The sequence below is a fragment of the Perca flavescens genome, chromosome 19 (assembly GCF_004354835.1).
Source record: "Perca flavescens isolate YP-PL-M2 chromosome 19, PFLA_1.0, whole genome shotgun sequence".
Classification (NCBI taxonomy): Eukaryota; Metazoa; Chordata; class Actinopteri; order Perciformes; family Percidae; genus Perca; species Perca flavescens.
Genome location: NC_041349.1, coordinates 27,970,125 through 28,031,072, shown reverse-complemented (window position 1 = coordinate 28,031,072; position 60,948 = coordinate 27,970,125). Strand labels below are relative to the sequence as shown.

Here is a 60,948-nt window from a genome sequence, read left to right as displayed (position 1 = left end):
GTGCAGCTTGACCGCGAGCCTGTCATCTGACTCTTTTCCTGTTGGGAGAGAAAAAGTTGTGAAACCCCACCCTCTCTACTGACTGTAGGCACAGACGTAGAAGTGGTTCGAGGTCCGGACGAGTGAACGCTGGCTGACCGAGGAAGAGGACTATTATGAAGAAGTTATGCCGGAGTTAATTGCGCTGTTTTGGATACCGACTGTAACCACCGAGACCACCGAGCTGGACCAGGCGACGCGCTGAACTCCCCCACTAACTATTAGGAACTAACGGGATTTGTTTTTAGTGCGTGTTTCTCTCTGGGAAGTAAAGTCAAGCAGGGTTGGATAGCTCTTCCTGTCACAAAGTCGGCGGTTCCTACGTTGTTTTTTTTGTTTTTTTAAATGTGGATGTTGTGATGAAGCCCGTCTCATTGTGTGCTTCTGATAACACCGTAAGTATGGATACTCTCGCTCGAAGGGATGCTGGGTTTCCTGCGGGAGCGCCGCAAAGTTGCGGTCAGACGCCGTTATTGGAGATTTAGCTAGCTAGGTTTACTAATGCGGACTGCTTAGCCCTGGAAACTTGTCGTAAAACACTGGTTGGTTGGCTGGACTGAATGCTCCTTTTCCTGCTATTCTTCTCCGCTTAGCAGCGCTTCCTGCTTGTGGTGGCCACTGCACTTAATGGCTAAAAATACATTTAAAAAAAACAAAAATTACCCTCCAAATGGACAGCTGAATGTACCTAGTGGCGACGGTCATTTGTAATACTGGTGTTTTACACGACAAGCTTTGGATAGGCTACTTTTTATTTGTGTCCTTACAACTTTTTTTATAGTTTTTTTTTTTTAAATCCGAACTCAACAGGTGGCAGTTTTGAATGAGCGAAGGGAAGAGCTCATTTACCCACGAGGCGGTGATTCAAGAGCCTCTTTTAAAACACAGGCCAATGGGCTCAAACCATGTTGGGGAGACCACACATCACTTGAACAGAGAGACATTCCGTTTTAGACAGCGCTGCCTTTCTGAGCTTTTGAGCCCCTTCTCGTTATCACACCAAATCAACCTCTCAAACTCCTTCTGTATTTTTCAAGGCGGAGAGCTTTGCATGTGATGTCCAGACGAATGAAAGACACCTACCATTCAGTTCTATTTGAATCCTCTCCTGCAGCCCGCTTGTTGGTCAAGCTCTTGAACTACATTTCACTGGTCCCTGATGAACCAACAAGAAAGACAGGAAAGGGAGCGAGGAGCGATAAAGTACTCCTTTGTACTTTATTTTCAAACCCTTTGGGTGCAAAATCAGATCCAGTCTAAACATCTGCTTGAGGCTCCATGGAGCCACTGAAGAACATATTCAGTCGTGGCCCACTGTCCAACTGGAAAAACTTGGATCAATCGCAGAAAGGGAACTTCACCAACCCTGTGTGGACAGCCTTATTCGACTATGAGGCGTCCTGTAAAGACGAGCTCACCTTGCGTAAGGGGGACCTGGTGGAAGTCCTATCTCTGGACTCTGAGATATCCGGGGATGAGGGCTGGTGGGCGGGTAAAGTCAACAACAAGGTGGGCATCTTCCCGTCCAACTACGGCTCCTTCAAGCCAAACGGATACGGGAAGCTTCCGGGCAGCACCGTTGTCGCCGAGCTCAACCCGGCCGTGGTGGGCGAGTTTGAACCCGACGTGCTGGATTTCCGGGACCTGAAGCTGGAGGAGGTCATCGGGGTGGGGGGCTTTGGGAAGGTGTACCGCGGGACGTGGCGAGGCCTGCTGGTGGCCGTGAAGGCCGCCCGGCAAGACCCTGACGAGGATATCAGCGTGACGGCGCAGAACGTCAGGCAGGAGGCGCGTTTGTTCGCCATGCTCACTCACCCGAACATCATCGCCCTGAAGGGCGTCTGCCTGCAGGAACCCAACCTGTGCCTCATCATGGAGTACGCCTCGGGTGGGGCGCTGAGCCGGGCGCTGGCGGGGCGTCGCATTCCTCCACACGTCCTGGTCAACTGGGCCGTGCAGATAGCCAGAGGGATGTTGTACCTGCACAGTGAGGCCATCGTCCCCGTCATCCATCGGGATCTCAAGTCCAACAACAGTAAGTCCTTCAATACCAGTGCAAGTCATTTTTTTTTTTAAAGGTGCTCTAAGCAATGTTGGGTGATGTCACTTCTTCTTGACGTTCAAAGTATTGTCAAACAAAATCCTCCTCATCCCGTACCCTCCCCCCTCCATTCCGCGCGATAACCACCCAACCCCAAATCCTCCTCATTGGCTGTTATGTTGGATGTTATGTTTGGTGGTGCAGGTTGGCGCAGTTTGTTTTTGTCGGCGTTTGCAGAGCCTGGGCTGTCTACAGAGACCGCGTTTTTTTTACAGTGTGTTCAGGGGACAGGCAGCTAGCAGATAGTGAGGAGATGTTTTTTTTTAACAGTGTGTTCAGGGGACAGGCAGCTAGCAAATAGTGAGATGTTTTTTTTTTTTTTTACATTGTGTTCAGGGGAAGGGCAGATAGTGAGGAGATGTTTTTTTACAGTGTGTTCAGGAGACAGGCAGCTAGCGGAGAGTGAGGAGATGTTTTTTTACAGTGTGTTCAGGGGACAGGCAGCTCGCGGAGAGTGAGGAGATGTTTTTTTACAGTGTGTTCAGGGGACAGGCAGCTAGCGGATAGTGAGGAGATGTTTTTTTACAGTGTGTTCAGGGGACAGGCAACTCGCGGAGAGTGAGATGTTTTTTTACAGTGTGTTCAGGGGACAGGCAGCTCGCGGAGAGTGAGATTTTTTTTACAGTGTGTTCAGGGGACAGGCAGCTCGCGGAGAGTGAGGAGATGTTTGCTGTATGTGACAAAGAATCTTGTAGCTTAAAAAAACGCGTCACATCCATTAGAGCACCTTTTTAATATTGATTTTTGGCAGCGACTACATCATGTCCGTTTTTCTACACGAAAATATTTCTATTTTTATACTTCAACTAGTTTTTAGAAATGTCTCGTGACATATTGTCTCTAGAAGTGTCAGATTGACTGTTAGATTGATGAGAATAAAGGACACAGGCGTATTTACTGGGCCCTCTGTGTGGCAGCATGCCCCGTGGCAATGCTGAAACATGGTTTCAAAGCTGCAGTAGGGCTTTTCTCAGTGTATACAACAAGGCCACATCTAGAACAAAAGCAACCGTTTAACTCCTCGACACACTGGGCCTGTGCTCCAGTAGAATTATTAACTCGAACCATGTCATTATAGTCTGGGAAGCTGAGTGATCCCTCTACGTTTTGCCGTGCAGTCCCAAGTCATTGTCTTTGGGTAATACATCAGTTTGAGTTCATGATCGTGACAAAGCATTAAAAAAAAGGTAAGATTAGTGGTACAACAACACATCATTTTTGGGGGGTTGGTATGTGACTCCAAAATGGAGGCCAAAGGCTACAGATATGCAAATATGAGTTGATAGGACAATGCCATGCTTTGCTAGCAAAGGTGAGGAATTCAAGAGGAGGCTTTCCACCTCAGCACCGTCACAACTTACACTTTGGACTTTGATGCTGTCCGGGGGCAGCTGGGGAAGGTCTTGCGTCAGTGTTCCGGGCCCTCGCGGCAGACACGTACGCATTGAACCTTGTCATTAAAGCTACGCTGCAGAGAGATGTACTGCTGATAAAGCTTTCTGTCCTCTGTTTTTGAAGCAGAACAAGTGCCTCCCTCAGCTCTAACAGTACTTTTAGTACTGAACCGAAACACGGAGCCACCTGAATTTTGCAGCAGCCACCCCTCCTTATTGTCATTCTTGTGATGCAGCATATAATCCCCGTCAGCTCTGTGGCTGGATCTGTTGAAGGTCCAAAAAGTTTTCAACCATCCTGGGCTCATCCTTCTCTGTTACTGCAGATCCTGATTGCCATTGTACACCAAAATAGAAAGAGATTAACTTCCTCCTTAACTGGAAACGGGTGACACCGCAAAACATTCAGAAGTATAGTTACTGAGAATGTTAGGCTTACCTTTTTGTTAGGAGCATTAGAAGATGAACTCCTTTTTTTTTTTTTTATTCCCGCTTTGTTCAAAGCAAAGGATTTATATTCAGCACAGTTTCTCTTTTTTTCTTTCAGCATTACCATCTTTTTTCACTTTTTGAACAAGCACTAACTGTTTCTGTCAGTCTTGCTCATTGACCATCGGCCATTCCTCTTCCCTTTTTTCTCTTCAGCATCTGCTCACACTTTGTTTCACCCGTCATTGATATTCACTCTTGTGTCATGTTCTTTCCTGGTAAGACATCTCCGCTGGGGAAAAAAAACAACAAAAGTCTCCTGTAGCGCAAAAAGAAAGTTGAGTTATGTCAATATAGTGTTTGTATGTGAGGCCGGGAGATGGTATCGCTCTCCTGCCGTTTGCTTTTTTTTAAATTCTTCTCTGAATCTTTGTCCCTTGGCCTGCCCCTACATGTCTGCATATGGCCATAACCTTGTTGTGCCACAGAGTAATATCCTGTTCTGGTGGGGGGTTGTGGTTGGGGTGTGCTGACAGGTTTAACACACAGGTGCAAGAGCATCTCAACATTTGAAAGGAAAAAAACACACTATAAAATACTATTTAAAAGAAATCCGGTGATGGGGCAGTTGGGCTGACTCATTAATGGTTTATCTCTAGCCTGACGTGGTCATACTCAGATTCTAGTCAGAATGTGAGTCTGAAACCGATCCATTGGGCTGTGATTATGGGGCGTGTTCCAATCGAACCAGGAAAAAAAATGCCTCTGCATTCATTGGATAGACCTCCAACCAATCAGAGCAACGGAACTCAACACTGTGTATCGTCTCCATAGCAACCACTCTTTGCACAATGCATTCGCGTGCATACGTTCTAACTTCCGACTTTTAGACTTTTTTGAAGCTGATATATCATTTGTTTCTTGTAAATATAAATGTGGATAACGTTAGTGATAGTGACATGCTCGCTACAGTCGCATTTCTAGAGATGGATCGGCGAAAACACGAATCATGGTGCAAGTTCTCCTCAATGCTCACAATTAGGAATACGTGCGAGCCGCGGATTAATTGCAAAGTACTGTATAACCATAATTAATAGTGTGAAATAAATTTTTACTCTTGAAACTGTGACTTTTTAGGATCTTTTGCACCCCTAACCAGAGCTGGGCAATATGGAGAAAAATCAAATACCATGATATTTTTGACAAATAAGTAAAATCCCTCGATGTTGATAGTGCGCCGATATGTAGGGTTGACAATTGGTGCTTTCACAAAATATTTACACAATGAGAGTTTTGATAAATAATCATCAGTAATGTGGATATGATGACTAAGTGGGTAAAGGCAAATAATAAAGCGGCTAGAACAGTCTCGTAAGTTCAGAAAAGTACATCACTTTACTGTAATGCAGCCTTTAAATCCAGGAAGACAACACTTATGTCATATCACGATATACAAAATCTAAGACGATATCTAGCCTCATATATCGACATAGACATAATATCAATATATTGCTGAGCCCTACCCCTAACTCATACAGGGAGTAATCTGTCAAAATCCTTTTACCGGGGCGCCTGGGTAGCTCATCTGGTAGAGTGTGCTCCCCATGTACGGAGGCTAGGTCCTCGCCGCCGCGGCCGCATGTTCGATTCTGACCTGCGGCCCTTTGCTGCATGTCATTTTAGGGCTGGGCGATATGGTTGAAAACTGTATCACGATATAAGTTTTTCATATCGGTCGATATCGATAATTATTGATATTTTTTATGACCTATTTAAAATAAGGACCAGGAGAAAAATATATTACCCTGCTCTGATTATAATCCCCTCAGTTATAAAAGCAGAAATGTCAACACAACCATGGAAAACACTCAAATAATTAAAATGTAAACAGGTCTAAAATCACAATGAACACTTAACAATTATCTCTTAACATTAAGGTGCAAAATTAAAGAATAAGTAAGAAATGCTTAATAAAGCAACCAAACAGGATACTGTTACATGATTGGCTGTTAGAGTGTCACTCCCCACGTTGCTAGGTTGCCAGAGAGTGAGGGCCTTTGTTCATGCAACCAAACTTGATTCACAACTTCTGGTTTCTTCTGATGAAGAAAAACAAGTTATCGAACGTTTTATCGACCGCATTTTCTATTGATATTGATTATGTGTCTATCGCGATACATATCGTTATCGTTTTATCGCCCAGCCCTATGTCATTTCCCCTCTTTCTCCCCTTTCACGTCTAAGCTGTCCTGTCAAATAAAGGCCTAAAAATGCCACACACACACAAAAAATCTTTTCAATGTAGCCTAAGGTGGACCAGAATGCAGTGGGGCAAAAAGATGTGTTCATTACTAGAACAGTAGAAAATACTGATAGTATCAGAGGGAGGTTGAGAGAAATAGAATTCCCTCAAAAAAAACAAAAGAAAACTCCTTTATGATCAAATCTGCTAAAAGATCACTCTTTTACCATCACATCAGCCTAACCTTAACAATAGCTGAAGAAAGTGACCACTAGCACCCATTGTTACATTTTAAATGAAGAGTCCCTTTTTTGGCCATCTGTTACAGTGATGGATTAAGGTGAATAGTCATTAACCCTGAAGGGCTTGTAAACAAGAGCTAAAAGAAGTATCTAATGACCAGTGGGTCACTCTGGCGTGTTTGGAAGATGCTAATGAAACAGGATCGTTGAAGAAAGTGCATGGTTGGGGCGCTTGGGTCGAAGCCAGAGGCCATAACTGGAATTCCGCTGAAAGTAAATACAGACCAGAGAGCAGAGGAGCCTCTTTCTCTCACTATTGTGTCCATATATCTGGGGATGAGAGTTCGGGGACTTTTCACATCTTATGCACTGATAAGTCTGTGTCCGGTGGTTCTCCAAATGAGGTTTTTAAGGATTTAAAGCCATACGGTTCTGCAGGAAACACTGAATTTTTTTTTTAATTCCCATTTTGAAATAAAAATTGCACATGCTCAGAATGCTGCTGTTTTTATCATTTCGTTTTCACCCTCATTGTTAACCCAGACTGACAGTCAGTCAGTGTTTGCAGTTCAGAGCGTCTGACTTTAAACCGCGACCCACATTGGATGTCAAGCTTAATGGCTTCTTCTTATCTACGAGCATCGGCGCATGTTTTGTGATACACCTTGGCACGCTGAACAAGCCACCAAAGAAAGATCAGGGAGAACTGCACTGCTAACCTCAGTTTACAGGTTAGATAGTGAATTGCCTTGTCAGCTGTGGCACAATAAGCAGATTAAAAACCCACCACGTACCATTTTAATTGAATCCAATTTCCGGTGGATTTAAAAGCAGCAATGTTTTTTTTTCTTTTTTTGGCCAGTATGGGGGTAGCGGAACGACATGTAAACATAGACATATCACCTTACAAAGTTATTACGGCTAACATTTTAGCAATCACTTGCTTATTTACACATCCAGCAGATTAGCAACATTAGCATTCATTTTGGAGTCACATTTCTGCTCATTTGGCAAATGTAAGTCCAATATTGTAATGTACAGTACAGGCCAAAAGTTTGGACACACCTTCTCATTCAATGCGTTTCCTTTTTATTTTCATGACTATTTACATTGTAGATTCTCACTGAAGGCATCAAAACTATGAATGAACACATATGGAATTATGTACTTAACAAAAAAGTGTGAAATAACTGAAAACATGTCTTATATTTTAGATTCTTCAAAGTAGCCACCCTTTGCTTTTTTATTAATAAGGGGAAAAATTCCACTAATTAACCCTGACAAAGCACACCTGTGAAGGTAAAACCATTTCAGGTGACTACCTCATGAAGCTCATTGAGAGAACACCAAGGGTTTGCAGAGTTATCAAAAAAAGCAAAGGGGGGCTACTTTGAAGAATCTAAAATATAAGACATGTTTTCAGTTATTTCACACTTTTTTGTTAAGTACATAATTCCATATGTGTTCATTCATAGTTTTGATGCCTTCAGTGAGAATCTACAATGTAAATAGTCATGAAAATAAAGAAACACATTGAATGAGAAGGTGTGTCCAAACTTTTGGCCTGTACTGTATTCACTCTCCCTTTTAGCTCTGGTTTGCTCTCCACCAACTCCTGGCAAAGATATGTGGCTCTTGAGCAGCTGAATGCTCCGCTGTGTTCAGCAGCTAGTTGCTAACTTTATCTGTCTGTAGTGTTTGGCCCATTCTTTGTATCAAAATCATTATTAGTGCTGCTTTAAAGATCCCAGATGTAGGGCTGGGAAAAAAAATCGATTTGATTTAAAAATCGAGTTGGTAAGTCAAATCGATTCATATTTTCAAAAATTCGATTTTTTAGATTTTTTTTAATACAGTATAAATAATTTGGATGTTTAACAATCTTTGTTGCACACTGCTGCACAGTGACTTTTCACTTAGAGAAAGGGTTTGACTTTGCAACTTTGTTTATGTTGATGCACTTTAATTAAATACAATAAATATATATTTTTAAAATATATTTACAGTCTGCACCTTCATTGCAGCTGGGGAATGACTGTAACCACACTGCAGCGGCACTTACTATATATATATATATATATATATATATATATATATATATATATATAGTTGTGACATCGTTTAAAGACACAGTTTCTGAAATTGGGCTGTGTGCATTTCTCTGTGGATTGAACGTTTTGATTCTTTCGCAGTATTTATACAGCACCTCAATCTGCTTTATAATAAAAAAAAGACAATCTCACTTTTTACAATATGGGTCCTCTAAGTTTTCTGTAAATGCTATATGAACATATCTTCTTGCTGCAGCTACAGTAAAAATAACCCTTCCTATCAGGGCTCCCTCAAAAGCTCATTCAGTCTAACTGCCGTCCTTCTACGGTCAGTTATCTGCACAAAGCCCTCATAGATGCAAAAACAGCTATAGGCATCACCACACGCCGTAAAACTGTGCAGAGGCTGTAGTTAGAACTGGTGGGGAAAGTGCCAAGCTAAGCACTTGCTGGGCTGGAACTCGCAGGCCTTTTTTTTTTTTCAGGAAGAAGCCACAGTTAGATCTTGGATCAACATGTCTTTTTTTTTTTTTTTTTTTTCACGATTGGACAAACATCTGATACATCCCTCTACCAGCATGTTTTCATTCAGTGCCCCCAGTGCTCCACACTGCAGCACACTCAAAACATCCCGTGTGTGTGTGTGTGTGTGTGTGTGAACTGCACTCCTGTTACTGCACACACACCACCACCATTCCCCTGTTTAGCTGGAGGAATTATGGGAGAAATTGAGACTTTTTAGGTATTTTGTGAAGGGAATGCGGGGATTTTAAACGCGATAAGGTCTGAACACGAACCTGTATTTTGTTAAGTCAGCCGTATAACCATTTAGTGTTTAGTTTATAAGTGAGCCAATAACAAAGTTCAGCTGGCCCTGAGAGAAAGAACACGATGTAAAGCCTATCTACAGAAGGAAATTTAGCGGTTAACAATGTCAGTAAGGCTAGACATTTGCTGTCAATTTGCAAGTTAAATATTTTATTGGCTGCTATATGTACTTAGCTTCAGCACTGTACATGTGAGAAGGCAATATATACAGTACAGGGTTTTCCCTACCATTATAAGGCTTAGGTTCAGCAACCAAGCCGTTTTGGGCACCACTTAAGTCAAAATAAATGTAACCAAAATACTTTTCTCACATCTAATGATTGTGGTTGTTCCCCAGTAGGCTTCTTTAGCACGTTTTGTCTTTAAGCTTTTTAAATGTTAATATTTATTATCAGCTCTAGTATTCCCACCGTTTTAGACACGTATATGGTAATAATGGTCCCAAACGATAAAAACGTAATATGTTCTTGAGAGAAGACCCCTAAATCCCCTGTCTTGTTTGGGGGGGGAAAAAACATCTGTCCTTGGTCTGGCACCACCAGATCAGCATTTGTGTCATCATGCACCTGTATATATTAATATTGATAACGTGTTCATGACACACAAGAAGATTAAAGTTATGATCCAAAAAGCATTGTTCTTCTTGGTGATGTACAGCATGCATAACTGAATGGAGTTTTTTTTTTTTTTTTTTTTTTTTTTTTTTAAAGGATACTTGTTAATGCAATTATTGTGTAGAAAGTGGTACCGTGATTTCAATGTTCTCTATCACTAAAACATCTGGCCACACATATTGACTTGGCTGTAATGCTTTAATTAAATAGGAGAAATTGACTTGGCGCGCAACTAAATAGCAACTATGGCTGAAAAAACAAACCAGAAAGATTCAGCGATGCTGCTTGATTGATTGATAAAAGTGATCTCTGTGAAATGCAGTGAACGGAAACAAAATATAAATAAAAATGAGGAACTAGCGCACTGTGATATAAAAAGTCACGTCAGAGTAGTGAGATATTTCAGCAGCATACCGTGAATACATTAAAATATACAATATAGGCTACACCATGGCACATTTTGTTCTAGACTCTGTCACAAACTACCCACTAATGCCATGTTTCCACCGAATGGTACCTCTCTGCTCGACTTAACTCACTTTTTGGGTACCAGTACTTCTCTTTCTGACCATTACCGCCTGCTCCCGCAGCTTGGGTGTTGGGTCCCACATGGCAAACATTGGATTGATTTTTAATAGATTGACCATTTTGAGTCTTCTCCTGTCCAGCAGAGAAACAGGCTATTTTACTGTGTAGTATTAATAAAGATATGCACACCTGTCGGTAAGTTGTGTCTTTTAACGCACTGTAACAGATTATGTTGGTCCCTGTTGATTGGATCCTTCAGGCTGCCGTAGGACAAAGGGGCCGAGAGCCCCGGGGATGGAAAACGGAAGATCCCGTAGAAGTCGACGCAATTTGATGTGCGTTTGGATCCTAGTTTTGACAAATGTGTATGGATTTATTTCTTAAACTTCTTAAACAAATGTTTGTTTTATACACATGTCTGTTTATTTCCCCCCCAGAAAGGGGCGTGGCAACAAGAGGCAATGACAGGGTCTGCCCGAGGTTTCTGCCTCAAAGGAAGTTTTTCCTCGCCACTGTTGCATCAAATGCTTGCTCGTGGGAAGCTGTTGGGTCTTTGTAAATTATAGAGCGTGGTCTAGACCTACCCTGTCTTTAAAATGACTTGAGAGAACTCTTGTTATGACATAAGTAAATTGAATTGAATAGATGTCGTATTGCAGTGGAGAAACGGCACGTTTGTGCTTTCAAACTTTACTGAATTACTCTACTAGCTTACCACTTTTGCCACAATGACAAGCAAATTTATGCATAGGTGAGTATTTTTATTCAGCAGGAGACGTACCCTCAAATGTCAAGTGTAGCAGAAAATGCAGCGCCATCAAGTTACCCAGCCATAAACACGGCTGCACATTAAGCGGCGGTTTGCTGATTGGCATATCCGAGGGGTGTCTGGGGTGTCCTGGCAGGGAGAGGAAAGGGGTCACCAGGGGTAGAGCTCAGCTGCGTTGCTGCTGGCTGAGAGTGCGTGTCATCGGGTGATAAGGCAAACTTGCTGTGTGCAGTTTAGCCGGCCGCCTGGCTACGTCCTTTCCCTACCGTCTGTATTCTTTAGTTTGGCAAAGACAGACAAGCAGAACCCGGAGCTGTTACGCTCTCATTGGATTAAAGCAGCAGATTAGAGCTGGAGATTTAAGAGATTCACATGTGAGTGTGGATGAATTTCAGCAGATTCTTTTTTTTTTTTTTTTTTTTCCTCATGATGAGTATTGTACCACTGTTGGTATCGGTCTTCTCATCTCATTCTCTAGAAATAAAGCATCATCTGAGTGAACATGACCTACTAATGAGCAATAAATAAGAGCTCAATGTGAGTTTTTGTATTACTGTGCTTGCTTTCAGCCATCCTCTGCAGCCACACTAATTGTATTTCGACTGCCACCTTCAACTTCTTTCAACTTTTCTATTGTTTTTTTCTATATTCAAGTGCAGGTTTTCTTTGGAAACTTTAGCCCTTAACCTTTTCTACTAGTGCTGTCCTCCACCAAAGAAATGGTTAGTCGACTAACACTCATATGTTATTATTGCGTTTTTAATAAATCATTTAATTTTGTCCATATGGCCTTAGCATTAAACAAACCGTTCTTACATGTCAACGACTTTCGTTTTGTGCTCCTTTTTTTTTTTTTTAGCATCAGTATTGAAAAAAAACCCCAAAAGAAGTACCCAACCCTACTTATAAGTTTCTTGGAAATAAGTCATTCAGCATTTAAAAGTCAACCTAAATGTCTAATCGACTAAAGACCAAAACGATCGATTAATCTAAGACTAAGAGGTCGCAGCCCTATTTTCTACTTTAGGCAATTAGCATGTCGTTGTCGCTTTCTTCCAGGGCCGAAAATCCATATCTCAATTAAAACTCAGGGTGATGTTAATATTAGAAATAATAATGAACACTATCCCAGCATTCCTGAGTGAAGTCCAGTCAAACTACTGCACTATATTGGATTCAGGTAGAGATTTCCAGACAATGGCCAGTCTATTTAATCAAATTAAACCTGTATGCTGACATGACATCTTAGTTTTAATAAGAAAGTGGCCGTGGTCTAATAAGGTGTATCAGCACCATGTAGCCTGTGTCTTCACATACAGTATGTACTGTACCTGTGCCACAGGAGATGGGCCCACACAATGACTGCACACCCACACTTGGTCATGACATCTGCTCTGTGTGTGTGTGTGTGTGTGTGTGTGTGTGTGTGTGTGTGTGTGTGTGGTTTGAGCAGGATGAGTGAGGGGGCAGAACAACTACTGCAAGAAAAGAGTAGGAAAAAAGAAAAGCAGACACTGGAAGGTCAGAGCGAACCGGAAGTACAGAGGTTTCCAGAACTCAGGCAGAGTGAAATCTATTGTTTCTCTCTTCCCCCCCCCCCCCCTCCTTCTCCAGGCTGAAACCTCATTCTCAGCTCGGCTTCTTTCTCACCACACATATCACAAGACAGTTCCCATGTACATGAGCAAAAAAATACATGTCCGTTTGTGGAAGAGAAAATGGTTCAGCGGATAAGGACCCATTTGTTTTGTGTTCTGGAAGGAAACCAACATAAGGAGGGTTCATCAGTGTAGTAAGAAAATGAAGACTTTGTTATAGGTGGTATGTTTGAGATGAAGGGGGGCGCTTAAGGTAGGGGGGGACCTGGGGAAGTATTTTTTAGTTTTTTTTTCTTACAATATGTGTGTGTGAGTTTTCGCTTCTTTATTTTTCCCCCCATTCTCTTTCACTTGTAGTTGCCATACTCCAGTTTAGTTTCACTTCATTGATAATGTGCTATTTTTTCAAATACATACACACACAACATCACCTTGGTTGCTACTTCAACCTTTGCGTTTTTCACAAAACAAGCCACTCCGAGGCTTTAGCTAGTGTGAATTTTTTTTTCTTTCTTTTTTTGTATTAAAATCATGCCTTCCAAGCAGCTCTGCTTCTGAGATAATAGCTAAAACTCTATTCTGCTCACCGCAGACATTTTAAGTCCCTATAGGAAAACCATATAATATTAATGCCAAAAAGCACATTAATGTTAATGTAAGGTCACTACTGATTTCAAGAAATATAATAGCCTCTTTCCACTGCAGGAACATTTTCAAGAACCCAGCAATCTTTTTAGCTATTTAGAAACTTGAACTGCATTTTGAACCTAGTAATCAGGGTCTAAAGGTAGCTCCTGAGCCAACGTCCCTTACTCTTTGTACCTGCTTTCTTTGATCCGTCCTCAGAACTACGGTTGGGTATCATTTCGATGCCTGCGCAACAGAAGCATCACGGCATGTGACGGTAGTTAACATTACCCTTGGCAGCAGATAATGTTAGCCTACTGTAAGCTAGTAGCTGGCTTTAAATACTGACAGCTAAGCAGCATTCAGCTGGATTCCAACACAGGGACGTACATCATTCTGCAGCTAAAGACAAAGAGGAGACTAGCTTTGCAGGCACCATGGCTACTGCCAAAGTTGTCTCAGAAACAACACCGACAGGACTTCATGGTGCATTCAACTATACCTCGTAAGCTCATGGTGCATTCAAGTGCAACTCAAGAAACTCAAATATGTGTTAAGTATCTGCCATCTGTTCGTTTTACCTTTTGTTGTTTAACAGAAATTGACTGGTGAAATAAGTTATTGTTAATACATTTAAAATAAATCATTTAAATTTGACCATATGGCCTTAGCAATAAGCAAGCTATACCTCAAGGTTGCCAACTGTCGTTTTGGGGTCTTTTTTCTTTTCTTTTTTTAAAGGACCCATGGCATGACAATTTCACTTTATGAGGTTTTTCAACATTAATATGAGTTCCCCCAGCCTGCCTATGGTCCCCCAGTGGCTAGAAATAGTGATAACATTTAAAGTTACAGACACAGAAAAGGCACATTGTGGGACTGGCTGTAGTGGCTGTAATTCTGTACAAAGGCTGAATAAAAGAGACTTCAGATACAGTATTAGGGGACCACTAAGGTCTATATAAAAGATTTCAGATACAGTATTAGGGGACCATTAAGGTCTATATAAAAGAGACTTCAGATACAGTATTAGGGGACCACTAAGGTCTATATAAAAGAGACTTCAGATACAGTATTAGGGGACCACTAAGGTCTATATAAAAGAGACTTCAGATACAGTATTAGGGGACCACTAAGGTCTATATAAAAGAGACTTCAGATACATTATTAGGGGAACACTAAGGTCTATATAAAAGAGACTACAGATCCAGTATAAGGGGACCACTAAGGTCTATATAAAAGAGACTTCAGATACAGTATTAGGGGACCACTAAGGTCTATAAAAGAAACTTCAGATACAGAAGTATTAGGGGACCACTAAGGCCTATATAAAAACATCCAAAAAGCAGCATGTTATGGGACCTTTAAGTATCAGTTCGGCCACACTTAAGGCACAGGAACAGTTTTAAAAGTTTTTGCACCGGTATCGTAAAAACCCCCAAACGATACCCATACCTATTCAGAACATCAGCGCTCCTTCCCTTACTACCTTGACCTCAGAGCATCAAGCAAGTAATGACCTGTCTGAGTTTAGAAGGAAATGGCGTTAATGAAGGTTAAATTTCAACACCACTGGATTGTTAATAAGTGACCGTTTTCAGGACCTCCCAGTACCTGGCAGCAGACACTGTGCACAAGGAATCATGTATAAACCCCCAGTACAATATTGTCCAAAGCCATAGTTTTTAAGAAGCAGCCCAACAGTTAAAGCAACACATTAGTGCTTAATTTAAGTGATAGGATTAGACAGCTAACAACCTGGAGAGACCTGACAAACCTGATCAACGTTTTCCAACCGCAGAGCACGGAGTGTGTCGCACGTTAATCTGGGTCATTGTTAAGTGTGTCAACACATTCCACTATGCCTTGGGATATTATAACCATGTACCAATAAAACAAACATTTCAGGTTAGTTCTAATGGTAGCACCGTGGTGTAGAGGGTGAATGTGAAATGTAGAACCTGAACCCAAAAATGTTGTCTTTACATACATCAAATGAGAATAGCACTGCCACCTCAGAGCGTGGCCGTGCTTCGTAACCTCCCTGACGTTCCTACACTCGGTGAACTCGTTGCGTGCCCCGGCGCTGAGACGAAACTCCAGCGTTAGTTTCATCTTCTGCACTGTGATTATGCCCTATCGCTCCCTCTCTCTCTCACTCTCACTCACTCACTTGGCTGCCTGGTCAGAGGTTGCCAGACTGTCTGTCAGCCTATGGCCGCGTCCCTCTGGGGACAAAGCTCCCGTTCTTCCTGGGGAAAGCCCCCACCCTGCCGGAATTCTCCCTTTCGCCTACGGGTGCAGCGCGGGGGAGGAGGGAGGAAGGTAGAGAGAGCATAGAGGAGGCTTAGGTTGAGCCGATGTGGGTATCTAAAAGCCGATACAGTTGTAAGAATTTGACACAATTTGGACTTTAGGTCAGTGTTTACTTTATCTTTCAGATATTTTAGCCGCTCTTGTTTTCTGCTCTGTAACATGAACACAAAATATCAAATTTGTTTAGCCACAAGGACAAATAGCCGCCTCATATGCTCACACACTGATATATCACTCTGTCTTACTACCAGAGATTAGATGGGGTGAGGAACGATAGCATACTTGAGAAAAATGCGGTGAGAGATGGCGATAGAGCTCCGGCGCTGAATTCTAGAGAAAACATAATTAAGTGAGGTGCAGAGTGAAAAGGCAGAGAGCGGCTTTGTGGAGTTGACTTTTGCATCTGGCACGTTACTGTGACAGGGATGGATGGTTACAGAAAGAGTGTCCTGCAGCTGAAAGGTTACGGCCTTTATCACTACATGTACTGTATGTTCAGCACCAGCCACATATCACACTCCCAAATGTCCCTGAGTGGGGACGTTGACCCTTTCCAAGCTTTTGCTCTCGGTATGCTCTCAGAATGTTTGCTAAGCCCCCTTTAGTTACTGTTGCTATGCCTCACCACCACATGCAGCTTGCAATGATAACGGTGGCAGATTTGCCACTGGAAATTCTTAGCCATTTTTGGAACAATGGGCCCTTGATTTAAGACAGAGGTAGACAAATGCAGACTCCTGATTTCCAGCTGGCAACTCTCCATTTAGCCAGCTAAAATGACAACTGGCGGGCGCCCAGGTTACTCACCTGGTAGAGCCCGCGCCCAGATATAGAGGCTTAGTCCTTGACGCATTGGCCACAGGTTCAAATCCAACCTGCGACCCTTTGCTGCGTGTCGTTCCCCCTCTCTCCCCTTTCATATTTGAGCTGTCTTATCTAATGAAGACTTAAAATGGCAAAAAAAAATATCTTTAAAATGACAACAGGCTGGCAGATTTGATCAGGTCTAGCTAGCTCGCTAATTAACGTTGGCTCTACGAGTTGGTTCAAAATACTGTACCAGTGTGGCCGGGTTGGCTCGGTTGGTGGAGCTAGCTAGCTCATGTGATCCTTACCTAGCTACTGAGCATGTGCAACTGACAACAAAGATGTTACAGAAGCTGAGAGGTCTCACCTGACACAGGATGAAAAGAGGAGCTGCAGCAATGTGCAGTACAACAAAAATATGGTGTTTTTTTGAAAATTAAACCATGTAAACCTGTTCTGATACAAACTCAAATTACCATTATGAACCTGAAAATGAGTATAATATGGCCACTTTAATATATATTTTTTTCCCCTATCCCAGTATAGATAAGCGGTGTAGCCAGACCATAATCCAGTGCTGACACAGCGCTGTGGAGATAGGCCTGGGTATGCAGGAAGAACTGTTTATTAACCCTATTTTTCGGCTCTTTTATGACATCAAAAATGACACACCGAAAAGCAACAAAACAAGGCATACTTGTCTTCTAGCGATGGGGAAAGTAGTCTATTGCCTGTTTTTAGCGCGTTTTCCCATCTTTAAAAAACCTGAATCTTTGCGCTAATTTTATCGGAAAAAAATGGTAAAATATGCATTTGGTGGCTACATACGCTATATAGTGCTAAAATACATATGCTACAGTCCCAGGCTGAAACAGCTCAACAACTCACCAGCTTGTAAAGAAACTGCATTGTTCTGGTATAACAGTAGAGAGCTAGTTAGTCCTAGAAATATAAGTATGACATGGAAAATGTGAGATCATAGTTATGTCAATTTTGTTTTTTATTTCTTCCACACACTACACATGGTAGTTAGTAGTATATAACTGTAAATAATATGTAACCCCTTAACCTAATGGAACCTAGTTATTTCATGATATGGTCCTTGCCCTTGTAAGTAACGCTTGGCTACTAAGTTATACGCTAATTAGCATGGCACGCTAATGATTGCAGTTTACGTTAGAGAAGACAAACACAATGTTGTATCCAATAATAACTAGAAGGGAGTTTGAAGAGTGCAGACCTCCGCTAAAGCCGCCCCCCATGTCGCAGTGTTGATGAAAAGAATAAATAATGTGTATGTCCGCCCTGTTATTTGGATCATCTCCAGATTTTAATGGGTATTTCCTTCGCCCATGCTACACCCTTCAACCAAGGTTCGTGCCAGTAGTTTCCCCGTAATCCTGCTGACAAGCAAACAACGCAACAAAGAAACCAAACTGAAACATAACCTCCTTGGGCGGAGGAAAAAAAAAATCCCCCAACAACACCATCCTCCTGCAAACAGTCAGCTTTATGCATTGGCGTTGCCAGCCATCTGATTTTGCAGATACTCACTTAGCAACTCTGTTCTTTGTCTGCTATGACTTTCTCGAAAATAGAGGCCCTCTGCGTCTGTAGTGATGTCAGACCAAGTTCCTGGAAACCAATCCACTTGATTTCAGATTTCACGGTCTAATTTTTAAGAGGTTGAACAGATTTTTGCTGCATTTTTACCCAGCTGTTATGAAATCCAAATAGATCTAGGCCTCTCGTTTGATGACACGTGAACGGAGGTGGCCAATGGGGAATAGTCCGTGTTCGCTCAGGATGGCCATGGTTGTGTTTTTAGTCAGACAGGTAAGCGTGTGTAACATAACAGCAGCCTCTGGAATGTACCATAAATCCCTGCCACTGGGATTCTCGCTAAGCCAACTGTTGGATTGAGTTGAGTCAGCACCAAACACCGGCTGCTGCTGCTGCTGCTGCTGGTAGGAGTCATGACTGCAACTGACGCACTCTTGTTTCTAAACAGCAAACAATGCCAAACAGAGTGCTGTTGCCATGGCGAACTGTCACTGTGGTTTTTTGCGGTGACATTGTTGGTTTCGCCCCTGTGTCAGGAAGACGTTCTGCCTGAGCAGGACTGATCTAGTCGTGATACTCGCCGTTATCCTGTGAAGGAGAGGGGGTGTTTCCTGTTCCGTTTGCCACTTCTGTCAACACACGTCCACAAAATGTGATGCCAGGTGAGAGACAAAAGAGGATGCAGATTAAAAAAAAAATCCTTGTATGAGCAAAATACAATTTATATAAATCCAAGTTTATTAGGTCCAAACCCTTTCCCTAAATCTTGACTTTGCACATATGCTGCAGAAAGCTATTTATGTTGGTGCTGTTTCTATAGCTCTTTATACAGCATGGAGGCCATTAAGGATATGTGGAGTGTTTTTTTTTTTCCTCCTGGTTCCCTCCATAGTACACTGGAGTTATCCTGTCCAGACTTCGGTGCACTACTTAAATCTTCTTCAACTTTCCAGTACAGTTTTGAAGATGTCAGCAGCAGACTTAATGTTATGTGGGTCAGCGGCTGATTTGGACACAGCGTCTTGCCACATACCGTCCAGTAAGCAGCTGACTCATGCGGCAGTCGTCGTCAGTGCGATGGTGGTGGCGGCGAGAGGAGGGAGGCTGAGCACCGCTGAACTGTCGATGCACTCTGCCTTAACTCAGGAAGTGGAAGAAGAATGTGCTGCGGGTTTGTGCTGAGACTGCTGAAATGCTTTTGTTACTTGTGTGTGTTTGGATTTGCATTTTGTTTGTTTCTATGCTTAGTTGCATGTGTGTGTGCATGCACAGATGAGTGTCGTGGACCCATGTGTGCATGCATGATAGTGGCGGGAATCACCACAGGCCCCAAGATACGCTATTATCACAATACAATGTTATTGCGATTTGTATTTTTTTCCAACTTCAAATTATGTCCCCTTTATCTTAATGGATACATTTCTCTATGTTCATCTTACTTTACATTTTTTATTATTCTAACCCAAAAGGTTAAATTCTCATGCGATTCATATAATAAAAGATCAATACTTGGAGTCCATGTATTGATACAGTATTGCCACGGCAAATATCGCGGAAATATTTTTTTTCCCCCCCCCATAATGCATGTGTGTGTGTGTGTGTGTGTGTGTGTGTGAGTGAGTGAGTACATGCACTGGTGTAAGATAGGCCTGGGGCCAGGGACTTTTATTTTGCCCCTCTCCCAGCATGACTCTGTGGTTAACTGTATTAACATCACATGATGGATAGAATACATACTACATACTACATACTACTAACAGAGTATCAGCCAGGTTATAGAGCAGGTTGCCAGATACGGTAGGTGAGCACAGGTTAGGATTTTGGTCTCAAACCTGGCAACCTTCAGTCAGTGCGCCTGGCTGTTCTCCAAAAGATTTCAAAATAAAACACCCAGGTTTATGGTGATTTTGGCTGTTTTGACTTCTCAGCCGTTTCTAGAGTGAGACAGGCGAACAGGCACGCACGCACACACACACACACACACACACACACACACACACACACACACACACACACACACAGAGTCGCAAATATTTTTCTTCTCATAACACTTACTTGAGTGTGCATCTGAAAAACCTGTTTGGAGGGCCACTATCCCTGCAAGAATCGGGATCCCACTACCCCTACATGTCAACGCGCAAAATGGAATGGTAGTGGCAAGGGGTGTATTGGGGTTGGCCCTAAATATGCCTATAAAAAATTTTTAATTTAAAAGTGTAATACATTATGATTTTTCACAGCTGATCGTCCAGCTGTCATAGCACACCCATTTAGCCTACACCTCTGTGTGTGTTTGTGTCGTAGTTCAGTGGTGTGTATTCATGTGTGCATGCAAGCGTGTCCTTCAAGTGTGTGTGTGTGCGCGAGTTTGTGTGTGAGATTTCTCATACTTTGCTACTTGCGTGCAGCTGGATGCATTGCTAAAAATAAAAGACACAGAATGTGAGTGTGTCCTGTGTTAAGTGTCTGTGTGTGCATCCGTTTGCGGAATGAGTGCGTTGCGCGTGTGACCGTGTGTGCGCGCCATTTTCTATCATTCTGCATTCACTGTTCTCCGTGCCCCGTCTCTCTCAATCATATGATAAGGATCGTCATTCAGCACCTCTCTCCGCCTCTGTCCCCTCTGCTCGCTCTACCACGGCACCCCCCTCCCCCTCTCCCTCCCCCCACCCCTCCCGTCTGTGTCTGTCAGTGTCTGCTGCCACGTGACACCTCTTAACCTCAGTTTCCTAAAATAGCGCTCTGCTTATTGTGCACAATGAACAGCAAGCGCGAACAACAAAAATCAGCTCCGGAGGTGTTTTTTTATTTTTATTTTATTTTTTAAGGAAGAGCCCCTCCACCGGCTAATTGGCCGATACCGGCATCACTTCCTGGAAGTGGGGTCACCGGCACAGCGAACGAGTGCCCGGGTGGGAATAGGGCTTGTTTTTACCAGACGCTTGCTGCCAGGCAGTAGAGTAGAGTACGGGATCAGGGCCTATTGCAATTATTACCAGCTCCCCCCTCTTTCAACACCAGCACCCCATTCCCTGAGGGGTCTGTGGGATTGACAGAAACAATGACTCAGCCATAGAGTGGACAGAAATTGATTTGCTGCAAAAAAAAAAAAAAAAAGGTTAAATGAGCGGGCACTTTCTTTCTCACTGTAGAGGTTGTTTGTGTTTTGGCCGTTGGCTACTTTTGCTATTTCATTGTTTGTGCCGCCTTCTCCAGGCAGAAGTCGATGTGAAAGTTTGTGATGGACATAGTTAGGTGCTTTGTCCCCCCCCGTTAGAATAAAGGGAGGCTGTTAAGAATGTGAAGTCGAAGCCTCCATTGATTGTCTGTCTTTGCACCTGTCGTCATCTTAAGAGACAGAGTGGACTAAATCCCAGACGCCGTTGCCGTGGAAGGTGTCTGCCTGTGTGCTTTCAGCAGAACTGAGGCCCGAAATTGTTGTGCAAATACATTATGAAAGAGCCATGTCTCCCATCCCGTTCATCACACACACATACACACACACACACACACACACACACACACACACACACACACACACACACACACACACACACACACACACACACACAGCAGACAACACAACCTCTTGTGATGCATTCCTTTGTGACGTCAAACTCGCTGCCTCTGGGCTACGGGGCACAGCACAGGATGTCAGAGAGAGAGAGAGAGAGACAAAGACATAGACAACAAAGAGAGAGAGAGAGTCGTTCACATGTGTAGAAGAAGATCCATTTCATATTTGTGTGGTCAAAGAAAAGAGACTGGAGAAAATACATTTTTCAGTGAAATACAGTCAGTAGGAAAAAAAAAAGGAAAACAGTGCCGAGGCCAGAAAGTCGGAAAGTGACTGCAAATAGCAGGAGTCTTACTTCCCTATAATAAGTCAAATTCTTTGCTGCTTCTCCTCCCTGCGTTTGATGGCCTGCCTTGCCCCTAGCGATGCCCAGCCTGCCAGCAAAGGGGAAGAGAGGCATGGCTGCCGATCATACTGAGACATGTGACACCGAGTCACACCGCAGCAACCGACATCCTCAGCGTGATATCTTTGTTTCTATTTTCATAGAAACAAAGCCTCCCAAACGCTGCGCGGTTTCATAACACTGGCTGGTCACCAAAGTGGGTTTACTTATAGGTTATTACATTTTACAGTGTATACTTTTCTCATTTTGGACTTCTGTGTTTGCATCTATGTTTAGAGACCCATTCTTGAATATCGGTCATCCACATCTGATTAAGCCATGCTGCTGCTGTAAGGTGTGACTAGGGACGGGTACCGAATTCATTACTTTTTAGGCACTGGCCAAATTGCCTCTGAAGTATCGAGTATCCGCGTCAGTGAGCCAATAAGGAATGGCCACCACCTGCATTAAGTGCATCTCCTCCTCATGTGCTGCACCAGATTGGCCGGTTCTTGCGGTTGTTGTTGCCATCCTGTACCTGTTCCTGCAGGTGTGATATTCAGATGTACCGATCCTACGGAGGTGTTGTTACACGTGGTCTTCCACTGCGAGGACGATCAGCTGTGCTTCCCGTCTACCCGTAGCGCTGTGTTAGGCGTCTCACAGTAGGGACATTGCAATGTATTTGCCCTGGCCACATCTGCTGTCCTCATGCCTCCTTGCACCACGCCTAAGGCATGTTCACGCAGATGAGCAGGGACCCTGGGCGTCTTTCTTTTGGTGTTTTTCAGAGTCAGTAGAAAGGTCTGTTTACTTTCCTCATTTTCTTATAACTCTGGCCTTAATTGCCTACTGCCTGCAAGCTGTTATTATCTTTTTGACCGTTCAACAGGTGCATGTTCATTAATTGTTTTATGGTTCATTGAACAAGCATGGAAAACATTGTTTAAACCCTTTACAATGAAGATCTCTAAAGTTATTTTGATTTTTACAAAAGTATCTTTAAAAGGGGACACAAACTGGATTTTGAAAAGTGTGGGGGGGACATGTAGCCCTGTCCCCAGTGGAAAGTACGCCCGTACCGGTGTTGTACATTTTTTTAACAATACCCAGCCTTAGGTGTGTCCCTCTCTATCAAGAAGGGTTCGTCAATTATGGAGAAAAAAACCCTCCATTCTCAGTAGATTTAGGCTTTCATAAAGTCCCAGTAAACATGGTTTGGGTAAGGTCAAAGGGTGTCAAGACATCTTGGTTACAAGTTAAAGCTTTTTTAGAATGTAGGTTACATATGGTCACTAGTTCCACAGCATTTCAATGACTATATTCAAATGCTAAATTAGGACCTGCGACACATTGAAATACCGTCTTTTGATGTAATCTGGATCCCCTTACAAACATTCACTTTGCAGCCAGATTAGGCACAGTTTTAACCTGCAAATCACCAACTCTGTATCGCCATATGGGCGGTATGGAGAAAGTCAAAGATCAATGAAATTGCAATATTGTTTAATGTAGTCTTGGCCTTGCCAGACCTTCCTCCACAGCGCTGATGATGAGGGTCTGGCTAGTCCACACAGCATTCCGGGATGGGAGAAAAACATGCTCTGGTTTATTGGCATTTCTTTAAACCAATCACAATCATCTTGGGCGTTATGACAGTGCCTCTGCAAAATAGCCTCGGGAAGGAACTTGTTTTGGTGGAACGTGTGTACGTTCATTAGTTGTTTTAGTCATGCAACAGAAAACTCAGATTGGACAGAGAGTCATGTCGATATAGACTATATTTAATGTGACAGAGACCCAATTGTGATTCAGATTGGTAACTAAGTGCACATCAGTGTTGACATTATGGTTGTCTGCAGGTGTGATATAGGAAAGATGAATGTCACTGTGACCATTGGGACAACACTATTGTCATGAAAAGGGACAATATTAAATAAAGTGTCATTGATATGGATTGTGACATTATTGAAATAAAACTAAAAGGTTGTCATTGGGGAAAAACGACCGAATTGTCTCTAAAGTATCGACAAATATCTTGCCATTCAATCCCAAATTTCAAAACCTAAGGAGTAAATCTCATCAGGGTAAATGAGCCAATAAGCACGCAGCATGCTTCTACCAAGATTTAACAATGTTTGTGATTGGCTGTTAAAGCTTTAGTGTGTAACTTTTTTATAATCGTGAACATCTGTTACATTCAAGCCATCGCCAAATGAGTTGCTACAAAGCTAATTAAGACTATCCGCTCTACACATTGCTCTCTATATTTCTCCTTATGGCTGTGTTCAGAAAATGGTGTCGTCTGACAACTTTCGTGCATAGAAAATCGAGAGAAGAAGAGTCCATCATGCTTTTTTTTAATCCTCCCTGTCCTTCTTGGCGTGATCCTGGAAGGCTTGAGTCATGTGCATGCAACGACCGTGTTGTTGTCATTACGTAGAATTCGTCATTGGGGGATACATAAAAAGATTTGTGCCATAATGTGTGATGTTGTAATTCCTTTTTGTTTTATAAAATTGGTATATGGGGAAAAAAAGTATCGTTTAGGAACCGGTTTAGAAGTCACAGTATTAGTATCGGTACCCAGCCTTTATGAAGTAACAACAGACTTTTGAAAGAAAAAAAGAAAATTCAATTTCGTTGCGTTTTTAATCACTCAACATATTTACCTGTTTAAAATGTTAACAGTCCTCCCTTCCTCTCTTCCTCCCTTCTTGTCCTTCCTTCCTGCAGTCCTTCTGGCTCAGCCCATAGAGAATGAATGTATGGAGGGTCTGACGTTGAAGATCACGGACTTCGGCCTGGCCAGAGAGTGGCACAAGACCACCAAGATGAGCACGGCCGGCACCTACGCCTGGATGGCCCCCGAGGTCATCAAGTCCTCCACCTTCTCCAAAGGCAGCGATGTCTGGAGGTGAGTGCTTCTGTGTGCCCGTTTCGGAAGCTCAGTCCGGTATCTTTATTATATGTGCAGGTGTGCTTTTATAGTATTTCAACAAGACATTTGAGCAAGTCATTTTGGGCTTTGGGACCATTTTCTGACATTTTATAGACTAAACAACTAATGGATTAATCGTTTCTTGTAATTGCTTTTTTACTTGTGATCAATAGTATCTTGGCTGTATAGGTTTACATGGTTTTATTCTCCAAAAACTAGGGATCGACCGATAATGTTTTTTTTCAAGGCCGATACCGATTATTAGTAGTTAATGATAACCGATAACCAATATTTGGAACTGATATGCATTTACAGTGAAAATGAAAATCTTTAAGTCAAAATTAAGATTTTGGAATGTTACAAACTCGTGAAGTCAGTCTCAGTGGTGAGTGAAACAGAGGGACAGACACAGAGTAGGAGTCGAGCCAAAGTAGACTACTTTTTAATTCATTAAAGTGCCCATATTATGAAAAAAAACATTATTTTGTGTGTCTGGTGCTTCGACACGCATACAAACTTGGGGAAAAAAACCATCCATGCTGTTTTGAGTGAGATACGGGTTTCTGAATGTCCTGATGATGTCCTGCCCTCAGTCTCTGGGTGAGCTGTTCAAAATCTGCAGGGCTTTCTACGTCAGTAGCCGAGACGAGTTGGCTAACTGTAGCATGCTAGCTCGTTCTCAATGGCAAGACACTGCTACAACACACACTAGTTCACCATATTCTACAAAAGAACTACTTCCATGTCCCTGTTCTGCAGGTATTCCACGCAAAGTTGGAAGTGCGCCCTCGTTTAGAAGAAGTCCCCTGGCTAATCCTGCCTTGTACTGACTGAAGTTAGAGAAACAAAGCGCTATCTGATGTGATCCTTACCTAGCTACTGCTCATGTGCGCCTCCCCACAAAGATGGTACAGAAGTGAGATGTCTCACTCTGTAGCTGAAACAGAGAGCTCAACACACAGGGTGAAAAGAGGAGCTGCAGCAATGTGCAGTACAACAAAAATATAGTGTTTTTTGAAAATTAAACCATATAAACTTATTCTGGTACAACCTCTAAATACAATTATGAACCTGAAATGAGCATAATATGGGCACTTTAACTGTATGGGTTATCAGGCAAATGAAACATTGATACAGATGATCTGCAAACTACCAAAAAAACGGCCCGATAATCAGCCAGGGCCGATAGTCGGTCTATCCCTACAAAAAAACACCATATATTTGTTGTACTGCACATTGCTGCAGCTCCTCTTTTCACCCTGTGTGTTGAGCTCTCTGTTTTAGCTACAGAGTGAGACATCCCACTGCTGTAACATCTTTGTTGGGAGTCGCACATGCGCAGTAGCTAGGTAAGGACTGCTAGCCAGTCAGAAGCAGAGTAGGGCGGGCCGTGACAAGCAAGCTAGTGTGATCCAAAACAAACCCGCTTCAGCCGCACATGTTGGAACTCAAATCTGATCCCAAACACTGACAGAACAACCCGACAAGCTCCGCAACCTAGACTGGAGCAAGACATTTCAGAGTGGTCAGTTATTTAAATGTTAACAAATTAGTCTTTCGTACGTAACGTTTTAATTCTGCACTATCTCCTGGACATGGCGATAAAACTATCTGAACTCTTCGGGCCTCCGCTCTAACTACCTTGGTTTGAGGGCGTGCCACACTAGCAGCTAGGCATGCATTCTAACGTGTGTTGCAAAGTGACGCAAAGTGACACGCGTTCGTCCCGGAAGTAAAGGCTGGACTACCATAGAGCTGTTTGGAGCAGTTTGTGAACAGTGTTTTCTGTTGGAGCTTTTTCACTTTTTAAACCTATAATAAAGGGAATACCAAAACCAAAAAGCATAATATGAGCTCTTTTAAAGAGAATTAAAATGTCAGCATATAAACTGTGGACTGTGGACAGAAAACAGGATCGAAAAAGAGGGGGGAAAGGGTCAAAGTGCAGAGAAGTGACGGTGGGACACAGAGTGATGGATTGAAGCAAAGACGGCCGCAGCCATGTGATGGCGTCTCTTCAAAGAGCTGCTCTGTGCTTTGTTGTGGGACATCTATACTGCACACTGTCCCATTGTCTCCAGTATAGACAGAGAAGGAGGCCACACACCAGACCTAACCACAGCCCTTTATCTGGGAGTGTGTGTGTGTGTGTGTGTGTGTGTGTGTGTGTGTGTGTGTGTGTGTGTGTGTGTGTGTGTGTGTGTGTGTGTGTGTGTGTGTGTGTGTGTGTGTGTGTGTGTACACATATCTGTGTGTACATATCTGTGTGTTTGGCCACATCTACACCGAAAGAGAAGAGTCCCTTGATTATGGTTTGTGGTTTTATAATAATGACTGTGTGATTTGTAAAGAGGGGATTCATGATTCATGGTGGCGTTTAAGTGCCATATGTGAATTTGCATTTGGAATGTAGGAAGCAGGGCTGCTATTTATTTTGCTCAGCCATAAGGGAAAAGATAAATAATGTATTAAAGCAATAATACACATTGATGGCTCTCCTGCGTTGTGGTTATAGCAGTTACTCCCGTATGCTCTGGTTTAATTTTAATCCAGTAGATTTGGACCATTTAATCCATTCTTAAATGGTTCTTTGCAGCCCCACACAGAGTCCGTGTGAAACCATTTGAGCATGCTGTTCCAGAGAACCTTTTTTGAAATCGTCTTTGAGAACAACAAAAAAAAATTCCGCTATGGCGCAAGCCTTTTTTTTTTTTTTTTTTTTTCGGTACATTTTAAGAAGCAAGAGTGTAGAGTTTTTTTTTTTTGGTTTGTTTTGTTTTACTTTTAATGGGTTCAGTGTCATCTCGCTATCTCACACACATATCCTCTCAGTTTCTATCTCCCCGTCTGTCAACAACAAACCCACGCAAGCTCATTTTCACAGCAATCACAGCACAGTCTGGAAAAACACAGTGAAATGAGCAAGGAGCGGCCCTGCTCTGCTCTGAAAATGAAGGGTAATCTTTGTTCTACTATTCTTTCTCATCTGTCCACGGGCACTCGTCTCTGAAAGCCACCACGCGAAGATGGCTACCGCCTCGGGGAGCAGCGGCGCAGCGTTTCTGCACACAGTGTCATAGTGTGTGGAAGTTGTAATTAAAGAACTAAATAAAAAAAGGCTGCGGCCTGCCCTCTCCACTTAGCGAGCCTCCACACTGCGTTCAGTCAGGTCCGGGCAAGGGCTAATTGACGGTGTGGGAGATCCAAGTCCTGCGCCACGCTTCATCTTCTTAGGACACAGGGCTGCTCCCATTGTGTGGGCTCTAAAGGCCTCTGTGTGCGTGCGTGCGTGCGTGCGTGCGTGCGTGCGTGCGTGCGTGCGTGCGTTTGCATGAGTTCACATTGCTTTGCAAGCGCGTTTCACCAAGCAAAAATATTCCACTGCACAAGTGTGTCTTAGTTCGGTACAGTCAGTGCAATGATAATGAATGAGAAAGGTTTAGTGTTGCTGTACAAAGTAGAAAGAAAAAAAAAAAATCCCCATGAAATATTTAAACACCGGAGACGACCCAAGGTGTTATCTTTTTATGTCAGTTCAGATTTTTCTTTTAAAAGCGCCATCACATGCAGTATTTCAACTCTACTTTTGGAATAACACACATTTTATACCATCTATTGGTATCTATGCTGCAAATGTGTTGGCAAGAGACAACGATATGGCATCAGTTTTGGCACATTTCACGTATCGTGACAAAATAGAAGACATATTTTGACTGGATTGGTTCATTTTTAATTCCCCTCCTCCTACCTCCTGTCTAATGTGATCGGTCCAGATGGCTAATGGCTTAAATGGCTCCAGAATGCCAAAACATTTCTTGCAGTTTTGCCTTGCAGGTTATGTTGATATCATGCCAGAAATTCATATCTATGTTCTACTGTATGTATAGAGATATAGAGGAGGAGGAGGGAGGCTTAAAGAGACAGCCGCTAAAACGGAGCGTTTCAGACAGAGGGCGAATACAGATGTATTCAGACAGACAACATGAGCAAAATAATGTGTTTTTTAAATATTAAAGCATGTAAACATGTTCTAGTAGAAAACCCAAACACAAGTATGAACCTGAAAATGAGCATGATATGGGACCTTTAAGTTTGCATTAACAGCTTACAGATGTATGAAAAAAAACACATGGCAGTAGTCTAGAAATTAAAACAATTGTAAAATTAAAATTCTTGTTGAGTATATTGATACTGCACTGGTCTTATTTAATATAATACAACAGTATACTAAAAATGCTGATAGCGCGTTACTGTATGTGTTATAAAATACAGCATGACGCATGTTCTAGGATATATCCTGTGTCTAATTCTGGAGTATACGGTCTCATGCCTTGATGCCTTGTGTTTTTCCCCTCCAGCTATGGCGTTCTGCTGTGGGAGCTGCTAACAGGAGAGGCGCCCTACAAAGGGATTGATGGACTCGCCGTTGCCTACGGAGTCGCTGTCAACAAGCTCACCCTGCCCATCCCTTCCACGTGCCCCGAACCTTTCGCTCAGCTCATGTCAGGTGGGAACACGTGTTTGGAAATGTAATGGAACGCACTCATCGCACCGTGTCAGGCAATGGCTTTTCAGTTCAGTGGTGTGAGAGTACTCTTGCGTGAGATCAAATCGGTTTCCTTCTGCACGCTCTCTTTCCATTTCCTTAAAGCTGAGTCGAAATTGAGAAAACAAATTCCTGTATGTTGTTAATAACGTGGCCGCGGCACGGAGAGGAAGCCGGAGCCAGCTTGTGCAATATGTTTGTACCAATTTATGTTTCTTCCTTTCGCTTCGGTTTTCAAGTTGAAATGAAATGTCACCTGGGTCTAACATGCTACCAGCCAAAAAGAAGAAATAGCCCCTTCTCTTGATGTCTGCTTGTCTTTTATATATCTTTTATACATAAAAAAAAAAAGAGATCAGTGCACAAAACCACCGATAGCCACCTCAGAGGATTAATTAATTATCGGATTGGTTTTTTGATCCGCTTGTACTGCCCAAAGTGTTGCAGCAAATTATGCAAAAAACCCCACAGCAAGTTAATTAAGCATAACACTTTGAATAAGTGATCAGCTTGACTCTAGATTATGCTCACACAAGTGCCTGAAATATGTGTAAATAAAGAATTAGAGGCATCGCAGGATACTCATTGGACATGAGTGTGTAATGAGAGCAGAAACATCCGTCTAGTCATTTGACCTGATTTTAAGTCTTCCAGTTCAGATTCACGCGTTTCTTTAGGGTGATAAGATTGGCCTTTTTTTTTTCTCTTTCCAATGCACATCAGTATGTCTACGGATTATGGCAAACCAGTGAGTTACTTCCTTTTTTCAGGTCCCTCAATTTAAGAAAACGCTAAAAAGAAGTGAAACTGCTGGAAAGAAATGTGAATTGGGGCGACTTTAATGTCAGATGTTTTCCACTCAGTACCAGACTAAATGAGCCTTTAATTTTTGGATAAGTCCTGGATCTTCCCAATCCTACCTATGGCTACTTTAATTACTATTTTGCTTTGCTTTGGTCCGTCTGCATCAGTGTGAGGACAGCAATGCATTGATACTTTTAGAGCAGGATTGTCAAACTCAACTTCACTTAGGGCCACACTGGAAATTAAGAATCGCATTGATGGCCAGACATAAAGTTTATGGAAATGCTTCTATCTAAGAGAAAAGTCAAATATCTTTAACTGCATTATTAAATGTCTCCTATAATCTTCTCACACACAGTGAGAACAGTTTGGTCGACGTAAAGCCCTAAAGAAGTCGGCAGCAAAGTTCCTTTGCCATCATAGGCGGCTTGCACACCTACCTTGTGTGGTCCAAACCAAACGGCCGAAATTTGGTCCGACCAAAAGAGCTAGTCTTGGTCCGGATCAAACTGAAGCATGGTCCGCTTTGTTTCTAGTGCGAAAGCATTTTTTGGATGGTTCGGACCAAATATAGGAAGCTCTGGCAGGCTATCATCGTGTTGTAAGACCGGGGAAGCTCAGTAGAGAGAGAGAGAGAGAGAGAGAGAGAGAGAGAGAGAGAGAGAGAGAGAGAGAGAGAGAGAGAGAGAGAGAGAGAGAGAGAGAGAGAGAGAGAGAGAGAGAGAGAGAGAGAGAGACGGTGTCAGAGCAGACAGCTGTCGGTTATCAGAGCTGAGATTACATCAGCAGAGTACTTGTTAAGTGGTAGGAAATGTACAGTGTAGGTTTCCGTTTGTCTGTGAATAAGTGCCGCAGAAAGAAAGTTCCCGTGTCTCGTTTCTCAACATAGCAACAAAACAAAAAGAGAGAGAGGGGGGAAAATTAACGATTGACTATCGATTAATCATTAATATTTTTATATTAAAATTCATTATTTTTAATAAGTTAAAAATGCAATGAAAATACAGCGTGTTTAACCTCGATGAGATCTTAATTACAAGTAGAACAACTTGTGGCAGTTAAACTGGAGGTTATAGATATATGCGGTGTGGTGCTCTGAAGCAGCAGAACCTGCAGCTGCGAGTCGGCGTTCTTAATTAAAGACCCTTGTTTCTTCCAAAATAATAAATAAAAAGAATCATGTTAAATAATAACTTAACCAAAAACATAATAATACTTAGATCTGACAGCTTTTGTCAGAATGTAACTCAAAACTATCCAAGGCACGAACAAAGCCTAATAAAAACGACAGGACGTAGTTTTGTCAGGTATAGATCTTTAGTGCACTTGCATAACTGCAGTGTGAAACCAAAACTAAAACCGGATCAAATGCAAAAACATGAACCTTGGTTCGGACTTTCAGGTGTGAAAGCCCTCATAGAAATAAGCGCCAAAGAAGGTCGATAAAAAGTGGCCAAAGTGAAATAAAGTTCCGAAAAAGTGACAAAAAACTAGGTGGGCCAAAATGTATTGGGAACCTAAATTGATATGCGGGCCGGATCAAAGTCTGTAAGGGGCCAGATTTGGCCCGCGGGCCTTGAGTTTGACACATGTGCTTTAGAGAGTGTAGTTGTTGTAGTAAAAACTCTGCAAGTGCTGCAGTGTGGACCCTAGTCTATATTGACGTTTCATTTACCGGATTGTTCAGGTGCTGCCAGAAATTCCGCCGAATGTTCCTTATTTTTGGCCGGATGTCAGTCTCCTTCCTCTTTCTCTCTGTTGGCGTTCTAAACTCCGGTGGATTTGTGAGGACTATGGTTAACTGCTCCTCAGATCTCTGCAGGGTAAATCCAGACAGCTAGCTAGACTATCTGTCCAATCTGAGTTTTCTGTTGCACGACTAAAACTACTTTTGAACGTACACATGTTCCACCAAAACAAGTTCCTTCCCGAGGCTATTTTGCAGAGTCACCGCTGCCCCGCTCGGCGCTTAGTCCCGCCCAAGACGATTGTGATTGGTTTAAAGAAATACCAATAAACCAGAGCACGTTGTTTTCCCATCCCGGAATGCTGCGTTGACTAGCCAGACCGTCCTCCGCAGCGCCGTGGAGGAAGGTCTGGCAATGAGAGACTATGTGGGACGTGGTGTTTGACTGTGTGTCTGCTGTGTGTGTATGTATGACAGAGTGCTGGGACCAGGACCCCCACCGCAGACCCAATTTCAGCTCCATCCTGGCCCAGCTGACGGCCCTGGAGCAGCAGGTGAAGGAAGAGATGCCGCAGGAATCCTTCCACTCCCTGCAGGAGGACTGGAAACTGGAGATCCAGGACATGTTTGACGAAATCCGGGCTAAAGAGAAGGTAAGAGGCAGTCGGTGTGCGTAATTCGTTAACCATTTGTGTTCCCATCCATCTGGGCCAACCATTTGTTAATTGATTTTGTATCCATTCAATCAAACTAAGATCATATTTGAATTAAAAGATAAATCTGTACAACACTGTCTCTCATCTGTGTACATTCCTGCATTTTTGCTTCAAAGAAAACACACAAACGTACTTGATATCAAACTATGAAGTAATTTAAAATGTATAGCCAGACAATATGATGTTGTATTTAAATATATGTAGCAGCTATTCCTTCCCGCCGCACGACCTCTACGTTATTGACACAGACGTGAAAAAGAAGCAAAAACGGCTCATCACAGAAACATTCATTTTACTTTGGACTTTGTCAAGTTGTGTGCCACCTTGAATTAATGCTCATTTATTCCAAAAAAGACGATATTCCGACTAAGCTGTTTACACAGCTAATGGAAGTGAATATTCCGGCAATATTTCGGTTTACACGTAGCCGTGCAACATAGTTTTTTTAAAGGCTAGTTCTCCAGCGGTGGCGGACTTGTAGGACTGTGGGAACACAGCGTCCCTCTTTCATTCCTTTAAACACCTTCTTGAAAGCGTCTGCGTTGCGATGTTCATGTCTTATTCAGAAAATGCGTCCTTATTCGGAATATCTAAACCGAATATGCCGTTTACATGACCTGTATCAAATTCGGAATATTGTCATATTCGGAATAATAGTGGAATAATAGTGTGCATGTAAACGTACTCGGTACAACCAACCGTAGCAGCTGATTTCACTGTGTAAACCTGAACCCTACTTGACAGTGACCTGCTCCTGTTAACCCCCTCCCTCGTCTCTTCCCCTTCCGCCAGGAGCTGCGATGCCGCGAGGAGGAGCTGAAGCGAGCGGCTCTGGAGCAGAAGTCCCACGAAGAGTTCCTGCGGCAGCGCGAGCAGCAGCTGGCCCAGTGGGAGCAGGACGTGTTTGAGCGCGAGCTCAGCCTCCTCATCCTCCACCTGAACCAGAACCAGAACCAGGAGAAGCCCAATGTCAAGAAGAGGAAGGGCACCTTCAAGAAGCACAAGCTCAAGTGCAAGAACGGCGAGAAGATCAGCATGCCTCAAGGTGTGTGTGTGTGTGTGTGTGTGTGTGTGTGTGTGTGTGTGTGTGTGTGTGTGTGTGTGTGTGTGTGTGTGGGTGTGGGTGTGTTTGGGTGTGTTAATGCAATTTATCAAAACTTTGATCGTGGTTACGATTTCGGCTCCCGACAACCACATAAACAGAGTATTCGAGAAAAACGATAATTTTGCACATTACGTTTTCCAGATAAACAATTATTTTGTCTGTTTTTGTGTGTTGAAGTATGAAGGGACATTTCACAGTTCTAGGCAGTCCTTCCATAAAAATGCAGGTGATTGTTGTGGTCAAAAATCCTTGATTATGCGGCATGTTTTCTTAAATAATGCTATGAAATTGCGTTTAGTTTGATGAAAAAGAGAAAAAAAGTGATTTGACGACATAATAACGTCACTTCATAACGTTCCCATGGCAACAGGGGAAAATTGCTGCGCTTGTGTGAAGTAAACACAACATTTTTCAACTTTCTGCTAAGATTGTGACTTTTTTTGCAACGAAAATGCGGGGATTATGAAATCATGCACGCCCCGCATGTTTTGCGCGGAAATCGACAATTTATGCGGTGAAAGTGCGCCGTATGAAAAAAAAAATGCGGCCCCCGCATAAATATGCGGACTTTGGCTGATTATGCATTGAATTATGCGATCGCATAATCACGTTTTTCTGGAGGGACTGTCTAGGTGTTTTCACTGTTGATTTTTTTAACTGTGACACTGTTTATTTTATTTTTTAAGTTCAATAATTGCCACATCTTTCCAAAAGACGATGAGTAATCGTCATTTCAGTATTGAACAAAATAATCATGACTGTGATTTTGTTCCATAATCGAGCAGCCCTAGTGTGCGTGTGTGTGTTTGTTTGAACTATATTTGAACTGAGTTGTTCAAACAAATCAACAGCTGGCCGGATTGTGTCAGCCAACGGTCTTGACGACAAATTCCATTTCAAGGGCCATTACTGGCTCAGCCTCAAGGAGCAGCAAAAACAACAACAGGCAAAAAAACAAGAGAGCCGATAGGAGGAAGTGAGGGAGAGAGTTTTGTGATGCAACTGTATTGCTGTAACCATTTTGCAGCTCGGCTTTGCTGAAAGTCTATCAGGACTGGACCCATGTAAGCTTAAAGGCTGATATTTAGAAAAAGAGGCTGCTATTTTCTGCTGTCATACAATACAATGAAATGGCTTACTTGTATTTCCATCACGAAAAATGTCAAACTCTTCAACATTCAGGCCATCGTGACCAACGCTACATCAACACTACTACATTTTGGTTCTAAAACAAATATCTTTTGCTACGTTTCTGCCTTACGTCTGCACTACTCCAGCATTTCCGAGCCCCTAAAACAAAGACATTTGGAAACTAGGGATTGACCGGTACTGGTTTTTCAAGGCCGATACCGATAATACCGATAATTAGTAATTAATGAAACCGATAACCGGTATTAGGAACCGATATGCATTTACAGTGAAAATAAAAATCTTTAAGTCAAAACAAACCCCAACACAACAAAGTGTAACTCTCGCTAAAATGCAACGTAGGGTGTTTTAGCGAATGTACCCGAGTCAAACTTTTAAGATTTACCGTATTCTTGTATTTCGGTCAAATGGCCTTTTGAATAGGCTAGGGGCACTACTACGATCGCATCAAAATCACTACTTTTACAACACTAAGAAGGCTTGACACAACTTGAAGTATCACCAGGAGCTCTACACATGAACTCCAGCATTGAGAACATTGTTTGTGTACACAGAGTTTACTAAAAAGAAAGGCCGTTTGACTGAAAACGAGAATATGGTAAATCTTACAAGTGGCCTTTCCTTCCTAATTATGCTTTTAAACAAAAGATTGACTCGGCTACATTCACAAAAACACCCTAGGTTGCATTTTGGCGAGAGTGAACGCTTTAATTAATTATTTAATGAATGAGAAACTTTCAACAGAACACCCAGTAACCGATAGTCAGATAGCGTTGTGGGCAGGACATGAAGGCAGACTCAGTGGTAAGAGAAACCAAAACTGTATCTGTTATCAGGCAATTAAAACGTTGATACAGATAATCTGCAAACTGCCAAAAAACGGCCCGATAATCGTCCAGGGCCGACAATTGATCTGCTCTGTTGGAAACACTGGTGCCACCTTTTGGTTTGAAATATCCGGGGTTTGTTTGTAGTCTGGACGGGCACAAAGGAAGACCATGCGGTTAAGTAGGCTTACATACTTTTCGGTAACCGTTCCACCTTGACGCCGGTCCAAGCCAATAAATCCCTGCTCTTACTTTTCACCACTGTTGTTCTTTCTCCAAAGTATTTTCTGTATTTTCAACGCATACGTTCGTAATTTACAACTGCAGAGTAACGGCAGACTCTTTGCATTCTGTTTACGCCGGTGCGCACATGCCCAGTGTATACAAACGGTCATGTGATACAGTACGTGTTGTCAGACGTGTTAATATGGACGGAGATTAGTTCCGCTACTGGAGCCAAAACTCTTGTGTGTACACCTAGTAGTGTAGATGTAGCCTAAAGCTTTGACCCTGTGAAAGGTGGCTCACAGGTCTGATTAAAAAAAAAAACACTGACGAGCACACTCAGTTTTTGCTTCTGTTTTCCCTCCTGCTTATGTATCTATCCTCTACCATCACAAAGTCACACAGCTTGCTGCAGGTCACATCCAGTGTGTTTCAATGCGTGTGTGAGTGAATTTTAGGCTGAGCAAGCATGCGTAAATACATTGTCTGTGTGTGTGTGTCTGTCTGTGTGTGTGTGTGTCTGTGTGTGGGTCTGTGTATGTGTTGTGGTTAGGCCTTTCCCAGCAGCAGCAGGGCGGTGATGTGGTGGTGTGCTGGGGGGTTGATGAGAGGGGAGAGTGAGCCAACCACGCCTTGTTACTTCCTGTCTGTCGATACACTGCTGGCTGGCCTCTCTGCACTTTCTCGCTCTCACTCTATGCCTCTCTCCCTCCCTCTTCACTTTTTCTCTCACTCCTCTCCCCTCTAGCTCCATAGTCTGTGTTTTTATTCTGCCCCTAACCATATCTGTCTGACTGCCTTTCATTTTTTCCCATCCTCTTTCCACCAATATTATTATTATCTTTTTTTTGTCCTTCATCCTGTGTTGCTCTTGCACATTGTACCCTGTGGAGTAACTTATATATTAAGCTTTATCCCGTACACATAAATAAGAACATGCTTAGGATGTTCTTATTCAGGATTTAGGATTTCAAGGTTTAATTTGTCACATACACAAACCTTATGCGCAGTAAAATGCAGTGTGGCACACTGGCTGTGGCTGTGCTAATGGAGGCTTTGCAATTGCATCACAAATGTGGCTCCGTCATTGGCAGCATAGTGGATAAATATACAGAGAAACATATAGGCTACCAATAAGGAGATCGCTGAGCATAATTGCTGTGGTATGACTGTCAAGTCATTTAAGTAAGTGAATATTATTGTGAAGGAAATATCTTTTCATCTTTTAGTCTTTAAATAATACTGTGTACAGGAGCCAGCTCAGTTAAACTGAAAAAAATAGTAGTTTTTTTTTGCTAGCTAGCCAGCAAGCTAGTCCAACAAGCAAGTACTAGCTAATGCTAGTAGCTTATGCTATGAGTACATTAGCAAATTACTCTTATTTTATTACCTTAATTGACTATTTCTGAATGTCTTTCCTTGAATTTATAACTTAAGCAATTGATTTATGATCAACCATGATGTCAAACTACATAATTATTTCATTACATTAAATTAATATATATCTACTTCATTATTTTTGTCGGTGACCTCTTGACACTCTCACTATAGACCACTGCATTTAATAATACTTTAGGTATTCGCAATTTTAAAAATGACATAGTCATCTTTTATATCCAATTTATATTCAATAAGTAATTTAAGAACATAATTTAGTCACCGTTAATTAAAAGGGAAACAATTAAGAAAGCCAAGGGTACAAATTACGGATTGAGGGAAGGAAATGGATGTATTGAGAGCACGTTCGTTTGAGGTAATTGTTCATAATTTGAGGGTGTGAATTACTAACTTAATAAATACTTCATTTTAGATAAAACTTTACTTCTGATACTCACCAGGCTTGCGTAGCTCATTATTAGCATCGCTGCTTTCTACTCGCAGCAGCAAGTAAGTAGGCTGCTAGCTTACTACTGCTGCTACATGCTACTGCTAGTAGCTAATTGCTATGGAGTGTCAAAACTTTCAGGAAATCATTCCTCAAATTAGTAAACAAGTTAATCATTTGTCAATTTAGGGAAGACATTACACATTTTAGGGAAAGTTTCCCTGCTGACCCTTACTGGGCTCTGTAGCTTGTTATTAGCAATGTTAGCTAGTAGCAAGTAGTAGTTGTAGTAACATGTTGTTACAGCTAGTAGTTATGTTGAAGATGAAATAGCCAGTTCCCACTAAAATACAGCACAGAAATTAGCCATGTAACATAAAGCTACTGAAATCTGCTAACCCTAACCCAATACAGACTGTTTTAGAGGAATAAGGAAGCTAAAAAAAGAATTGCAACCTTCCAAACAACTGACAACTCTTGAATGTAGGAATGGGAAGTAGAGCGAGGAAACCCCAAACCTATGTGTGTATTCTGGTTGGTGTCTGTCTGCCATCCAGGTGGTCTAACATCTGTCACATATGCTTGTGTGTTGCAGATTTCATCCATAAGATCACAGTGCAGGCTTCCCCAGGCCTGGAGAAGAGGCGCAACTCTCCGGATTTGGGTTCGGGCTCCTCACCCTCCTTCGGCCCACGCTTCCGTGCAATTCAACGTGAGTGCAGTCATTTTCCCCCTTTGGATAGACAAACGTTTGTGTGCTTCCAGAGACATTTAAGGTCTTGCATCCACACACAGACTGTTGCAACATTACTTTTACCAGTTTCAAAATTCTCTCCTTTCATGTGCTCTCAACCACCCACTCATCTTTTTTGTCTTCCCATGTTTCCCTGTGGGCCCCCTCTTTCTCTCTCTCTCACACACACACACACACACACACACACACACACACACACACACACACACACACACACACACACACACACACACACACACCCTTTTTTCCCTTTTCAACAGTCCAAATATTATCTGACTTCCTCTCAGCGGCTCAGCACTTCTCAGCAGCTATTTTCTCCCCCGCTGCAGCCCTGCTCTGCTCCTCTTGCCTGCAGTTTTCCCATCACTGCAGCGGGGGGAGCCATTGAGCTGTATTTTCCACGCAGAAAGAGTCCACAGTTTTATATGCATGCAGTGGCTACAGTGCGGTTTACTGAATTAAAAATAAGCAGGGAGGAATTCATTGCTCCAGGAGAAAGGGGTTGACGAGAGTTGCAGCAGCGGCACAGATTTACAATACTCTTCTGCTTGCCAGGCTCCTAGAAAAACGCCCCGAGATCGTTTCCCTTCGGAAGGGAAATTGCAGCCAGTAGGTCACAGGGCGTCTTAACAAAACCCCAAAAGGAAATTTGTGGTGTAGCAACAGGCAATGAAAGAGATTTTTTCTTCATCTAAACAATTACCACCGGGGGTTGACTTTAAAAGCACAAATTGCAGCGAAACATTTATCTCTAAAAGTGGGTAGTGAATTTAAAACATCTGCCTGCTTCATTTATTCATCAAATCGAGGGCTGCTTTTCTTAACTTTCTAATGACTTTCCTTAATGAGTATCACGAAGCCATAAGTGTGTCTGCCATTAAAATGTGTTTAGTGGGTATTTATGCTTGGCCTCTCAGAAGCAAGCAGTGAATTATAGCTCGGGTTTCCCAAACTTATTTGTCTAGAGACACTGCCAAATTGATTTGCCTTAGTTAGTGCAGAGTTTTATTCAACAGGATTTTTTTTGTTCTGTTGATACAAATGAGTATAGGAGGGCACAATGAAACCTATAGAACGATTGCCTAAAAAGTAACTTCTCCCATTGTGTTATATTCTACGGAATTAAATAACAGTATGCATTTGTCAGGGACTATTTAAAGCATTTTAGCATGTCGGTAGTCTGGCTGTATCATATTAGCTGGCAGGTTATGGATATTGCTATCAGGATTAGTTTTGGTTCATGTGCGTCTCTCCTAGTCCTATTCATCATTCCAGTTCCAGTACTTGAGGTAAAGAAGTCCCTACATGCATGTGTTTTTGTTACACGGCTTGAATGGTTGAACACTTCCTTCTGATTGGTCGGTCACCACATTCTGCGGTCTGCTGTATCTGTATAACAGACAGGCAGACAGGCATTACCAGCGGGTAACCTCTGTATGAGTAGCTGTGTAATAAGCTGTGTAATAGGAAGGATAATGAAGAGCGAGCCGGTCATTATTGCGAATTAGAACCCAGACAGGCTGGTGCAGCGCCACAGCTCTAGGGATGGCAGGGTTGGTCGCCCAGTCAGTCAGCTGGTATCTCAACAACCTTTCAATGAATTGGCATGGAATTTGGGACAGATATGCATGGTTCCCGGTGATTAAATCCCCCCCGAATTTAACCCACTGAATTCTCCTCTCATGCCAGCATCGGATTAAATTCTTTCAGTGAAGAAAATCAACATTCTTTTTTTTGGGGGGGGTGGGAGGGCTTTTTCCCTTTATTATGAAGTGACAGTGGATAGACTTGAAAGGGGGAGAGAGATGGGAGATGACACGCAGCAAAGGGCAGCAGGTCGGATTCGAACCCACGCCGCTGCAGGACTCAGCCAACGTGGGGCGAACGCTCTTCTAGAGGCCGCCCTGAGAAAATCAACATTTAGCAAACTTTGGTAAAGACATTTGGATATTTTTTGAGAGAAATTGATTTGGCCAATACTGTGGTATTGTATGACCAAAAGTATTGTCTTTTGACAGTCTCACCAGTACTTAGTGTTTAGTGATAATGTTGCGCTTGAATAAGATGGTGAACATTGTAAACATGTTACCTTCTAAACAGCAGCGTGCTAGCATTGTCACATGTTGCTTAGTCTTTATCCACGACGTTCCACTTCCGGGATTGTTCTGGTGCCGCCGGAAATCCCGCCGGATGTCCCTCTTTTCGGCCAGATGTTCGTCACCTTCCTCTTTCTTTGTGTTGTAATTTTAACCTCTGGTGGATTTGTGAGGACTATGGTTAACTGCTCCTCAGATCTCTGCAGGGTAAATCCAGACAGCTAGCTAGACTATCTGTCCAATCTGAGTTTTCTGTTGAATGTACACACGTTCCACCAAAACAAGTTCCTTCCCGAGGCTATTTTGCAGAGGCACCTTTGCTCCGTCCGGTGCTTAGCACCGCCCAAGACAATTGTGATTGGTTTAAAGAAATGCCAATAAACCAGAGCACATTTTTCTCCCATCCCGGAATGCCTGTGTGGACTAGCCAGACCTTCCTCCGCATCGCTTTGGAGGAAGGTCTGGCAATGCGAGACTACATGTTGCCATACTAACATTAGCATTTAGCCCAAAGCTCCGCTGTGCCTCAGAGCAACCAGCACGGCGGTAGACTCTTCTTCTCGTCCTGGGGCAAAGTATAGAACTGTAAATGAATGGGACCTCAGGGGCAATATTGAGTCCGTCACATGCAAACTTAATATCAACACGGGGGCAGATGATGACATAGGAGCAAATTGTAAAATATGCCAAATATTACAAATATAAAGAATATTCCACCAACACATGACATTACCAGTGAGACACTGCAAAAGAAAAGTGTGTTTAAAGAGGAACATGCTGCGAAAGGGGAATGTTTTCGATCCATGGTCTGATCTTGATGAAATTGCAATGCTGACACAACCACCTGCCCTCTGAGCTTGCTTTGAAAACATTGTGTTGGAGAATGATGGGAGGCAAAGTGCATCTGCTATGTATCCAGTGTAGCACAGGCCAAAGAAAATATTATAACACGTCCATACGGAGCGCATATTCACATGTTTTTTGTTTTTTTTTTCATTTCTGAAGCTGATATGACATGAATGAGCGAACTGCCGGTAACAAAGCTGCACAGAACGCGTTGAAATGAAATAGTAGGTTTAAGGTTTTCTCCGTGGTATTTGCAGTGTATTACAAGAGTGCCCATACAACATTTGTCTCTTCTTTTTGACTAACATGTCAGGCCTTGTGTTGAGAAGGCTGCATAAGGCTTGTGGAAGGGTGTGATGGAGTCTGTATGTTGGGAGGTGTTGTGGCAGGAAGGCCCCGTGTGTGTGTGTGTGTGTGTGTGTGTGTGTGTGTGTGTGTGTGTGTGTGTGTGTGTGTGTGTGTGTGTGTGTGTGTGTGTGTGTGTGTGTGTGTGTGTGTGTGTGTGTGTGTGTGTGTGTGTGTGTGTGTGTGTGTGTGTGAGAATGGACTGGGTAGCTGGGAGGAGATGTGGTGCCAGAGCCTGGGTAAAGCGTGTGAACGGCAGGTGAAATTCCAGCTTTTATTAGCACTCCGCACCTCCTCTCATCTTTTTCCCGGGTGACTCTGGCTCCTTCTTCTAACACTGTCTGCTCTGCGGACCAATCGGAGATCACCATGTAGACTACATCCATGATCTTAACACTCTTTCAGAGTTAAACGACTCGTGCAGAAATGTGAGCTGAACAAGTGCACTGAAGTTGCACAAATTCTAGCTGAGGGTTTTCCCTAGGTTTGTGTCAGATTTAGGTGCACGTGTGTGTGTGGGGGGGGGGTTAGGTGTCCTCCCTCAAGAAAATGTTACGTTTTTCAATAAAAAAAAAGAAAAGAAGCAATTTTACATTATTCAGACCATTATTACCATATCTGTGTCTAAAACGTTGGAAAAGCTAGAGCAGATGATGAATAAATACATAACCTGGTTCTGACCTGCGGCCCTTTGCTGTTCTGTCAGAAATAAAGGCCTTAAAAAATAATCTTAAAATAATAATACTAATAAAACTTGGGGACAAACTACAATCATTAGATCCGAGAAAAGTCATTTAGTCAGATTTTATGCTTTGATTTCACATTAATTCGGCTTAGGTGGTCCCTAAAACGGCTTGATTGCTGCTCCTTAGCCTTATAATGGTAGGGAACAACCGTACTAGCTGTAGCCGGAGTCAATTAAAGATCATTGTGTCTGAGATGATTGCAGGGCGCCAGCGATTTATTGGTGAAACCTGCCTTTTAAAAATGCACACCTCATTAGGAAACAGCCAAGCAGTGTGCATACTGATGACATGCAATTTGAAAAGACTGTTTCTCACTTTTTCTCCCTTTTTCCCCCTCGCAGTCAGTCCCAGCGACAACAGCCGTTCGTTTGGCCTGAGCTCGGCCTGGCCCCTCGAGGCCCCTTCTCATAAACAAACCAACGGAGACCTGAGGTTGGGCCCCCACTGGAGGCCCCAGAGCCCAAAAAGTCCCAAAAGCCCTAAAGTCCTGCGCCTTAGTCCCCAGGAAAGCAGGTACAGCACAGAAACATTTGAAATCTAGAATTTAAATACACTCAACCTAATTCATTACAATGCTTTAATATGTTTTTTTTGTTTTTTTATTTCTTGTCTCAGTCTGTCTATGAGGGCCAAGCTGCTGGAGTCGGACAGCAATGAGAGGGGGGAATCCAAGGATGACTTTGAGGAGTACAGACCCGGCGCGTCGACCCCTCCCGCTGCTCAGAACGGTACCCGCCGCCCTCCATCACCTGCCTAAACCGCCAGCCGCATATCTCCCATTAGCCGCTGTTACAATTCACACTGTCATGACTGAATTATGTATTAACGCTGAATGAATAATAAATGGCTCGTCTCTTTCTCCTTCTCTGTCTTTTTAAAACTTAAAATAAAAAATAAAAACTCTCTCTTTCTCTCTGCAGGCTCGTCAGTGAAGGACAGCCTGCGGCTTCCTCTACCTCAGCGAGACTCGCTCAGCGAGGACGGGGGTTCCTCCCCGGCTGGCTCCCCCAGGCCCGAGAGGGGTTCCCTCGGCGGCCAAATAAAGGGCACCCACCGGGCCCTGCTGGGCAGTGGCTCCCTCCTGGCCTCCATAGGACTAGGACGCTGCCTGGATATTCCCCCAAGGGTGCCCCCTCGAACTAACTTCCCTTCCCTAGAGAACCGCACCCCCTCGGAACTAGAGATCTCCTCCCCTATGCCCCTCATTTCAGACCCCCCCGTGGTGGACGATCTCATCACCTTCTCCACGTCCGAGCTGCTCCCCAGACCGCTCTTGGATCTAGCTCTGCAGTACCAGGAACTGAAGCCCTTGCCGCTGACGCCGCCGCCACCCAACCCCCGGGAGAGGAGCGGCCACCGGACGCCACAGGTCCCGCACAGTCCGCAGAGCCCCAGGAGCCCCCCGCGGCACGGCAAGGCCAGCCCAGGGCAATGGACCCCGTGTTCCCATTCCACTAACGGGGAGCTGGGCTGTGTGGCCTGGGAGCCTAAAGCCGACAGGAGGAGGAGGTCCAGCCAAGGCCTGCACGCCTCTCAGCTAGGTCAGTCTGACTTTTTCACCCTAAAGGGACACCCCGCCAATTGACACCCCTGGTCTAGCAAAATATTCTATCAAGTTGCATTGTGGGAAGTGTAGAAATTGCGGTGTTTTGGGAGCATGACCTATGCTCGGGGCTAACAGTCAGGATGTCTCAGCCTCTGCTGCTCTGATTTCTATTCTCATCATTTGTCTTTTGCAAGTCTCCCCGTTCAAACTACCGTTTCCAAAATTTGATTCATGATTAGGTTTTTAATTTATCTGCGTGAACCACGCAGATAAAAACATGCTCGGTGCTCTGAAGGAAATTCGGATGAACCATCCGAATTTCCTTCAGAGCACTGAGCATGTTTTTAGGAGTCCCACACTGCCTTTACCTTCACCTAATGGACATCTTCAGCGTGACAATGTTCCCTCACTGTTCCTGCAGAGTTATTGTTGCAACTTTCTGGCACAAGGGAGGCTTCAATGCTGCACAAGCTTTCTCATTTACATCAAAGCTGGTCTGCAGCTATTTGCATATCTCAGGTAACAGCTGGCCCTCCATACTCAACTGCTAAATACTCGCTAAGCAAAGCTAACATCCAATCTTCTGTTGTTTTTCCCTCTTAAGTCAGTCGTTTTCTTTTATTGCTACATTGAAGATTAATGCAAAACATCCGGGGGTGCAGCTGAGGTGATGCAGACGGAGAAGTGCAGGATTCAAAATTGCTAATAATCTATTTTGGACCTCACCGCCACCAACTGTGTCTTTCTGGCCACTTGGCTGGAGATCAGCAGTGTATCTGACACTCATCTTTCCTATGGAGGCATGTCAAATGTATGCCTATATGCCACATGTATGCATACATGAGACGTGAAAAAATTAAATAAAAATCACATTCAAGAGGGATTAGCACCCCCCCCCCTTCCAAAAAAAAAAAACAAACAAACAAAAATGACATGTTCAGTCCTCATGGGACATATTTATACTTTTGTTTTAATTCATGTAAGCGTCATGCTAACTGAGTATGATCTGCATATCACTTTCATTTACTACACAGTACATTCACATGTTTGTTTTTTTCACTGACACAGATCCGTAATGACAGAGGCATGGGTATTGGTTGTTTTGAAGAGCGAGTGGGCTTTACGAGGGCTTTAAGACATAACATTTCACACTCTATATCTGGTCCGTTTGACTCACAAAGCCCTGGATTCTTCACAGAGAGGGGTTCTTACAGCGCTGCCCCCAGGCGCGGAGCAGACATGCCTCGCCTGTTCCGCTGCTAACAACCCTAATCTCACAAACTGCGTGCGCTCATTACATCGGGCGCGCGAGAGGCAAAAAAGCACGCGTACAGTAATTAAACGCCGAGTGTTTTAGCTAAGCATCTTATTATGTTTATTGACTGTAATGACTCCGAAGCATGGACAGACTGCCACGAGGTTGCTGGCGGTGAATGTGTTCTTGAAAGAGAGAGAGAGAGAGATGAATGCAGAGGATTCCTTCGCTGGAGTTTTCCAATGCGCTCTCGTGTGAATGCTGATTGCTCTTTCTTTTCCGTGGAATAGCCGCGCAGCCTCAAAGAGTTGCTGTGGATGTAAATAATGGCATTTGGCAGACACATCATATTTGGAAATAGCAGTTGTTCATTTCACAGTGATTTATTCAGGGTTTAATCTTCTTGTCAGTGCTCATTTTCGCTTGCCGTTGCATCTCTGTCAACTAGTTATGTTTCACTTAATTTGGACTAATTAACAACATTATGTGCTGGGGATTGTTGCATTTCTTTTTGCAACATTACAGTAATGTACCACTTTCTTGTTTCTGTTTGAATCAATTCCATCGTACAGGCTTGTGTGTGTTTTGCAGAATATTAGAAAGCCATTGCAAATTCCGGATTGGAGAGGAATGCATAAAAGAGCACCAGGGAAACACTACAGCGGGTTGAGAGTACTATATGTAATTTTGCAGATTAACAATTAAAGCCTCCTCAAGCAAGAAGAAGCAAGACAGCACGATGGAGATGTTTAGCATGTTGAATATTCAGCCTTTCTCTGAAATGTGTCATTGTTTTATGGGGAACCACACTGACTTTAGACATAAATGTAAATGTATGTGTCGAACTACGCAGCCTCTAAAAATAAATTACATAATGTCTTCGGAGGCTCCGGAGGAGATTTCCAAGCACCGAGAATCTGTCTGGCTGTCATTAAACTAGTTTGGGACCGAGCATTTTTAAAGCTTGACTCACACTAGACACACAACTTCAGGAGGCCTCCACTACTTTGATTTGTAGTTTTCTGTTTTAACGTTTGTCTCTCTCTGATCCATCAACCTAGTGTAATCCTACGCTAAAAGGCCGAAATGTCCCTTTAATGTTGTTTCTTCTTCTTTCTGTTCCTTCCAGTTTTGGACCTGCCCTTGTGCCAAGACACACAGGACTCTGATGACAAGCCTTCGGTGGCCTCCTCTCTCAACCCTGCCCTCTGGAGCCCCAAATCCCGCCGGCTGGAGGTCAGCGTCATCCCCCGGCCCCGCCCGTCCCCCATCCGCCCCCGCATCGACCCCTGGAGCTTCATCTCAGCCGGCGGCGGGAACTCAGCCGGCGGCCGCAGCCCCCACCGCTCGGACAGCAACCCTCTGGGCTACCAGCCCTCCCCTACCAACCCTTTCACCAACTGTGACCCCTTCCCCTCACCGGACTGTGACCCCTTCGCCCTGAAGGCTGACCCCTCGTGCGGCTCGGACGCGCCCTCCCCCTTCGACCCCTTCTCGGCTCCCTTCGCCACCTCCCGCTCGGCCCCGTGCTCCACCAACGGCTCGCCCACGCTGCCCTCGTTCCGCATCGTGCCCCTCAACCTGGCCGACTCGCCCCTCATCGACCTGGGCTGGGCGGCCTGCGGCAAGCCCCTGGACGGCACCAAAGAGAGAGCCCACCCCCGTAAGACAATGGGGCTCAAGCCCTTCAAGTCCCCGACGCAACTCAGAGACGATAGGTTCTAAACCTGTGACTTTGGCAAAGCCCTGGTTTTTTATCACAGGAACAGAGTCCAGTCCCCTTTCCACTACATCTAAACAAGGTTCTTTAAAAAAAAAAAAAAAAAAAAAAAAACCTGCCCACCCTCTAAGGGAAGGTTTCCCCAATGGGAGCCTCAATCATTGCTAACCTATTTGTACGCCGGCCTGCTGCTTGGGAAAGCTGAAAGCCAGTGAAAGGTGGTACATTGGATTGTGGGATAGCTGCCTTTTAAACCAATAGCTAGTGTCAATTTCATTCTCCCGCTCTATCTCGGTTTTTCTATCCCTTTTTGAAGGAGCAGAATACAGATCACTAGTCCCATCTTCAGATTCTATCAGACTGCTCATATCACCTGCTTTCATCCCCCCCCCCTCTCCCCCTCCCCCCTCCCCCCACCCCCCCACCTTTGAAGCATTGTGACAATGCAGAGGTGGATAAGGTGACTTGCACAGCTTCATCTGCCTCTACCTCTCTGCAGACTGAAAGCATTCAGGACAATGGGAAATTGGAGTGCCTTATTTTGGTGAAGTGCTTTTCGTATACATATATATATATATATCTTTTCAAGATTTCTTGAATGGTTAATCTGGTGCGTAGGGAAGATGCTATGAATTTGGCATAAATTAGCAAATCAGCTTAGCATTGCTGTGGAAGAAAATGTCGTCTGCGTGCGTGTGTGCGTGTCTAGACTCGTTCAAGGAAAGCTTACTGTTTTTTCTAATTTTTTTTTTTCTTTCTTAAACAGCATCTGCCTGTTGCATTATGGGAGAAAGCGCTCAGAGTGGATTTTCCAGGCCACGTATGAAATCCGAGACAAATCCATGACCCAGACATTCCACTTGGAAGCAGATAAAATTCCAATCACATTCCCCTCTAAATGCCAGGCATTGGACACATTCATTCGACTGGCTGGCTGGCAGGAGGCACGGCACAGGAAACAGGATGGGGGGGGGAGCCCTCTGCATTCCCTTCGTATGCCAAAGAATGCCACTGTGGCAGTGTTAAGGGCTGGGGACAAAAAGTATTTGCAAATACATGGTTTTTACTTCCGTGGAGTGCCGGACGGGCGGGGTCCGCCACACTGGACATTACAGAGAAAGTTGAGGCGATCACAGATAGTATTTAAACGTAACTCTGATATCCTTTTTCTTTGGTTATCTTTTTTATTATTATTATCCAGGCTGTCTTACCCGTCTGATACTGCAGGAACGTAAGACCAAATACCTTTTTGAGTATTCGCAAATACTACAATACAAGTCTGTATGGAAGCTTCGCTGCTGAATACTTTATTTATTTGCACAGTCCACCAGAGTAGCAGGAGCCTCGCAAAGCCGGCCCAGGATTTTTGGGGCATCTCGGGCCACACGTCACTTCTCTCCCTAAGAGTGATTTCCTGGAGTTGTATTGTCCCCATGAGGTGGCCAGGCAGCAGTCTTGTATAATAATGTATTATTGTATAATAACTTGTCTAATCTAGGAGCAATGATTTGCCAAACCTGCTTTTTTTTTTGCATCCTAACAAATTTCTTCTGATTTTTATTTTGTAACGAGTAACGAAAGATGCTTAGGGCAAATGTGTCGGAGGCAAAGTATACGTTTTATTTAGGAAATGTACCGGAGTAAAAGTCCAAGTTTCCAGAAATCAAAATAATTAAGTAAAATACAGATACAATTCTACTTAAGTACAGTACTTTGTTACATTACAACATTGGCAGGCAGGCAACAAATGGAACCCTAAGAAGTCACTGCTCCCAGCTGAAAAATAGCCTAGCATTCAGGGTGGATTTGTTACCTTTTGGACTTAGCCAGGTTAGCTGTTTCCCACTGTTTCAAGTCTGTATGCTAAGCTAGGCCAACCCAACCGTCTAAGCGTTGGTGATGGGTAGCGTGTGTGAAAACATTCACTGATTACTAGCGTATCTATTTGGGCTCCGTCAAAGCTGACTTGAGCTTTGTGAGATGCGGGCTGGCTTTGCGAGACTAGAATAGCAGGACTTCTAACTCTTGTCCCTCCTGGTTTATTTAGTTCAAAATCCATCCTAAAACCATGTTAACACCACTGAAAAGGTCTGGGTGGATCCTGTGGATAACTGGGATGTCATGTTGAGATACAGCGCAGGAGTTCATCATTGAACAATAATACAGGAAGAAATTCATCACAGAGACGCTAAAATAGCAATTTTTCCACCAAACCGCAGTCTCAACAGACCAGAATGCACTGGAGCAACAAATCATGGTCATGTCCCATTGTTCTACATACTAGGCACTTTCTTCTGGGTTTAAATCTTTTTCTTTTTTTGTTTTTTTTGTTTTATAAATCCTGGAAATGTATGACGAGAGGCAGGTTGAGGAAAAGTAGCTGCATCACAAAATAACCCTTGGAATGAGTTTGATATCACAGAGAGTATCCAATAATTATCATCCAATATATTTTTTTTAAACTGGAAGTCGGAATAGATCTCGAGCATGTGGTGTTATTAACATAATTGGTGTAGGAGGTCAAGCATGTAAGCAACTGAAAGAGACCCACTTACACACGGCACAAACGTCCTGTTACCCCATCCTCAATGCGGCTTTTGTTCCGATGCAGAGTGAAAACCTTGTCTCCGGGGGGGGAAGCTTTGTGATTAGCCTAATAATCCTTCAGACGAACAGAGGAGGCAGATAGTGATAATTAGCCTCTTGATAAGAGCAGGGAGCGCTAACAAAGCTCTCTGATATTTGGTTAATTAATTTGCCCCGACGTTCCAAAAATGCCCCGCGTCCTCCTCGCAAGGTATATCGAGTTGCTTCCCGCACCAGCTTTCCGTCTCGATTTCAAGCCATGGCCTCTTATTTTTTTTATTTTATTTTTTTTTTATGCATACGGTTTCAATGGCGGGTTGAGCTATCTTTTCCTCCCTTTTCTTTCTTTTTCTCTATTGCTACTGGCTGCTCAGCTGCTGATCGGACGGTCTTGCTTTTTTTCTTCGTCCAACGCCTACCCGGCTGTGTGGGAGATTTTAGTTTTCTTTCTTTCTTCCTACTCCTACTCCTTTGCTTCCCTTCTTGTCTGGAAAGTTTTCTTGAGGGCAGTTTTGTCAAGACACTGCCGAGCATTCAGTTTAGCACAACAGCCAGGTTTCTATCCGGGAGAAAAAAAGGGAAACCACATTTGTTCCAGCACAGAGTCCATTAACAGAGCAGTGCTCGTTTTACAGAGGCCAACAACATTTGTTTGAAATGGAAACTTTATCGGATATTTCTATTGCACGTTAATGTGTCCGTTCATCATCTACTGGACATCCAAGTTATACTCCATCCAATCCGACAACTCAACCTGGACATGAGCACTGTGGATCTTCTTTCCCGGTGTGCAAAAAGTTGTAGGTTTGATCTAGAAGTGTTGCCTTACCCTCTTTCGCTCTCACCGCAAACACTTTTTCTACAGCCGTGACAAGTGATGTGCTATTATTGCCTCAGCTCTCTCGTGTCAACACACAAAGCCGCGGGAGCTATCCTGTGATAGTCATTAGACTACAGATTATTTCTGCCACAAATTCCGCGTGTGTCAAGTATCCACTTCAACCTGCCACTCATGTCTCGTCTGCATGTTCGCTCAGTGCCACACTTCAATTTTCCCTCAGACCTGATGCGGAAAAGCAGAGGTGGAAAGAGTGCCAACGTGTTCTACTTAAGTACAAGTACTGTTACTTTGATGAACTTTTACTTAACCCTTGTGTTGTCTTCCTGGGTCAAAATAAATACTTTTTTTTTTTTTTTTGACACAGCTTTTAAAAAGAATTTCAAATTTTTGGCGCTTATTTCAATGTTTTTGGCACTTTTTTTGTAACTTACCACCAGTATATTCACCACTAGAACCAACGTATTAACACTAGTTTTACACTTGCTTGGAATTCCTGGTCAATGAACGTCATTTCTGTGAAATTATCTATTTTTTTGTGTTAGAAAAAAAGCAAAAATTATGAATGATTTTGACTTAAAAGTTAAGATCAGAGGAATGAAGGCAATGGATAATCACAGATATGTCAAAAGTTTAGTCAGGATAATGCCTAATTGAATAAAAAACACCCACCCTTGTGAAGAGCGTTTTACGGAACCATCCATGTTATTTTGGGGCACTTTGGTTGAAAGAAACCCAAATGTCTGATACAGAAACTGTGAAAACGGGTCAAATTGGACCCGAGGACCACAGGAGGGTTAAGTACAAGTCAAATTACCGGTGTAAAGACCTACTCAAGTACAAGTAAAAACACATTACATTTTGCAGTGTATTCTGAATGAGAAAAAAAATTCAAACAGGAAAAGCATTGAGAGAAATTTCACGATTAATAGATTTTTAAAGTTCAATAATGGCAACCTCTTTCCAAAAGTCAACTAGTCATCGTGATTTCAATATTGACCAAAATAATCAAGATTTTTTTTTTGATAATTGAGCAGCCCTAACGTAAAGAAAATACTGCTATCTCGGCTCTAAAATTGAATCTGACAAAACTTCAGTTTGGTACCTGAGGGATTGAGTGGGACACATTTGTAAGAAGTCTTTTGTGGACAGGGATGTCTGATTCTTGGTTTTGGCTGTCAGATTTGGGAACCGCAGCTGCCACTCCTCTTCCCCTGAGCTTGACAGCCAGCACTCCCAATAAGAAAGCGCTGATGAGTTGTTTGTGACGCTCCGCTCTGCCATGCATCGCCCCATCCGTCAGAGCAAATCATCGTCCCGAGTACGAACTGACAGGGAGATTGGAAGTGAATTCTCTGGCGGAGTAAAACGATATCTGGCCACCGGTGCCACTTTGGCACGGAGCACACATGATTTGATGATCCTAATTCAAAAGTTCAAGCTCAGACCATTGGCCCTAATCAATGAACAGCAAACGGCCAATACATTACATGAATAAAAGCTAATGAGACGGCACAATGGAGGAAGCCAAGGACTGACCCTCATCACGCTGAGAGGCTGCGTGTGATCGCTGGTTGTGTTATAGAATTCTCAGAGGTGAAAAATCAGTGCCATTACCCAGAGGGGGAAAAAAGTTGCCAGTTAGCTATTCGCTTGGCTTTGTGAAGGGTAACAATGGAAAATCGGCTTAATTCAACAATGCGTCAGAGTTACACGCTCGCTGGTGTTTTAAGCCCCCAACGTCGACTTCAAGGCAGCGCTGTGATCGTCGACTTCAAGGCACCTAACCTTAACCTTAATCATTGCCCAATCCTAGTGCCTTTCAGGCAGCGCTGCCTGGAAGACGACGTTGGGGGCTTAAAACACCGGGTTACACCCACCCTTAAGGCTTTAATTTGGCTTTGTGATCTGTGGATATGTTTGCATGCATACTAATTATTTCATTTACCCATATTAGGCCCGCGAGTTCAAATTAAATCCAGTTGACTACTTTGAACGTATAGGGCTGGGCGATATGGAGAAAATCAAATATCACAATATTTTTTGGGGCCATTATAGGCCTTTATTTGATTTGACAGCCTAGACATAAAAAGGGGGGAGAGAGAGGGGGGAATGACATGCAGCAAAGGGCCACAGGTCGGAACTGAACCCGCGGCCACGGCGGCAAGGACCAAGTCTCTGCACAGGGGCGCACGCTCCACTCGGTGAGCTACCCAGTACCCATATCACGATAGTTTTGACCAATTGGTGCTTTCACAAAATATTTACAAAATGAGATTTGTGATAAATAATCATCAGTAATGTGGATATATGACTAAGTGGGGAAAGGCAAATAATAGATCAAAAGTACATCATGTAACCGGGAAAAGACAACACTTATGTCATATTACGATATCCAAAATTTAAGACGATATCTAGTCACATATCACAGTATCGATTTACATTGATATATTGCTCAGCCCTACTCGAAGAGAACTATCTCGATAACTCAAAGTAACAGAGTACAGTGTGCATGTAAAAAGTCTTTAGTGTTTGTCTTTAAAGAGGTCTAGTCAGGAAAGACTATATTTCTGAAATGGCTGCAGCTCCGGTGAAATCATGTTTCCTCTCCTTCATGGTTACTGGGAAAATTGAAGGATCGAGGGCAAACGCTCCGGCTGAACACGTGTCGCATTTATTTTATTGAAGTCTTCCCTTGGGCGGCTCATTGAAGAGTACCTTCTGAAACAACAAAATAGATGGCCCCGGCATTTCAGTGGCTTTCACCCCATTTACCTTTGCTGCCTTTGCTTTGCGTGTGTTCAATTAAGTGGAGGTTACAAATATACCTGGTTATCAGCCCCGTTTCAGTTGTCTCACAGCCAGCCGTCGGCGCCACAGACACATTATTGCTCCCTCTGGCTCGTGTTAACTGGAAACACCTGCCTGGGCCCTTTGTTTGGCATTAACAGGCCGAGACCAAGTGATCAAATATGACCTTTCCATTGAATGTACAGGCGTTGGGGCCGTGGACAAAAGCCATGTCTGCGAGAGGCGCTGCCAGGTGCGTAAGCTAATGCTCGCTCTCTCAAAGTGTGAACATTATTCCTAATTCTTTTCAGTCTGTGCATCCAAGGTCACCATCTGCGTTCCCTTTTTTTTTTCCTTCTTTTTTTCTGTAACAATGAAAACGGGATGAATGGGGGCCCACGAAAAAGGAGCACCAATTTGTTTCCAAGACCACAGTGACGGCTCTTGTAGAAGGCTGATGCTCTGTTTAGCAAAATAAACATGGATTTTATCTATGAGGTTATTAAGTCCAAGACACACACACTCAGCCAAGCCCCCCCCCCCCTTCTCGACAGCCCCATGGCCGTGATTATTGTTCTGCCTCGCTATTGGCACTCAATTACCTTGTGAGCTTCCTGGAATAGAAGCCGTTCAATCTGTCCATTTCTGTTGCTGGAGTGTTAAATGAATTGGTTGAGTAAACAGCCCTGGTGTCTCAAACATGGAGACTGCAAACCGTTTATTGTCGTCTCGTCCACATTGTTTGCAGATGAAAGGACTGAAATAGCTGATGATATAATACAACGTCATGCTACGTGTCGGGGTGCATGAGCTAGTTCTGTGTGTGCAACCTATTTGGTGTCCTCTACGCTTGCTGATTCAGTTACTACATCTTCAACAATATTTTTTCACCCACTTTAGTTTTCCCGCCTTAAAAATGCTAAGGATATTGCCTACCATTCCATGAATTTGTATTTGCAACGTTCTTCTCGTAACATATCTTATGAATACCTTTTTCGGGGGTAAATCGATCAATTTGGATGAAATCGGCCATTGTGCTGCTAGCTAGCCACATTAGCTAGAGTCCAAGCTAGCTCTGCTCTCTCAAAGGTTAGCTACGCTAAAAATAGTAAATGGCACGAATTTGCACGTCGAAGTTCACTAAGTTTTAAAATGTGGAAAACTGCATGGATTGCCGCGGTGTAGACTAATTGTTACTCAGATTCCAATGACACGAGTCGGGAAGAATTCACCGGACAAACCAATGATAGGCAGGTTGTAAGCTGACAAAAAACATTCCAATTCAGTAAGCAGCAACGGCAACACGCTTAACCTGAAATTATACTATCCGCAAGTAAGCGAAGGTCAGCTAGGGTCCACGTGACGTAAATTTCGTCACCAGACGGTGTACACGTAGGCTGTGTACGTACATTTGCGCACCTCCAATTTCTTGTGACTTTGCCAACCTGTCCGGACTTGTCCGTGCGGCCTTTACACTCAAAGTGGTAGCGTAGGCGATCTACTGCGCGCGTGTGGAACACGTCTTTCAAGAGGACTCCAGAAAATAGTATTAACAGAACTACTTATGCGTCTGTGTCGTGTCCGTTTGGGAATATAACCAAGGCTTTGTGCTGCCAATGGTTTAACACGTTGGTGTTTAGAACCGTGATACGTAGTACGATGGTCCTGGGTCAGATCATCGCTTGGATTAATGTCTTCTAAGACCCAGATATAATTCAGGGTAAAATATTTGACTTAAGGCTTGAGGGTAATTTAACAGTAGGTGGTCTCTTTCAGGTGCTCATGAATGGGCTTAAATGGTCCACAGAGGCAATTTGAAAAGGTCCCCATGACTCAGTGGTCCAATCTCTTCCACTCACAGCATCACAGTACTGTAAAAGGCTTTTCTTTCTGACCTTCCTACCAGCCAGTCTAAGGACATATACAAAACTTCTACACGGGGGGGGATATTTATAAATGGCCATCTTGTTACACACTGGATCAAAACAATTTCTCTTTTGAGATGGCCATGGACGCGGTCTACATTAGGATGACGGATTGATTGCTTCATACGAACAAAACGTTGTATAGCTTTTCACTGGAGTATATTTAAGATGTTTTGTATGGGTGCTTCACATGGGGCGGATCCACTTTTACATTCCAGTTCTTCAATTTGACCAAATCTCTTTATCAAAACGATTCCCCTACGAGCCCCAGTATTTGTGTGTAGCAGAACATTTCGAGAAAATTGCCTGATAGAGCTTGAAATCCGGTTCGTTTGTGTGTACATTGCAGCAAAATCCCAAACCTAAAATCTCAAGTCTAAGTCTCCTTGGGGGCACCCATACTGAATTTGTATGTGCATAAAACTGCCAGATAGACGAGGATTGCGTCGCTACCTTAAGTAGTAGACGAGGTTGACCTCCTCTTTGTCTTTGTATCGATTTGCTTTTATTGTTAAGTGTTCCAGATTCATTTCCATTGTCTATTTTGTGTCTTATTTACAACCCAGGCGATGTGATAACATAATTGTTGCATTGCCCTGACAGCCATTTTTACATCTCTCTCAGAACTGTCTCTGCTCACACGAGTGAGAGGTTTTTGTCGGGCTTTGGAAATTTTGTTATTGTTGCATTTTTTTTGTGAAATCTCGCACTGGGCTGGGCCTAATCAAATTTGTTTTTATTGTTGTGTGTCAAGAGGACTATTTCTGTATACAGTATGTGAAAAATGTTTTGATTTCTCTTGACTATTATCTCTTGACTGTTTTAACCTGTGGAAAAACAAAAAGGAAAAGCTCAAAAAGAGATAAGACCAAATAAAATGTAACACTCCTGACTGGTTTGTGACTTTATTCATGTTATAGAAAAAAAAACTTTAGAAAGGAAATTGTATTTATTTTAAACCAGTAAGACTGTTTGATTGTATTGGTGTAATTATATTTGGTTGTGGACTAACTGTCAGCTATGGAAGCCCGGAGGTGATGTGCATGTCATTATTTCCTTTGTGTTGTTTTCTTGTCATTCCAAGTCATTATTTTATAATTTCAACATAACAATAATTATTGTTATTCTGTGAACACGAGGAGGGGTGTGATGTAACGGTGACAAAATTATTATTTTGTGATGAAGAGGTTTTCAACATCGTCTCTGTTTAGTTTTTTCGACACGTTCACAAAGAAAACAAGAAAAGTCGAGTACCATTTCAGAATCGGAATCAGAAAAAGCTTTATTGCCACCTTCATGGAAGTTACACCTTCATGGAATTTGCCTTGGTGAATGGAGCATACATACACAATCAAACGTATTAAACATTAATAAGAAATAGACAATAAAAACAGAAACTAATGTAGGCTATACAAAATAGCTTTATTTTAATTAGGATCCCCATCAGCTGAGGGCTGGGGTCCACACAAAACATGACAACAGATGTGACATTTTCAGACAAAACAACCACATGAAATAAAAATAAGAGTAATATAACACTATTTCTTGCAAATATAACTATACATATTCCTCTTCATATACTCTTATATAAATTACACTAAATTCATAAGCACTGTATACACAAAAGTGAGATATTATAACATTTGTATATATGTAACTACTCCTATACATAAAAAGTACAAAATGTAGTTACAAACTATGGTTACAGGTGTAGGGCCATAAGATATTGCTTTTAAATCTTGCTTTATTGTGCGCTTTAGAAAATCTCAGCTGGAAGTCAGTTTCATGCAACCATACCTCGATACAATACTATATGAAATGCTTTGATTGTGTTCTGGATCTAGGAAATGTGTAAAGACCTCTGGTGGCATGTCTGGTGGGGTATGTATGTGGGTTAGAGCTAAATGTGAGTTGTGAGCTAAATGGGTTGAGTGCAGAATGCAAAAAATACTGTATATAGTATGTGCAATGGGCAGATGTATAGTCCAGGATGAAAGTTAGTGCAAAGTGTAGTGACTAGGGATTGCGGGGTCCGGGGCCTTGTTGGTGAGACTGCGAGATGGGAGGGGGGTTCAGAAAGTTTCTGTCCCTGGTGATAGGGATCTACAGTAGTAGTTGTTCTGGAGCCTTTAATCGTTTCACATGATCTTCATCTGCAGACAGAGTTTGCCCAGTAACATTAAAGGACAAATCCGGCGCAAAATGAACTTAAGGGTTAATAACACGTGTACTGAGTCAACCGTTCTCTGGGACATGTTTTCTCTGTTCTCTGGGATACAGTACTGTCTTTCTAAACTATCTTTTTAATAAACTGTCTGTACACTTACAAAGTTCTCAATGCTTCAGTTGACATGTAAGGACCCTCATTATGCTACCGTGGAAGTGTGGCGCTATTTTGAGCCTTGTTAGTGGTATAGAAGTAGCGATTTCTTGTTACTTTACCCGTGCCCTGATGACTAGCGTTATAAGCTAATTAACGGTTTGCGATAAAACTGGTCACATTCGATTAGCATGAAAACATATCCCAGAGAACGGTCAACTTGGTACACGTGTTATTAACCCCCTAGGTTTATTTTGCGCCGGATTTGTCCTTTAACAACAAAATAGGGATTCATTCATCCTCCGTGGACAACTACCTTTGGACTGAAGTGGTGGAAATGCCTAGAAATCTTTACCTGCATGTGTCCTGTCTGGCTTTTCCGTAGGCTAGTTACTTCTGAGGGGCAGCTTGGACTATTTGCCATCGCCTTTTAACATTAAATCTAAAAGAATCTCCATCATGCCACAGAAGCGGAAGAAAATGTTATGTTATTACCAAATTACTGCATCTTATCACATCATTTACGGTCCATAAAATGGAATGAAGACTAGCATGGTTGAGTGGAAATAATGGCTCTGTATGTGGGTGTCTCTTCTGGCCTATTTCTGTAAGTGTAGGTGAAGATGTTTCGTCGGGGGTGAGACGCTTTACAGCTACATGGCGGGTGATGACAGTGTGAGGACAGCGCTGGTGTGTGTTTTTCCCTAAACAATACAGGTTTTGGACCACTCATTCAGACCCATGAATGCAATCACATTCTTTTGTCCAATGCGTTAGTGCCTTGTCAGACTAGAGGCCAGATGCATAAAACTGTAGATTCACAACTAAAACTGTGACCTGGGTGCACGTGCACAAGCCTCATTTACAGTCCCACACTTAATATGTCCTCAATAGAAATAATCATTAGTTTAAGTCCTATGCAAAATAGTTACAAAAGAAATTAGCTCCACCTCAACCAACTAGATCAGTAATCACCAATAATCAAAACCAATAATCAAAACTGTCAAATATCTGATGATAATTAATTTTACATAACTAAAGACATTTGCACCCCCCCCCACCCACACACACACAAAATAATCAAAACTGGCCAGTGCAACATACCCAAATATCTAATGATAATTAATTTTACATAATTAATGACATTTGCACCATAAATTGATGCAGATAGGCACACATTGTTGCAGGAAATAAAGTGTTCGATATGCTCAAAAATTACATTTTGCTCCAAAGTGGTGATCTAAATCCCCCCTCCCCCCAATGTGTACACCCTGAACATAGGCAAGGCTTGAGCTCCCATCAAAATGCCCAAGCAGCACCTGAAATCTCATTTTTTTTTAATGTTTTAATTAAATGTCTGCATCAAAGTGAATCTAACAAGATTGATCCATATTAAAATATAAATAATAATTGTAAAAAATTATTGTCAAAATAATTTCACGCAAAATCGACCCCAGTTGACCCCGTCTTTTGATTGGTCGCTCAGAGTTGATGCGTCAGAGAGGTTTGGCTGTGTGAAAGAAGCTAGCTAAACTACGTGTTATGAACTAAACTTTATACAGAGACTAAAACAATATGTGCGGCATCTTATGTTACGATTTGTTGTTCCATTAAAACGAGCGAAGGTGGAAGTTGACTGTGATGCAGAAAACGGTCACAACGTTACGTAGTTAGTGACGCTAATGTTGCTGAACTTCACCTGGCTAAGCGTCAGAATCGACAACACAAACATGCTTTCTTGGACTTATTTAATATAAGCTGTTGTGTAACTTTTTGACATAGTTTGCCACATCAGCTGCAACGGGAATTGAGTTTTTGTTGTGATTTACGTCGGCTAAAGGCCGTAGACACACACCTGAAGAACAGTAGCGGTGACGAGAGGCAGCTAACGTTACCTGGCTCCGCTGGCCACCGCTAAAACAGTGGACATTGAGGCTCTTCTTCTGTGACCGGTGAGTACATATTTCTTTAAAAGGACTATATATTTTGAATGAAATGTTTGCACCAAAGTGGATCTAACTAGATATTCATATTAAAATGTAAGAATTGTAAAAAATAATTGTAATGTTAGTAATTTCACGCAAAATCGACCCCAGTTGAGTTGACCCCGTCTTTTGATTGGTCGCTCAGAGTTGACGCGTCAGAGAGAAGTTTGGCTGTGCCCGCTGTGTGAATGAAGCTAGCTAAACTACGCGTTGATTAACTAGCTACACGTTAGCAAAGAGTAAAACAATACGTGTTTGCGCTCTGCGGTATGTTCTGTAACGATTAGTTTTTCCGTTAAAGCGAGCGAAGGTGGAAGTTGGCTGTGACGCAGAAAACGGCCACAACATTACGGAGTGAGTGACGCTAATCTGTTGCTGAACTTCACCTGGCTATAAGCACGGCATATTGAAAGAACAAACAAAACAAAAACAGAATGGGATTACTATCAACGCCCTACGTGATGCACTTGTGTTTGGAAGGCCATATCAGCATGCTTTCTTGTACTGATTCAAGCTGTCGTGTTTGTTTTTGACATTGTCTGTCACATCAGATGCAGTGGGCGTGGAGTTGTTTTGACAAGACCGACATACACCCATACACCTGATGAACAGGAGCGGTCATAGCTTCCCATTCGGCGGTTAAGGGGAAATTTAAGGGAAACTTAAAGCTGACGTTATCTTCCGAGTCGTTGAGGCTGTCACGCTGTTCTTCTGTGACCGGTGAGCACATATTTCTTTAAGCTGACTGTAAACAGACCTTATTGTTTTGACAGTGTGTGATATTCTGGCAAATGAATTTGTGTGTGTGTGTGTGTGTGTGTGTGTGTGTGTGTGTGTGTGTGTGTGTGTGTGTGTGTGTGTGAGAGTGAGTGTGACAGCTCATGTCCCATACGTTTTCTATTTTTTGACCATTGGTAATGATAAGCCATGTGGGCGGTTAGTGCAGTTTGACCCGGCGGTCTTGTTATAGTTGATCCCATTGTGCATTCTTGTCAGTGATGCCATTCCGGTGATGTTTGTCTAGTAAAAGTGGTGTTTATGTGCTAGCTACATCTTGTAACATTTTATTGCACATAGAAGTGATGGTGGTATTATGTTGTTGTGAGCATAAAACGTATCGTTTTGTGTTCTATAATTTGAAAAAGGTTTTGTGTGTCTGTATAAAAAGTGATTAGCCTGTGAATGCATAGCGTTAGGCATACATAGTGTTCATCTCACTGCATGCATGTTGTACTTTACTTATGCATATTCTCAAACTTGGGTACTTAGGGCCCTATGGTCGTTGTCTTTGCTATATAGGCCACAAAAGAAAATAACCGAA

At 42.9% G+C, this 60,948-nt stretch overlaps 1 protein-coding gene across 1 annotated transcript; it reads left to right on the top strand.

Moving 5' to 3' along the window:
- Nucleotides 1-253: 253 nt before the first annotated feature.
- On the top strand, nucleotides 254-47,188 carry LOC114545451 (mitogen-activated protein kinase kinase kinase 11). Its single transcript, XM_028563718.1, has 10 exons — nucleotides 254-2,074; nucleotides 24,787-24,967; nucleotides 29,350-29,498; nucleotides 32,506-32,681; nucleotides 33,537-33,789; nucleotides 38,471-38,587; nucleotides 43,004-43,175; nucleotides 43,278-43,390; nucleotides 43,583-44,203; nucleotides 46,593-47,188. Exons 1-10 carry the CDS (start codon nucleotides 1,318-1,320, stop codon nucleotides 47,186-47,188), a joined length of 3,135 nt encoding a protein of 1,044 aa, XP_028419519.1. The 5' UTR covers nucleotides 254-1,317.
- Nucleotides 47,189-60,948: the final 13,760 nt, after the last annotated feature.

What these genes read in the sequence shown, in the direction of transcription:
- LOC114545451 (XM_028563718.1), top strand. Translation starts at nt 1,318, where the DNA reads ATGGAGCCACTGAAGAACATATTCAGTCGTGGCCCACTGTCCAACTGG. An exon ending in GAAGATCAGCATGCCTCAAG is followed by an intron (nt 33,790 to 38,470) that starts GTGTGTGTGTGT and finishes TGTGTGTTGCAG; the next exon opens with ATTTCATCCATAAGATCACA. An exon ending in CTTAGTCCCCAGGAAAGCAG is followed by an intron (nt 43,176 to 43,277) that starts GTACAGCACAGA and finishes TTCTTGTCTCAG; the next exon opens with TCTGTCTATGAGGGCCAAGC.